This window comes from Glycine soja, chromosome 18, assembly GCF_004193775.1.
Source record: "Glycine soja cultivar W05 chromosome 18, ASM419377v2, whole genome shotgun sequence".
In the NCBI taxonomy this organism is placed as follows: Eukaryota; Viridiplantae; Streptophyta; class Magnoliopsida; order Fabales; family Fabaceae; genus Glycine; species Glycine soja.
This window is the reverse complement of record NC_041019.1, coordinates 57,068,187-57,125,113: the sequence shown is the minus strand read 5'-3', so window position 1 is coordinate 57,125,113 and position 56,927 is coordinate 57,068,187. Positions and strand designations below refer to the sequence as shown.

At 30.1% G+C, this 56,927-nt stretch overlaps 5 protein-coding genes across 6 annotated transcripts; 2 read left to right on the top strand and 3 right to left on the bottom strand.

The window, feature by feature from the left end:
- Positions 1–6,238: 6,238 nt before the first annotated feature.
- Positions 6,239–8,582, bottom strand: LOC114397452 (WAT1-related protein At1g25270-like). Its single transcript, XM_028359486.1, has 7 exons — positions 8,389–8,582; positions 8,177–8,239; positions 7,985–8,101; positions 7,606–7,870; positions 7,357–7,515; positions 6,815–6,966; positions 6,239–6,463 (listed from the first exon to the last, which is right to left on the bottom strand). The coding sequence occupies exons 1-7, from the start codon at positions 8,580–8,582 to the stop codon at positions 6,253–6,255; spliced, it is 1,161 nt and encodes a 386-aa protein (XP_028215287.1). The 3' UTR covers positions 6,239–6,252.
- Positions 8,583–14,207: 5,625 nt separating this feature from the next.
- LOC114394571 lies at positions 14,208–16,542 on the bottom strand. Its single transcript, XM_028356186.1, has 4 exons — positions 16,416–16,542; positions 15,670–15,863; positions 15,489–15,570; positions 14,208–14,953 (listed from the first exon to the last, which is right to left on the bottom strand). Exons 2-4 carry the CDS (start codon positions 15,828–15,830, stop codon positions 14,657–14,659), a joined length of 540 nt encoding a protein of 179 aa, XP_028211987.1. The 5' UTR covers positions 15,831–15,863; positions 16,416–16,542; the 3' UTR covers positions 14,208–14,656.
- A 7,017-nt stretch (positions 16,543–23,559) lies between these two features.
- Positions 23,560–27,183, top strand: LOC114395462 (protein ABA DEFICIENT 4, chloroplastic-like). Its single transcript, XM_028357250.1, has 6 exons — positions 23,560–23,875; positions 24,535–24,748; positions 26,089–26,189; positions 26,481–26,609; positions 26,692–26,780; positions 26,858–27,183. Exons 1-6 carry the CDS (start codon positions 23,831–23,833, stop codon positions 27,003–27,005), a joined length of 726 nt encoding a protein of 241 aa, XP_028213051.1. The 5' UTR covers positions 23,560–23,830; the 3' UTR covers positions 27,006–27,183.
- Positions 27,184–29,913: 2,730 nt separating this feature from the next.
- LOC114395432 lies at positions 29,914–33,560 on the top strand. 2 transcript variants are annotated; one of them, XM_028357215.1, is made up of 8 exons: positions 29,914–30,500; positions 30,676–30,720; positions 31,117–31,246; positions 31,928–31,988; positions 32,094–32,142; positions 32,222–32,319; positions 32,842–32,980; positions 33,169–33,523. In XM_028357215.1, exons 1-8 carry the CDS (start codon positions 30,177–30,179, stop codon positions 33,313–33,315), a joined length of 993 nt encoding a protein of 330 aa, XP_028213016.1. In that variant the 5' UTR covers positions 29,914–30,176; the 3' UTR covers positions 33,316–33,523. The 2 variants fall into 2 exon arrangements, with proteins under 2 accessions (XP_028213016.1, XP_028213015.1); XM_028357214.1 differs by having other exon boundaries at positions 30,030–30,500; positions 31,925–31,988; positions 33,169–33,560.
- A 1,659-nt stretch (positions 33,561–35,219) lies between these two features.
- LOC114396828 (mannose-6-phosphate isomerase 1-like) lies at positions 35,220–39,417 on the bottom strand. The gene is made up of 5 exons (XM_028359010.1): positions 38,766–39,417; positions 38,499–38,666; positions 36,911–37,123; positions 36,292–36,558; positions 35,220–35,825 (listed from the first exon to the last, which is right to left on the bottom strand). Exons 1-5 carry the CDS (start codon positions 39,063–39,065, stop codon positions 35,508–35,510), a joined length of 1,266 nt encoding a protein of 421 aa, XP_028214811.1. The 5' UTR covers positions 39,066–39,417; the 3' UTR covers positions 35,220–35,507.
- Positions 39,418–56,927: the final 17,510 nt, after the last annotated feature.

The window sequence follows — 56,927 nt, the reverse complement described above, 5'->3', positions numbered from 1 at the left end:
GGAAGAAAATTGCTCCACAAAATTTCTTCCATTATTTTCTGCTAAAACATTTTTCTCACGTTTCTCTCTAACATGTGCCAGATTTAGCAATTAAGCCTAACCTGATCATTCCATTTAACAATTTGATCTTACTCTGAAAGCCTGCCTCTTGCACTGTTTCATCTCTTTTAACCTATATAGTGCCTTTCTCACAAGTATTCACTTCTTCTGGTTTGCTAATTCACTTACATATTCAGTCTTTGTTACGGAGAGATGACTTTATTGTCAGTTCAGGGACATATGATCTCATACCCTCACTTCAATTAATCTTGTCGTACTCTATAGATAGTGTCAATACATTTAGCAATTTCAGTGTGAATTCTTTTGGATGCGGCACCTATTTCATTTGTTGATTAGCGAGCATTATTTTTTTTTCATCAGAGTCAAATTCTTTTATGGCAACTATAGGATACAGCAAAGGTCATGGATGAGAAGAAATAAGCTAAAATTGTCTACTTATGTCAGCTGTCTATTTTAGGTTCTTCAAAGAGGATCATTATTGGAGAAGGTTTACAATCAAGAACATAGATTCTCAAAGATGAATTGGCGCACTTATTTTTTTTTCTATTTTTTTTTGGTAAAGAGCCAAACTGGTTTGTAAAATAAATACAAGGGAAACTGGCTCCTAGGAAAAAGAAAATTAACCATTTAATCCCTGGAGATTACAATTGTAAGATTTTTTTGTTCCTTTGAATTTTTGGCACATCTTATTTATACAAAAGTTAACCGTGTACCTACCAACTTTCTGTCACAAAATCATAAATGATCCAAATTAATCTTTGAAAATGTTAACTCAGATGAATGGAAGAATTAAAATATCTGACGTTGGTAAGCTTGAGATTAAATGGCTATTTTTTTAGGAGTCAAAATGTCTTGTTTTTTCTTTTCTTTAGAGACTACTTTGTTTTCCCCTTATAGTAGTTTTTCTTACAATATCATGTATATTTAACTTTATGTTAACTTCCAAGATACTTATACGCTGCCATTTATCACTGAAGAGGACGTTAGTAATTCATATCGGATTTAAAAAATTTCAGTTCAGCAGGCAGGTTAGATAATGCAGAGTTATGATTAATGAAAGATGTTGCATTAAAGAGCTATGAAACACTGAATCCAATGAGGCACTTAACTTGGCGACACAGGTTTACTACCCCAGCATTCATCTATGAGAATTTTATACTTATTACGTCGCATGAGTAAGTTGAGAGAAATTAGAGTCTTTCGAGTAAAAAATGAACAGTTTCCGCTTGCCACTTCTAGCAACGTTCTTGTCACAGTTAAAATTAAGCAAAACAAAGCAGAAAACACAAGATCTTTAAACCTGTATGATACGGATCAAACTTCCATAACTCCAACCAACGTATGGAGTGTCCATACCCTTAGTAATTGAAAGTTGAAATTAAAAGACAAAAAATGTAAAAGTCCAGATTTTATTTCGCCAAGTGGTCCTTATGTATGAAATATTTTTAGAAAAATGTCACATCAAGCAATTTTGTCTTCAGGTGCCAGCTTCATTTCAGAGTTCCATTATGGTTGAATCAAGAGTTAAAGTGGGTTTAGAGGATCTGAAGAAGGGAGTGAGAGAGAGGGTATTAAGGGATGATGAAAGGTGGCTGTCCTTTTTTAAAGGATTCGGGATGTGGGGAAAAGTAACTAGGAAATATCTCCTCTGGATATTTTCTTCTTGACCATGCTTCTTGTGAAGCACTGAAGCCTAATACTACCTCTTTATACTCTCTCTCTCTCTTTCTTCTTTCTCTATATATATATATGTGTGTGTATATGCCTTTTTCCTGTACGTCTGGTCAGGGATGGAAGCTAAGATGGATACAAGTAGAATTCTGTAGATATTTATATTTTATTTTTAGAGATGGATAACTCAAGCACTACTGTTTAACAAGAAATACCCTTACTTGCTGACACCACTACAGCTTAGCATTAAAGAAACTTGAAACATTCTATTCATTGCCTAACTTCTAGACGGGTAATTTTTATCAATTAATGAAATTGAAGATAAAGCTATCTTATGATTTACAATTTTGGTCTCCACTGTATGGCTGCCTAGAGTTTATCAATTAAATAATTATGGATCATGATGTTTTCCAATTTCCACACGTTTTGTACATATAAGCTTGTCCATCAAACAACTAGGAACGGTATGGAGTCTAATCAATCAATTCATATTTCATTTTTGCTTATCCACTTTGGACTTTGCTTTTTGTGGCCCTTTAGAGGGAAATGCAGAAAGGATTTTCCCATGCACTAGTGAAGAAAGAAGCATATTCTCAACTCAACTACCCAACAAAAGGGATAAGAGACTGTCCGTTGAGACTTGAGAAGGTTCTTTCTATTGCATTTTTCCTACCCTGAATTTTTTTATGATTACCACTTTACCTTTGCCTCTTTGAAGAGCCAAAGCCTGGAGAGGACAAATGTCATTTAACTTAACCCATGCCATACATTATAGGTCACAAAATTCCTAGAGGCCATTATACAATGAGACTTTAGGCACAATAGAAAATCAATTAACCAATATCACACACACATTGACGTTCTTCTCTTAAGGGGATAACATTATTGGGCCTCAAGTCTATGGCTGGCTTCCCAGTTACAAAAACTAACTATGACATTAATTCTATCGCAAGCAACAGTGAAAGAGTACAATGCATGCAGGTAACACATCAAAATGATTAAAAATGCATGTTAATGAGTAATGCTACATATTTTTGTACCATGCGGCCTCTTCAAATGACATTGGAGCAATTATTGGCTAAATGTACACACAATGCAAATACAAGTTTGTTAACTAATTATAACCCCTTTAAATTTATTTTACATACTACTACTAGGTATGGCCTCCGGTTGGCAAGAAGAAGTTTGAGACTCTATCTCATTTGCCACCATTCTCACGAGAGCAATTGTTAAAGGAAGTAGAATAACTTCTTAGGAATGGGTGAATTCCTTGCTTGGAATTCGAGTTGGAGGTGAATTTATTAGCTGCAATGCAACTATCCATTGATTCTATTATTGTTTTGCTTTAGTATGGTTATGGTTTTGAATTTTGATGGTTACGTTTGGGGTGCGTGTGTGAGTGCAGCAAGGTTTTGTGTACCGTGAGAATCACCGATCACCTGAATACAATGATGGAAGGTACTGGACAATGTGGAAGCTACCAATGATTGGGTGCACAGACTCAGCTCAGGTGTTGAAGGGGGTTGATGAGGCCGTTAAGGCCTACCCTACTGCCTTCGTTCGTATCATTGGATTCGACAATGTTCGTCAAGTTCAATGCATTATTTTCATTGCCTACAAGTCCCCTGGCTACTAAACTTGAATTTTACAAGAGCCATTTGTAGATCCTCTTCCCTTTTCTTGGGATTGGTTTGTTTCTGCTTTACTTTTGTAAGAACCTTTCTTACCATTTGTTCTTTTTTTTTTTTTTGTAATTTTTAAATGGGAAATATCATCCTGAACTGTTTTGGTTACAAGTGAATGGATGAGAACAAATGAATAAATATCAAATAGTTTGCTTCATCGCCAAATTATGTTATTATGGAGTTAATTCTATAAGGAATTTATTCTTCGTGACTAGCTAAATTTCAATTCCACATCAATGGTAAAAATGTAGTGCTTATGTTAAAGGATATAAACTATGTACAAAATGAAATAAGAACATACTTCTTTACTTTCTAGAAGTGTTATGATATGATCCCGATTAAGAATTATATATAATGTTTTTATGTATCATTCTTGAAATAAATAAGAATTTGAAACAAACTTATTTAGTCCATATAATTAATAATGATGCATTCAATCAAAGAAAGCAATAAGCTTCATGAAAATGACATATTTAAACAAATGAATAAATAAAAGTTGCTCAAAGATGAAAACTTTAAATTATTTAGCACATGAAACAAGGAACAAGAAATTAAAAACGAAAAGATAAAGAAGAATCAAATGGTAGGAAAGCTGTCACACTCTTTAGAGAGTGATAAATCCAGCAAAGATTTATCAAAAAAATATGAAAACATTTGATAAGAACCAAGAAAGGTTCAATCTAATAACCCACAAGGTACAATTCTTATACTACTCACAAAAGGAGTGAAATTATATTCTTATTCAAATCTACCCAAAAGTAAGAGAGTATAAAACTATTTATACGAAACAACTAACTCCTCCCTCTTAACGAGGCTTATGGTTAAACCTAATTTTAAAGAAATACAAGCAAAGATATAAGTAAGCTTAAGACTCAAATTACAAAATAAATCTAGTTGGGCTTTAACATTAGAGCAACTCATTTATTACAATTAGAACAATTCAAAATGCTTAAATTAAATATAAAAATAAATTTAATTGCAAGCTCATAATTAACACATTGTTATTCCCGTTAGATCAAATGTATCTTGGGCTCTTCTTACTCACTTTAAGATTGAGCTGGTAGGTGTTGATTTCCTTTTGAAGCAACATCTCATTTTCTTTCTTAGCTCTTATCCTTGTTGTTGGATCTCCTATCCCAATTAGATTCTTCCTCTTTCAAGCTCTTCATTTTTCTCTTGAAGACTTTCCTTGATCTCCATCATGTTGGCTGCAAGTCAATACCCTATCTTGGCAAAGTGTTGTGATGCATCTTAATAGGCCAATATAGTAAAAGGTTTTCCCTAAATAATAGCTGGAACTTTGAACTAAAGAATAGGCGTTCAATCAAATCCAACTTGAAGTAAATAAGTTCAATATTTATACTCCTGTTTCCATGTAGCAAGTGAACTTTCAAGACCAAATAGTTCTTACAACTTCGGCATGTTCTTAATTAAAAAAATGTAGTTGCTTGTCCAGTCTGCTACACTTTTGATTGATATGTTAGCCTTTAATTTGTTTGGGACATTTCTTCACTCCTTTCCGCAACATACAAATCATAATTGTAGTTTTGCAAGGACCACATGAATCCAAATACAGTTGGATTTGATCAAGTTCTCTAGTTTGTTACTATGCCCAAAAACATTTTTTCTTGAACCGTCAGAATCCCAATATTTATCAGAGTCTGATCATTGGCTGATAATTAATTAATCTGAAGTCTACTTCTATTTTATTTTATTTTTTGAATTTGGATCCTCTCTTATTAGTAAACAGCATCATATGATTACGTGGTTGAGAGAAGACTATAACTTTTATTACATATAATTAGAGGGTCCTAGAACCAATCATAGTGAGTCCTGTTACTTATATCTTTGTCTCTAGCTATAAGGTGACTATATCCTGTTACTCAATATTGAGAGATCCAAATCCTTTCTTTTTTACTTGGAATTCGTAGCTGCTGTCATGGATTACTAATCATTTAGTTGTGCGGAGTTCGTGAAGTTTGATATAGATAATAGTATACTATAGTCTATCTCCATGCATTTAAGTTAGGATTAAATATTAAATAATGGGCCCTTTTGATAGCAATATTTGTGGAAAAGACTGCAATAAGAAGTTTCGTTTAGCTAATTGACATAACATACTGCCAGTAGAATGTACAAGCCACTAACATACTCTTGATTCTTGAAAATGGAAAATTAATCAACAAAATATTGGGGACAAAAATATTCATTTTATTCAAGAAAAGTTTAGAATGTGTCATTCGGTAAAACTTTTTTATGAGTTAAGACTAATTTCTTTAGCTTATTTTCAAATTTAAAAATTGTGGTAAAGTTGAAATTTCTTTTCACCAATTTTGTGGAGGAAAAAATATTTAAGGAATTTGTTCTTTGGGAAGATTATTAATATCAGTTTTGCGGACTGCACTGAGCCACTGACTGCTGAGTCAAGCCACTGTCATCATCTTAGCTACAAAAAAAGGGGTCGTTATCAGCACCATCATACCTTGAGGTCGAGGTATACAGATTCTAAATATTAAAAAATAAATTGATTCACTTTTGTTTAAATATATGAATTTGATATATGTTTGTTGATTTCGTATATAATAACGAATTGAATATGATATTTATAAACCATGTTGGCTAAAAATTTTATTGATATCTCTTTCAATTGAGGGTGTATTTGAAGGTACAATTGTGAAAATTAAATTATTTTTAACAGCCGATTATGTATAATCGATTATTGTTAAGTTGAATTGCCAAATCCTGAGCCCATGCATTTGTCTACGTCACTTCCAGCTTCCCGTTTTCTCAATGTCATTTAGTCCATGTCCACCTTCCGAAGATTCATAATGAGCCTTTAATTTGTTACAATGTTGCTCTTACAATTGTCGTGGCTATTGTTCTCACGATCACTATTCTCCGTCGTAGACACGACAACAACGTCAGTGATCACTCCAAATTCTTTGGTGTTGTCTAATGACACCAAGTGAGTTGCCGTTTTCATTTCTTTGTTCTTACCCCACAGCACCATGTACAGACCACACACAATTAGCACTGCTCCAATTACACTGAACACATATGCATGTTTCCAAAACACAAGCAGCTATTAATCCGATAATCTTCTACTAGTATACTACAAGTTACAGACACCACAAGAAATTAATATTGCATTAATTAGCTATGAAATCTAGTGACAAAAATTGTTTTTTCATCATCCCTTCACAAAAATTTAGTGACAATTTTCTTTTCTGTATGGCACCAATTTTACGAAACAAGGTGTAAAATAATTATGTAAATAAAATGGTGCAAAAAAAAATTGAATTTGTAGCAAGTTACAGCCTCATTAATTGATATCCATATAGTAGTATTTAGTAAATTAAACCATATAGCTACGTACGTCATATAGTTTATATATGTACCTTCCTACGTATAAGTGCTCTTGTAATAACATGGAAGCAGCAATAGCCACGAGCACAAGGGAAAGGGGGTTGAAAACAGATGCATACAATGGACCTCTCTTCCGTACACACCATGTTGTGGCAATAATCACAAATCCAGAGGTCACAGTTCCCTGCCAGTGCCACAGACTAAATTTTAATCTCATAATCATTCATTTTATATATATATATATATATATATATATATATAATATTTTGAAATTTACTAACGAATACACTCATACTCATGTTTTCTTAGGGTTAGTGTGTTAGTAAATTATACCATCAGTATAATTTAAAATATTTTCTAATTATAGTTTTGTTAATCATACTAAAAAAACAATTAATAGGACATTTAAAACATTTTTTAACATACATATTTTTATTTTTAATATGGATGTCTTAACAAGTTACACATCTAATTATAACTTATTAAGGTATTCATGTTAAAAAAAAGGATTTGTATGATTGCAAATCCCACATATAATTATACGAAACTAGCATATATCTATATATATATATACCGAAAAAAGTGCTGTGAGAAGCCTAATACTAGAACCCAAGTTCCATTGACTCCAATCTTTTTCAACACAGAGGGCAAAGGCTGTGGCTTGTATTGCTCCCATTAAGGCCATCAACGCTGTAGCTGAGTGATGGCTTGGATATTCCTTACTCACCTTAGCCTGTTGCATTAATTGCATACATAATTACATATATGTGTCGTGCGACTAATGATCATAAAAGCAATATATATAGGAAACTTAACTAATTACCTGAATGATGAGCCATATTGAAAAACTCAAGCAACTTCCAATACCACTTAAAACACCTAGCCATTCTGTTTTGGGGTTTGCATGTGGTGTTCGTGTTCCTAGCTGATCACTATTGTCATTTTTATGCAAAAGCTTAATGTGAAAGTTCCAAATATTAATTTTCATCCCTTTGAAAAATGACAACAGCATTGACCCGCCAATTCCCAGCATCGTTCCCAACACCTTAGTCTTTCCTGCTGCGGTTCGCGCATTTAAGTTTTCGTACCTACAAAATTACACACACACACACACATATATATATATATATATATGTAACAGTTAGTATTGCAATAATTATATTAATTAACTCTCCCATGAAAAATAAAAATATAGAACGTACCCGCACAAGATGGAGAGGATAAAAGTGGTTGCAGGAACCAGATTAAAAACAGCGTAAGCATATGTTGTTGATACCAAAGCCAAAGCAAAGAAGAAAAGGTTTAGGAATAAACTCCCTCTGTATATTATCAATAAACATTTATTAGTTTCGCCAAAATTTAATTTCAATATTTGAATTTAAATTACTATATACCCAAATAGACCGGAAAAAAATGACATCAAAACCACCCTCCACGTCAACTTTGGCCTCTTCTTCCTGTTTTAAATATCAAAATGAAAATATAAAAAAAAAATTATTTAGATTTCAAGCATTATGTAATGCTAATTAACATGGGTTAAAGGGCCACAGATTCTGTTATTATAATTAGAAAACAAAACATGTTAATTACGGGGCTGTGAATGCACCTTTCGAAAATAAGAGCAAGAGAAAATGAGAAAGCAGCTCCGAAAATGAGACGGTAGGCACTGAGTACTCTAAGGCTCATTCCATCATTTATGGCGAGCTTGTAAAGCACACTGCTAAAAGCATACGAAACCTGCACCAACACCATGAGAAGGGTAGGCTTCAACTCTTGCATTAATTTCCATGTAAGATTCATCTTTGCTTGGTTGTTGTGTAAAATGGTTTGAGTTTGATGAAGGAAACAGAAAGATGGGGAGATATATATATATATATATATATATATATATATATATATATATATATATGGATTTTCTAGCTAGCCTAACAAGATATTTCTTCATATAGGCCTCAATTTAATAGTTAGCCTTTCATTGCGTTCTCAATAGTACACTGCCCATTCTAAATCCTATATTTTTTACAAACAAATAAATAGAGTACAAGGCTACTCTAACCTGGATGCAAGATTTTCAGAACATGTCAATGAGAAAGATAAAGATAAACTACGCAATAAATACATGCCATACTATATTAAAAAATATAATTTATAAGAAAAATTACATATAATTATCATGTCAAACATGACAAATTAGTGTGAATTACCAACATTATTGTTATATCAGCGGTTCACACTAAATGATATCATAGACTAAAATAAAAAAATTTTAATCTTTAAAGGACTCAAACCATAAGAGATTAAGCTCATCCACCACACCTTGCAACTTCGTAGAAACATCATCAATGTCTACCTTAATTGATTTTTAACAATATATAGTTGATTGTTTCTTTGTATTTTCACAAAAAAGTAGAGAGCGAAAAGGAAGATGGTGAAGAAAAAAGTATTTTTCCTTCTCTTTTTAATGGATGCCAAACTATAGTAGAGTTGACAAAGTTTGAATTTTATCATATTTGGCTAAGTCTTTTTAATGGATACCATATTATACTAGGGTTGATAAAATATTAACAAATTTAGCATTGAGGAAAGGAAATAAATGAAACAGAAGTCTTTTTTCTTTCTCACTTAATGAGTGCAAATTGACAAAGTTTGAAATTTAGCAAAGTTTATTGCATAACAACAGAGGGAACGCCAAAAAAAATCACAAAATTCAGCATAAACATTATCAAGATAGGTATACTTTAAAAATTGGATCCCATAAAAATCAAATTCTATAGAGTAAAGGATATAAGAGTAATAGTTGTTGTAAGTTACATTGGTATAATGAGAAATGTCAAGAATATTGTGATAAACTCCTTTAAACACGTTTTTTTATTAGTTAAAATTTATTAAAAATAATAAAATTTTATGAATTTTACAATATATTTAATTATTTTTTCTTTTAATTATATAATTTTTAATAAATTTTAAAAAATTAAATAATATATTTGAATGAGTGTGATAGAGAGAATGTTTCTAACACTCATAATTTGATGTCTTCTTATATACATATAATGTTATTTTTAATTTTATATATATATATATATGACTAAAGTTTATTAGCATAAGTGGTTTACATATTACTTATGTCATATCATTGACATTTCACATCTCCAGGGTTGTTTGATTTCGGGAAGCAAGAAGGATTTTTAAGTTGCAACTTGCTTTACATTAATTTTCAATTACCCATGTTGATCCCCTATCAAGCGCTGCTGGAGTGGACTGAAATCCTTCATTAGCTTCTAGGAAGCCTACTCTTGAAGATTTTTCTGCAAAGAGAGTCCTCACATGTGATAATTAGCCGCCAGCATTTATTGCTTCCCTAACAAGGCACGGATAAACTCACTAAATCCATGAAAACTCATTCCTCCATTCTTCTTCGACCACAAAAACCATATGCATCAAACCATAAATTGTCATTACTTAGTTCTTTAAAAACACTTATTAATTTTGAGGGGGGGGGGGGAATTATGCACAGTATAAAATAATTTTATATTATTATTAAATCATAAATAATTATTTATGATAAATTTATTTATTTTTATAAAATTATCTTAAAAGTTATAATGATAATTTCTGAATGGTAGTTATCATTATTAAACTTATTAATTTTTTTCAAGAAATTCATACTAAATTTTATTACAAAGTCTTTAGATTTTTTTGGCCAATGAATAGATTTTATATATATTATCAATCTGAATTAATTGGTGCTATATTAGCCACTACGATTGCCTCTTCTAAGGGGTGATCAAAATTGTCGTCTTTGTTATTTCAGTATAGCATTTTTTTTCCGGTCAGATCGTATTCCTCAGTTTATATATTAGTGAGGATTTTTGCAGAAATATAATAGGATTAATTACCTAACTATAGGTTTCTTTTGATTTTTTTCTTGGGTTTTAGTTCATGTCCCCCATGCTTTTGTTCATCTTTTGATTTTTATATAATCCTTGGCATGAATTTTGCATGCCATACTTCTTTTTATATTATCAATCAATATCATTAAGAATCGCTTTAAAGATGAGTAAATGCTATTTATAAAAGTAAATAATATTACCATACATAAAAATTTATAATTTGATGATATTGTAAAAAAAAAAAAAAAAACTTTACAGTATTAGTACAATCTAACTAATTTTTTATTGAAAATTTATTTCAGTGTACTTTTTTAAAAATATATTAATCACTATTTTTCAAATTCATTTTTAATCAAAATTAATTCTACAAAGACTACGTCTTCTAAAAAATAGTTTTCTAATAGCTTGCCTAAATACACTATTACTTCGCAAACGGAAATTTAAAAAAAAAAAAAAGTATCCATCATTGTATTCAGGACATTCACTAAAGTTGATCATGTTAATATCTTGTTAACATGCATGGTTTGATAGACTTATATATAGTGTGTTTATATTAGATTTAAGATGAAAGATAATTAATTTTTTTTATGGTGAAGGTAAAATAATAAATAGTTGCTTTAAGTTTTTCATGATGCCACCATAATTTTAAAAATAGAATTAGTTATGTGTTATCCAAGCATACACTATTAGCAAAGTAATTCAAGTGATACATAAAGTTACAACATTACATTTCACATGCAGACTTAACAGGGAATTCCTTCCCTTGAAGGTTTCTACTATTGGATCTGCGTTGCATCTCTAATCCATCCTTCCCCTTTTGTTAGACGAAAAATGATCTGAGCTAAACGAAAATTTGTATATGGAATTCACAAGCTATTATTACTTATAAAATGTTTTTATGGTGAATGTATAGTCTTTATATATATTCTCAAATAAAAGAATCATGGATAGCCAGTTTTTCTCAATTTGTTTTCAATTTTTTATATAATTGATAATATCTTTTTTATAAATAAAAAAAAATTGGAAAAATTGAATCGTTGTGGAACAAATCAAGAAAAGAATCTACTATTTTTTTTTTATAGATATACAATAGAATGAAGTTCTGATATTGATAGAATTCGTCTATTTCTTTTTTTGTAGTATAATACTTTTTAAGACTTGAATGAATTGATTATTATAAGAAGCATAGTCTTTTTATATACAAAAGATGATAAGGCTTCTTCTAACTAACAGCTGATAAGGTGATAAGAATTCTATCAAAGAGAAAGAGATCAAAAGGATAGCAACCCAATTAACTATTAACTGAATAGGAGGTGGGTTCAATGATAGCAAGAGCATTAAGCAAAAGAATTTCAATGAGGTTGAGCAATTTTCATAGGAAAGGACTGAAGAAATAGGATGTAGGGTGAGAAGAATTATTTGCATGAACATAGATTGGAATTAGAAGCAGTGGAAAGACTTCAGTGACAATCTAGAAGGTTCAATTTACAAATACTAATGAGAACAATTAATGACTACTGATGCAGAAAAATATCGAGATGTGAATGATGAACAGTTTGAAATATATAAATAAGAACATTGTTGCAATGAAATTCCGGCTCAGGCTACGGTGGTTCTTAACCGTGCATAACAAAATGTATACCATCATCAATTAAATAATAGTACTAAATCATAATGTGTCTTCACTCTTCAAGAAGACCTCATAATTCATATATGCCGTAGAAAAAGGGCGTGATAATAAATAAATCAAAATACATCATGAAATATTGTCAAGATTTTTTATACGGTTATTTAATGTCAGATTAGTATAATAATTTGTGTTTTATACGAGTGTTAAGTTAATAATTTATCATTTTTTAACATATTAATCATTTTAAATATTATTTAAATATATATTGGTGAGTATATATACGTATTTCAACAATATATTAACATAGTTATAAATATTTATATATATTAAATAATTTTAAATCACACACATATATTATTTTAATTTTAAAAAATATTTATTTAAAAAAATGTCATCTTCATAAATATATTTACGTTGGTATATAACTTAGGTTAAATATATACATAATTTTGATTAAAAAAATATTAATATTTTATAATTTCTATTATTATTTCCTTTAAAAAATGTTACTATCATAAAGGAAAATTTTATTAACATTAATTATAAAAAAAGTACAGAGAAATATGTGTATTTGAATTTATAGATTACAATAAAAAATTAATGATAAATAAAAAAGAAAAACGATAATACTTATATAAATATTATTGATTTTATTTTATTTTATTTTATTTTGGCTAATGCATCCATCATAGTTAAGTTTTTATTTAATACATTTCTATTTGATGACGACGAAGTGGCACTGAATGCAATTGAAAGAATGTGCTTCCAATTCTGAATATGAAAAGGAAAGGCCTCCCTATATTTAAAGGAAAGAGCCCTTGAATATCCGAATGGCTATTGATGTGAATACAATACACTATACTGCAATGCAAACCTATATAGGATTAAACCATACTTTGGTTAAATGCATGTTTAGTTCAGCGTTTACACCCTCAAACGTGCGTTTTTTACATAAATTTTGGAAGCAACAAGGAATAGCTCTGTGTTAGACTTAAAGTTGACGCAAGTACACGCATAATGCTAAATCACAATCAATCACGCACTAAGGCAAATGCAAAATGTTCATAAATCAGTTCAGGTAACAAAGAGTTCAATCATTCAATTTTCTTTTTTTAAGTTTAAATTTCAAGTCTTGCATAAAAAAAAGTGCTGAAAATAGTTTGCCAGTGTAGAATTTGCTATCATGAGTTCAACATTGCTGGACTCTGTATTAGATAAGATTCATTGCACTCTAAAAAAAGAAAAAGCAGGTACAGTATACCTAAGGTGAAAAAAGCATAGATTGATGTTTTTCAACTGATTGGGAAGCCCAGAAGGAGGAATGAGAATCTTAACAGACTATTTAGTAAAGATTTTGACAAATCCAAAAAACAAAAAAGAGTATATTGCAAAATACAATAATAATAATAATAATAATAATAGTAATAAAGCAAATCAAGTGAAATAAATATTTTGAATGAAATAACTCCTCACCTTTTCTCAACATACCATCTTAAAGGTGTTTTGTTTTACCAGATGAGATGGAATGACAGGAAATCCAACACATTCATCACAAAAGCAAGGGATGTAATTCTACTTGAAAACGAAAGCTAGTGTAAATGTAAATTGAGACCAACAATCCAAGCACACACTAGTTTGGTGACTTGTACGTTCATAATATTCAATAAGAAGAGACAACAATCTTTTCAAGCCTTCCGAAAAGTGAAAACAATCAAATTGAAAGTCACTCCCGAATCCCAAAGCAATTAATGGTTCCAGCATAGTGCTGTTCAAAAGAGTGGGAGGGTGGAGGAGAAAGAAATAGTCTTCTATAAGTTGGTACCGGCTGTAATACTTTTAGCATTTTTCCACCAAGCGCAAGTGTACTACAGTACCTTATTCCATACAAGATGAACATTGGTAAAATAAATTTAAAATGGGTACTAAAAATTTGCATTTGGGAACAGAAAACAAAGTTGAATAACTAAATATAATAGACATACTTGCAAAGTCACCTAAATATATTTACAGGGACGACAACCAAAATCACCAATTCCTATACAGAACACTCTTACGGTGATAGCCTAAAAGGTTTAAAAGACACTCCGATACAACCTCCTTATATTACAAAAAGACATGCTCTCTACACATCAAACTTCAAGAACAGAAGGTTTGCTTTTTCTGCAGCTCCCTAAACTTGCCACGGATACTCACAATGAGATGATTCACCTCACCATACAAAAAAGCATTTGCTATATACACAACTAACTGAATTTCTTACTTCCCTCCGAAACATTCAAAACTCTCTCTAGTTAAGTCACGTTTTATAAGTAATGGCACTTGGCTTCTTCTATATACACTTCTATGAATGGAGTTTAAGCAACAGCAGGGATGCCGGAATTCTGGCAATCCCTGCTGAGGCAATCAAATCCTTCTACTCTAACTGCAGCCGGTTTAAGTCCAAACTTCATCCTAGCACATCCTGCTTTGCGAGATGCTGAAGATGGAGACAGTAAACCTGAAGGCGATGAAATTGTTGATATAAGAGAGTACTCTTCGTCTCCAAATCGAGCATCTTGGATTAAGGGATTAGAAGCCCGAACTGGAGGAGAACCACAAAAATATGGAGGAGATGAAGGTATCTGATTTGCAAATTCTTCCCCATAACTCTCCTATTGAAAGCAAAATAAAAATTGATCAATCAAATATCAAAGTCGGACAACATTCATTGCAGCAAAAACTACGACCATACCAATTGTCAGCAGATCCATCAATAATAACTAAAAAACAAGGTTTTAAATTTCAGTTGCGGTTATGTCACGATACTTAATATTGCAGACAAACACGGTGAATACAGCTATAATTGTGGTCATAGAAACCCCAAAAACCTTGGCGTGTTGCAGCCGCAACTGCAGTTGAGGACCATCATGTCAAACCTTGCTAAAAATTGAAAAGTACTACATGATTTTAAGCCCAAAAACATTCCAATAAAAAAGTGGCAATCTGAATTTGAAACATTCGTAAATACCACACGCATTCCTACATAAAATCAACATATCAAATATCAAATTAAAAATCCATATTCCATGCATTGCTAAGAAGCCAAAACAATTTTTAAGAAAGATAAACTTATATTCTATTTGATAATTATTTATTCGCCTTGGTTAAAACATAAGCTAAACAATTTGTAACAGAGTCATCACTTACCCTCTTAAGAACAATGTCCCTCTTGAGAACAATGTCAAGTAGTTCTGCCCCAGCTTTTGAATCAGACCCCTCAGCTTGTTGACTAATAAACACAATCAATACAGATCAGATAAGATCCTCATTACAGTGAAAAAAAATACAATAATAGCATCAATGGTAAATAATCGATCTTTAAACTTACCCTAAATGCCATTTTACTGGTCGAATAGGCAAGTTCATTAAAACCCCAGCTCGGCGTGGCTTAGGGCAAAAGACAGGTCCATTCTGATCAGCAATGGGAAGAGAGCCTCTCATCTCTTCACAGGCTGAGAAGGCATTCTTCTGAAGATTATAACAATTCATCTTCAAAATTGGCTAACTTTCACAGTAGAACACCTAAACAAAGCAAAAAAAAAAAACATAAATATTGATGAAACGTTAACAAAAATATAACAGCAGCACACACATCCCAGTTGAGAATTGCTAACAGATCCATTTAGCCAGATCAGTTAAATGCATCATAATGGAGATAAGAAAAGAAAAATTAAAAATCTAAACTTGAAGAAATTCCACAGCCCTTTCACCAGTTCCCAGATATCTACTGCCTAAATAAAAAGGGGTGGAATCAGTGCACAAATCAACAGCAGATCTGAATGCAAATCATGAAAAACCTTCAATATTTGTCTTTTTTTTGTAATGGGTTGCATAAAAAACCAAACTTGGGTTGAACTTAAACATGTATAATCACTATCTCCATCTTACAAACAGCTACCAGTCACAAAATTAAAAGGGGGTAGTTGTATAAAAATATAGAATAGATCTCCAAATAGGGTAATGAACAGAATGCAAAAAAAAAAAAAAAATTAAAAAAAGACCATATCAAAGTACAGTTAACTAGCTAGCTGCTGAGAGAGAGAGAGAGAGAGAGAGAGAGAGAGAGAGAGAAACCTTTGAGGGTATCCTCCAAACGAAGAAATCAGCGAAGCTGGGAGGGCAAGAGGAAGGGAAAAAAGGGCACAGAGCAATCCTATTTAAGGTAAAGAAATTGAGCTAGTATGAATCTGATAGAAGAACAAACAAGCCTATACGACGTCGTTCGGTGAAATAATTATTAAATCTAAAAATTACAAATTATATTATAATCAATGTCTGTCCCCTCTATACGTAATCGAGTCAATTTAATTAATTTATATGGATGAAAATTTGAGAAAATAAATCATTTTCTAATTAAATTAACTAATGTTTTTTAATACGTAAATATATTAATATATTTATAAGAGATTTTTTTATTTAAAAAATTAAAAAGTCTTAAATACAATCACGTAAACTTCAATTAATATAGAAGTGCTGATTTAAAAATTCGGTATTTTGTTGTGATAAAATAAAATTCAGTGCTGATTTAATCATCATAAATGTATACCTTTAAATTTTAGAGTGTATGGAGTAGGAAAAAAAGAGATAAAATGAAAAAAAAGAAAAAGAAGAAAAGAGAAAAAAGTAACATACTATGAGAAATATGATGGGAAAATGAAATATAAAGAAAAAAATATTTAAAAAATCATTGAAAAAATGAATGAGTTTTTTTTTTTTTCTATTTCCCCCTACCTAGCATAATATATTTCCCATCCACATCAGGTGGCAAATTTAAACCCATGATTCTACCCTAACCTTTGTTGCCACCAGCAGGTTCCTAGCAACCAAAAACAACTTTTACAATGAACTTGTTAGCACCAAAAAAATGCTGAATTAAGTGGAATGATGAGTTGAATAAAGTCAGAGTTTAGATGAGCTTAAAAGCTATTAACGAAAGGAAACTAATTACTTAGCTATATATAGAACAATTCAAAAGCTTATTGGAAGATTAATGAATGGAGAGCATATTATTCGAGTTATTAATTATTATTTGACAAATGAGGTAAGTGACAATCAAAGTCCAAAAAAGGTTTTAGTTGAGAGAAGTAGTAGTCAAGTTTGTTAGCTAATGCACATAAATTTGACTAGTAACTTCAAAATGGTATTTTTAGAATACAAAAAATGATATTTTTCGCTTAGAGTTGCTATTTTTAGTTCAAATACTTCGGTTGTGGCAAAAAAAATTGTTTTGACCATGTGTAAATGGAAGCTTGCAAAACAAAAAAAAAAAAACATGTAAATAGAAAAAAAGTTGTTGCATAACCAACTCTTACATTTCAAGGATAAGATTTAGGGATGAAGTAGTGGCATGGTTATCAGCAGATAAAATTGAGACTTAGCACCAAAGAGTGGCTAAAGATGGCCGGAATGACCCATTCCTTTAAAATTAGGAACGTGGTTGCAAAGTCAATTATGGATCTAGATAAAATCTCAACCCACAGATGAAATTTTAATCATATATCAGTCAACATAACATTTACCTGTATTATTATTGTCAACCATGATTTGTGCTATTATAAATGTGGGTTTAGTGCATCAAGGATGTGATAGACAAGTTTATTAGAGTCACTTAACTACTTAGACTATCAATACTAAGTAGACAATAATTTGTAAGCTCTCTTGACACATTCAACCCATAAACCAAATGAAAATAAATCAAGCAAACTTATTTTTCATAGTCTCAGGTATAAGAGAAATTTTTAGATTTTTGGAAATCTTAAGTTGGAAAAGTTTGTTTTTCATGTCTGAATTTTTTTCAAAAAAAATATTTCTAGAAAACAATGTTTTTTGAGAATTTTTTTGTTATATTTTTCATGAATATGGAAAAGGTGAAAAATCTAACTTTTTTCAAGTAAAAATAAATAAATTTTATTACAATAAAAATATCATGTTATTCTAATTAAATTATTTAATATAATAAATAATTAAAGTTTGTGATAAAAAAATACTATGTTACTCTTTTAATTATTTCCAAAAAAACTTATATGAGAATATTTATAATCAATCAGATAAATTTAGTCGTTTTTAAAAATCATGATTTACATGATTCATTATTTCTCGAAATGATAATTAGTGAACATGAAAAAAAATAATCATGTTACCGAACCTACCATAGTATTCTCATTTATTATTTTTCCTTATATTTACACTGCTCCGTTTACATGTTTTATGCCTTCATTGATCCCATTCATATTTTCTCCATAAACTCAGATGAATTATGTATGCATTTAAACACTTTCTTTAATAGCATAGCAATCCATAGTTAAGGAGCACAGTCCATTCCTTATTTTATTCCTGTTTTAAATATTAAATAAAATATTTATCTTTAAAAAATGAAAGAATTCTGAATTTATGAACAAGTTAAAACTACCATCATCTAAAAATAATAATTTCTCTAAAAAATATAATTTGTATAAAAAAAATCATATAAATATGTCTTTTGAATCATTTTATATTTTTCAATTAGATTAATAGTTAACTTTATCAAACATTTTTAGTTAAACAAATTAACTTAATCATTTTTAGCTAGCTTATTAACTAGTTTTATCAAACAAATTCTAAATATATATTACTTAGTCTTACTAATAAAGTCCAGCACAAGTAACAAATAGTTAAATTTCTTAGACATATATATTTATAAAAATTTGATTTCCTGATCATATGTATAAAAAAAAAGAATACATATAACAAAAAGAAATACTTTAACCATATGAATACCTTGTTTAAGAAAGAAAAAAATATCTCTAATTTTTTGTCTCTTTACCTGTGGTTACGATTGTGTGCATATATTAAGGAATTATGGAAAATATTAAAATTTGATTAACAATAAACAAAATAAGATATAAGAATATACAGAAATATAAATTAGCCCTTTATAGTAATGCATGTAAGTCAATTAAATGTTATACTTGACATATTGCTTTAAGTAAGAAGGTTATTTTCAAAACAAGGTGCATGAGGATAAAGTTTGAATAGCACTATCATGGAGCTTCATTCTCATGCTCCTTATGTTTTCAACCTTCATTTTTTCATCATTCCCTAACTTGAAATGACTGAATTCTTCATCGATTTTCAAAGTATCAAACATCTCTCAATTTCTACAAATGTGATTTGAAGTAGCAGAATCCATCACCCATTTTGTTTTAGCAACCTCATCATTTGTTGTAAAAAACACATCATCTTCATCTTCAATACTTTTTACTACATTAATTTGCTAGTTGACATCATCTTTGTTCATATTTCTTCAAGTCCTCCTTCATTTGTTTGCACCTTACTTACATATGACCATTCTTATTGCAATAGTAACATTAAATGTTACTCATATCTCGTTGTGGATGCGATTGCGATTTTGATCTTTCTCTTGGCCCATCATGTTTCCTTGAATGATTTCTCCCTCTCTCAGACTCCACTACAACTATTGCATGGTGTTCATCATTAACATTTTCAGTTCTCATCATTCTCTCATTTTCTCTAAGAGCAGCAATCACCTCATCCAAATTCAAAGTTGATCTTCTCACAAGTAACATTTGAACCAAAACTTTAAAGGACATTGGTAGTGAGGCCAACAACAACAACACCTACTCCTCATCAAAGAGTTTATCATTTGCATTCAACAATTGACTTACTGGCTAATTGAACTTGTTGATGTGGTCATGGAAATCTCCCTTCATCTCTATTTTGAGTTGATATAGCTCCATCTTCAAACATAGATATTCTTGAGCTTCTTCTACAAGGCCTTCGATGTTGTTTCCTTCAACACATTGTGTTTTAATATCCCTTCTTTGGATCTTAGTCCACTCGATTTTATTTATAGAAAATGGTTTTTCATCTTATAACGTCTGATTAAGACCTTACTGCACCAAAAGGTCTTGAATAGTACTCTGTCAAATCATAAAATTTATTTTTTTTCATCAAACAATGGTATCTCAAACCTTTGTGTGCTTCTAACCATAGTTTTGATATCACTGCTGGGTAATCAATGCTCCCACAAACAAAATTACCTATATCTACAGACAATCGTGAGAATATAACAAAGATTATACCGTAGGAAAAATAATAACAAACACAAAAATTTAACGTGGTTCGACACTTCTTGTCTACATCCACAAAAATGTCTCAAAAGTATTTTTCCTATCACAAAAATGATTACAAGATTGCAACTCATCCTAAATAGTGTATCACTTTACAAACCCGAGTACCCTACCCAATGATTATAAGAAATGATAATACCTCAAAGACACTTTTTTCTTAATAAAGTAACTTTGTTTCACAATAAACAATCTCTCTTCTCGCATACTCTCTGTTCATGTGTGTCTTTTCCATTATAATTCTTTTCTCTATTTATAGTGAAGATTGTCATCAACTATAATAAATAAGTTTTCTTGAAAGTTGAAATAAAAATAACTTTTAATGCATCCATTCAAATAAGTTTTATCTAATAAAATATAATCTTTTACTTTATATATAAATCACTTAAAAATACCAATATCAAATGACAATATTTTTTGTCTAGTGGAATAAAAAATATGATATAGTAATGATTCTGGCGTTGAATACTTGGACAGGGCAACAAAAGTGAAAGCTGAATGGAGGTGGCGAAGTTGTCTTTTGAGAGACAAAGAAACCATTTGGGAGCAAGTGGAAGAAGGCTTTGTGATTGTTGCCTCAAACTTTGAAGAGTTGGCATCCACTTCAGAAACTGACAACCCCTTTGACTTTTCCGTGAAACTAGGCAACTCTATTTTAATCAATGTCTAGTGTGGTTGTTCCTATGATGATGAATCTATCAACACGCGCGTAATTTGCGTACAGAAAAAGAAAAATAAAATTAAAGTATAGTGATTTTTTTAGATCTCCCTTGACTTGTTTATATGTTGATGCAGGAAGAATTTGGGAACGTGCCACGTGCTACCATTTATATTCTCTGACGCTGACAAGAATAAAAAGTTAATTTGCATGTGCTCTCTGCGTGAGTCTGTTCAAGATTTGGGAACTGTATCTGATTAATTAATCTGAATATCGTATCCATACAAGAACAAAGGGTTAATCATATCATATATATGCTCAAGTGCAATGATGCAAGTTGAAACAAAATAATAAATACGTGCAACTTGCACGTATTTATTATTTTGTAGCTTACTTTCAGAGCTATTCGAGTTTAGGTTTATACTTGATTAATGTTAAGAATCCATTTTTATTACTTTTGTAGCTTACTTCAAATAATTTGGGGGAGGAAAGAGACAAAGGACCACACTTGTCCCTTTTTCCATATACGCCTCTCATTCTTTTGTTAGGTAAATGTTTGTCTCCAGTTTTATAGTTAATAAAGATGTTTAGTTTCATTTTTACAAAATAAAAATAATTTCTATGCAAAAATTATAGAAATATATATATATATATATATATATATATTTCATATTTATTTGTTAATTCATTTATTAATTATTTATAATCTAATTAAGTTTCTTAATTAATAATAGTAATATATTACTTTTTATGCATTAACATTCTTCACCTGTATGGTAATTGTCTTAGATACTATGTTCAAATGCATGCTGGCTGGTAACATCCAAAAATGTTTATGCATGTATTGAATATGAATTTTTTATTGGGTTTGGATTTTATTTAGAAATCCAAATCGAATATGAATTTTTGGACCCGCTAAAGCTGTAACTCACATTGAAATATTGGGTAGTTCATTTGGTTACCTCTAATAAAAGTTAAAAAAAATTATAATATATACAAATAATGATATATATGATTTTAAAGATAATTATTATAAAAATTAATAAATTTATCTTAAAAATAAAATTACTAGATTACAGCCTAATTAAAAATTCTATATCACAAACTATTTACTCTTCTAGTAAAGCTGTAGAATTTTGAAACAAGAAGCTGAGGTTAAGCCTCACATGGAGTCGATCAGTTCGTGTGTGTAGTGTCTATCAGAATGAAAAACGTCGCCATGTATTCCAAATTTCCAGTAGTATATGTAACTTACACGAAGCAAATAAGACAAAGAAAGGACAAAAGACAGTAGTGCAATTGGAAGGGAGGTTCATTTAACGTGACTTTTTTTTTTTTACCTTGTTTTCATATTTTATACGTGATTTTCTATATTTTAAATGTGATTTTTGTAAACTAATAATTATATTTTCATGTCTCAAATATGATTTCTCTATTCTCAACATATTTTCAAACATGCTAATAGTATAAATGAAAACAAATTTACATGCATGCTGTAAAAGTATTTTTCCAGATAATGTAATAAATCGATAGTGGAGATTTTGAAATTATTTAAGAATCAATAATAAAATAGCCGATTTCTCAAAACAAGATTATATTTTTAAAATTTTGAAAATCGTCATTGGCATTGTCAACTTGGTCTTTATTTTTTTTTGAAAAAAAATTAGAAGTTGACATTTTATATTTTTTTAATATGAGTAAATAATGTAATTATCTACTTATTTTATAATTTTGAAAGTTTATAATGGTATTGTCGACTTCTTTTAAATATATTTTTTTAAAATAAGTGTGATCTTCGATTTATTTTGTCTATGTCAAATTTGTCTAGCAACTCACCATTTACTCTTTTCCATCTATCATGATTTAATAGTTGATCAAGCAGGAGGAGTATCAACTTAATTATATTTCGCAGATTATGAAGGTATAATATTTTTTATTTCATTAATTTAAGATATGTATTACATTAAACTCGTACTTATATATGTTTAAAGTATTTTTTTTCTTCTTAACATTAGAGATTTTATAAGTGATTTTAGTGAAGATGAAAAAATAAGATTGTAAACTTTAAAATTATAACGTTATCTACTTCAATTCCTTTTATATATTTTTAAATAAGAAAGTAGACCATCTATATGATTATCTATCTTCATATTATATATATATATATATATATATATATAAAATAGACAAATTAGAATTTTGACTTTTATAAAAATTTTAAAAGACAAAATAATTTTGACATCTGTTTTGTCGATTTACTTTATCTAAGAAAATATTACTCGTCAAGTTACACATTATTCAATGTAAAGTCATAAAATTATTAAAAATCATAAAATTTAATGAATCTCATTTAATGATTTCATTCAGATTTTTAACCGACAAGTGAGAATGTGCAAAGATCAAAGAATGCTTTGAAGGGTGTGTTGAGTGCTTTCATTTATACTATACATGTTAAAAAAAAAAATCCATTTAAGGTTGTACTGCTAATTTCTGTTAGCTTTCACTGCCTTTACTTGTTTGGTTTGAGACTTTGAGTTGCTCTTTCCTTCCTTACATACTATTCCAACTATTTGAGTTTCAGTTCCTCACTTCTCTCCAATGCTCCGCTGAGTTGTTTTTTTCTCTTCTCCAGTGCCAATTTCGGTCACTCTTCATTCATATATGAAGAAGTGACCACTGTTGCTGAATCAGTTATTCCTTCAATCATGTATTTCTCTTCTTGCTTTTCCCATTCTCCATTGACACTCAAGGTACACTTTTCCTATTGCTGCTTTCTAATCTTTCATGTATTTCTCTTTACTTTTTGTTTTCATTCCCTACCTTTTCTTTATGAGGTATTTTTTCTGGACTTGTGCTCATTTTCCCACCTGCCCCTTAAATGGCCTTCCGTTTAAACTCTAAAGTTTCAAACTTTGAATGATTATTGATTGAAAATGGCCAACTGGCGTAGATTTGAATTACCTAAGCAATTCTAACGAAATGGGCATTTGTGAATTTCTTTTTTCTTAGATTTAACAAGGTTGTTTGTTTGTTTTGCTTTGCATGGATCTATACTAGGCTCTAGTTGGTATAGTGGAGTTAAAATAGTCCTTGATTATTGGTATAGTGTTTATATTTCAAAACCTTGCCACTCTAGGCCATCAAAACCTCTGAATTCATGCACTTTCCCTCTTATGTAACAATTATGGTTTTGTTGAAATAGTCCTTGCTTGTTGAACTGAGTTTATCAGTCATTTAAAGAAGCATCTGCGCCTTCTTGTGTTATTTCACAATGAGAATAAAAAAAGTTTAATATCAATCATTGTGGTTTAATTATTCTTATCTACGGAATTGCATAAGGTGTATTTCTGGGCTCAAAAAGTATGCTTATTGCTTACAATTGAGATTCCATTTCTTTCATTTGGGGCAGGCTATGAAACCTTGTGGTTCTGTTGGGAAGGGGAAAAATTTTGCTTTCCCTATCAGAAGTAATGGTGCTGAGCTTTGTGACGGACACATTGTGAGAAGTAGAGTCAACTTAAGCGGAGATTGGAGTTTCATAGGAGGATCCAGAATTATTGTGAAACCAAAAGCTACAAGATTGCTTCTTCATTATCCAAAAAGGGGTCAAATGCAAGCTTCATGTAATCCTTTCTTATGCTACATTTACTACTTTTGAAACTCAGTTTTAAAATAACAAGATTCGTGTCTTGTACTGGACCAAATTAATTTAAGCACCCTAGTAAAGTCTCTGGTGTTTTGGATTTGCATGTTGATGGCAGTTTTCCATTTCTCAGAGCTTCTTACAGGTGAAGCTGGAGATTTTACTATTAGGTCTCTTTGCTTTAAAATTACTAAGTGGTCTGCTGTAATTTTCACCCTTGGAAAATTTCCCTGCATTCTGATTTATATAAATATCACTGGTACAAGCTGTTTCTTCATTGATATAATTTATCATTGAATAGATTTGGGCATAATGTTGGATGTATTTTGGTTCTTATGCACAAAAAAAATAAAAATGGATGTCTTACTAGTAAATTAATATTGTTTATATTGAAAAAGAGTTCAAGTTAAGGATTTGATACGCAGGATGCATTTATATAGTTAGCTTAACTCTTTTGGGAGTATTCCCATAACCTAAATTATTGTACATACTATATACACGGACATTGAAACTACTGAAAGCTATAAATATCTATTCATTGTCTGCATGACTTTGCAATGTGTGGTTGTTCTTAGTTAAAGCTTCATTAAGTTACTCGGCTTTATTCTTTGCAAGTTTTGAGACCAGTTATTGATATTAAGTTGTTCCTTTTGCTTTAGTCTTCCACAATTTTTATGTGGCTGCCGTTCTCTGCTGTTCTGTTTCCTACTTTTTTGTTACAATGTAGCATACTCCGACTTTGATTTTGATAGCCTTGAAGAAAATCATTTTGATTGAACAACTTGTTCTAACATGCTTGAAAGTTGATTATGTTCTGTGCTTAAAACTCTTGCCATCAGATCTGCTCTTCAAGCAGATGTTCAATTTCTAAGAAAGGTAAGCAAGACGTCAGGTTCCACTGCACCTATTGAGCAATACTTGCATCAAACTTGTGAGTTTCTTTTGTGTTGTTTGTGTCTTGATTCCACAAGAATCGAGTTCCCTTATTTAGTTTTCTCGTATCCCCCCAGGTTGGGGGAGATTGACTAACTATTACTCACGTAGTCTAAATTTCCTACAATCATTACATTTATTCTGGTTGGGTATAAAGTTTTGCTTTTATCTGTTGATATATTTCTATTTTACTGTAAAACATAATCAGAATGAGTAATTCTTTCATCATTAGTAATTCTAAATAGCAAAGGTGTGTTATATAGTTATCTTAATCATTTTGGCCATCTGTACTCTTTGTTTAAAGTTGACTGAACATTCATTTTTCCTGTATAACTGGTGGTGACTATATGTTTTCATGATATTCATTTTTCTACCTTTATTTTTCAGGCTTCATAGGATCTCAACTCACTAGCACTGTATTTACAGTAGGAACAATAGCAGTGCTCCCATTTTACACACTCATGGTTCTAGCTCCAAAATCTGAACTAGTATGTTTCTTACTGCAATTGAGAAAATTAATGATCCACGATCACAATTCATCCGCAATTTTTTGGTTTATTAACATCTTTTCTTAAGTATATGCAATATGCAAAAATTATTTACATAGATATGCTAGGTATACATTTATCCCCAACTAAACTTGGACCTTTCTCCTGTAGTAGTAAAATTATATTTTGGCAGATTCGGATATTCTACTTTCCCATATCTCTTTATTGGGTTTTGATTTTGTAGTTAATGTTTGTGTGCCTGATTCATTTTCCTTAAATGCAAAAATGCAGACCAAGAAGTCCATGGAGAGTAGTATACCTTATGTAGTGCTTAGCATTCTATATGCATATTTATTGTACCTTTCTTGGACCCCTGAGACAGTTCGGTTGATTTTTGCAAGTAAATACTTGCTACCAGAGGTGTGTATGGATGCTTTCAACAATGAAGTTTCTCTTCCCAAAAGAGTTCTATCGAATTCATAACTGTGTATGCTTCATGCAGCTGGCTGGTATAGCAAAAATGTTCTCCAGTGAAATGACTTTGGCCTCTGCCTGGATTCACCTGTTGGTTGTTGATCTTTTTGCTGCAAGGTCATTCATTTTATCTTAATCTTGGTTTCTCATTCTTTAATTATTTTTTATGATAGTTATCATGGTTATGAATTCAGGCATATTTTCCAAGATGGACTGAAGAATCAGATTGAAACTCGGCATTCTGTTTCTTTTTGCTTGTTTTTTTGCCCCATTGGGATTCTTACTCATGTCATCACCAAATCCATGACCAAACCTGCCAGAAAGGAGGGTCATGGTTTATAGAAGAAATCTGCTTTCATTGAGGCAAACTAGGATTTCATTTCAAGTTTGAGAATTTGAGGAACTCATGTTTGAGTTGAAGTTACTTGTAAATGTTCGGGTACTTCATATCTGTCACAAGGTGCCCAAAGGGCAATTGAAATATATGGAAAAAAAAGGAGTAACTAACAATTTTATTATACATTGGAAACAATTAGGAAACTTAATTTTTAAAAACTGGAATTGGAAAATGAGTTTGAATTTATTACCCAAAAAAAATGAGTTTGAATTATGTATAGGAAGTGAAAATTTATTCTGACTGCACCTTTGATATATGTATTAATTGTGTAATTATAAATAACTTTTAAAATATTTATTTTAACTCCAAAGTAAGATAAAATAAAATGACATAAGTAAAACTATTCATAGAAACAAGAATAAAAGAAGATAAAATGTGTTTAAAAGAAAATCAGTACGTGTAGGCTAAAAAATGAGTCTCCCTACCCTGTGAATTTAATATGGTTGATGCTAAGAAGTTGGTACCTTGCTCTCCAATGGTTTTGGCCTTTGGGGGCTGACTCACCTACAAAGGACAAAATCTATAATGCATTCCCTCCAATCTAGAACCTACCAGAAGCTCTTTGAAAATAATTTTATTGCTTTACCATTTTAAATTTTAGATACCGTCACCCCTTTTCAAATTTGGCATTGGCTTTTACTATTATATATAGAATCAGAGACCTCCAACCAAATCAAAATATACACTAGTCCAATTTCACATAATTCAACTACCATATTAATGATTGGGATAAACAAGACTTCATTTTTATTTTTATTTTTAAAATTTTAAAATTTTATTCCGTTATTTATAAAGAATTTAAAATGAGTTGGGAGGAAATAATGGTCACAGTAACTTTGGTCTTCTATTCAAATATCATATAATTAGTTATTTGTTCTATCTCAAGTGAGTGTGTCTACTATCTTAGCTGAGTGTGTCATACGCCTTCCTTTAAGCTGAAAATTTTGAAATGCAAGTTACGTTCTGTGAAGAATTGTTTATCGCAGAAAAATCACTAAAGTGCAGCTTTTTACACTGACTTAACTTTTTTTTTCTTTTTTTAAATGCCAAATTTATGTGATATTTATAAACACTTAATAAACAGGAGAAATTCCTGTGTAAGAGCCAATCCCAAGCACGATAGAAACGTTAAATTTTAAAATTCTATCCAGCATTTGTATTTGGAATTCTCAGTTAATATCATCTTTTGTCAATACTTTTTTTTTACATTACTTTATGTAGGCAAAAATACTAAAAGTTGCTATTTTGTTAGCCTGGGCAGCATAATGCATCTCTCTAGTCTAGTTAGAACCGTTGAAGGTCCCAAACAAACAATACTTTGGCTGCAAAAAGAACCATACAGACGGAAAAGAACAGCTGAAAATACATGAACGGCGAAACACAATCTTACTTCCATAAAGCTAAAACTTGGTATGTGTTGTAGTTTGTCACCAAACTGCTACTTTCGTAAATTTTTCAATAAACTAACTAAAAGTTCAATCATACAATACATACATCAAATGATTCAGACCGATCAAACCACATGTCAAAGCTAAGTCAACTTGGTTTTCTTAGACTTCCCTTGAGGCTTCTCGGGAATATCATCATCATCTGAAGAAGCTTCTAATGGCTCGTCTGGGACATCATGAGGAACATTATGCTTTGTTATGAAATCCTTCAATATGGTCATGCTCTCCTCTTTCAGTGAAACCAATTGTTCTGATAAGGAACCTTTGTTTGCCTGAACAGAATATGATTCTGAGCCAAGACGAAATGTGGCCTTCAAATGTGGCCTAGCATCACAAGATTGTGCCTCCATCTCTGTGTTTTAAACAATCAGAGAATAAAACCGAGGGTAGATGCTTCATTATTTAAGCGTGGCATTGATACTAATCAAAGACAATAGAACTACAAAGTACCAAAGCACAACACGATGGAAGCTTAAAAAATATATGTGATTTGGAATTGTTCTGAAACACAAGAATAAGAAAACAAAAATATGAAGCTCAAAATCAATTTGAAGCATGGAAAATCCTAGAATCAGGTTCCGAATCCACAATCATGCACTCTGACTTTGCATATTTGAACACAGCAAGCAAGCAAATTGGGGAATTCAAGTCCAGGGAGGGAATCATTTACATATTTACATATAAATCGAAAAGACAACCTCAACTCAACCTATGTCCTCAACCATACAAAGTTTAAGGTTCAGCAGAAATTCCAACATCAAAACCAGCATAAACTACAATTGGGTATAATTAACAAACGTACATACATGCAGACATTTCGTCAAACAATATATCTACAAATAATAAAAATAAAAATAACGCCTTTTGAGTCTTCACATACTGAACAATTAGAGTCAGTGATTTAGCTGAATGAATAAAACATGGTGCAGCCAATAATCTTGAAATTGAAACAAAAAAAGCCACTCATTGAACAGAAAAAATGAAAAAATATGAAACATAAGCAAAAGGGTTTACCTTCGCTGAAGGGTGGGTGGGTGGCTGCTCAGTCGAACAATAACGGTATCCCACTCCCTTTTTGTGCTGCAGAATTTGGGCCAGTGCGTTCTATCTCGGCCCACTTCCAAGTTACTTAGAATTTGGGCTTTGATTTTTTATTATTTAAATCTAAGATCATTAAAATCTAAACATCACATTAGAGATATGATTAATTCTAAAGGAATTTAATGGTGATATATTGATATTTAATGGATTATATATATTTATTTTATTTAGCCAAAGCATATAGAAGAAATATTAATAACACCTAAAAATAACGTTTATAATTTCTCATTTTTTTATTTCAATTTTTTTTACAACTATCAAAGAATCAACATAGACATATTTTTCCATTCTTCAAACATGAATAAAAGAAAAACCAAACAACACAACAAGTATCCCAATTCCCAAATCTCTTTTTACTGTCAAATTAATCACATTTAGGACTTTATTTCTTTGTCTATTCATTTTAATAAATTTAATTTTCTATTTTATTCTATTACACTCAACCAGAGAGAAGAAGCAGCAGAAAACAGTGAGAAGAAGAGCTTGGTGTTACCGTTGCTGTTGCGTGACGTGCCCCTTATCTTGTTGGCACCAAAGGCCGAAACTTTGAAGATAACAAGAGAGGCAATGGCTATTTGTGTTTCTGGGTCGCACACACTTTTCGTGAACAGTTCCAATTTGAAGACTGTGGCGGTTCTGAGCAGAGAGAAGAAGATGCGTGTGCAATACGATCTGAAGCAAGGGCAGAGTCGTAATTTCCACGAGCTCCCCAGTGGTCTAAGCATGGAGGTGATTGTGCAAAAGGGTGCAAAAAAGAACACGAATTTTGAGTACCCTCCTTTGGTTTTTGTTCATGGAAGCTACCACGCTGCTTGGTGCTGGGCTGAACACTGGTTGCCCTTTTTTTCATCTTCTGGCCACGATTGCTATGCTATTAGCTTGTTAGGACAGGTACATTCTCAAAAGGGTAACTAGCATTTCAACTAAAGAACCAAAATTTTGTTATAAAAGTATGTCATGTATGTTGGTAGTTTTAGTGTCCAAATGTTGATGCTGTACTCAATGGTATTGTTATCTTTAAACACTTTCAAATGTGATATTTTTGTGGTGATTTCCCTTTGGGCAGGGTGAAAGTGATTCACCTCCTGACTCTGTTGCCGGTACACTTCAGGTGTGGTACCTCTTCCTTTACTAGTTGAGATTTGTTTATAGAATAAACCATCAATTTCGTCTTTTAAGTATGACTCTTTCTCCCATGTAGTCAGTCATTAACGTAATAAAACTGTTTAAGTAAATTTCGAAGTATCGAATATCTATCACTAAAGTTTAATGGTTAATGTGAAGGATTTTTAATATTTGGGATACTACTTAGCATGATTTCATATATTTCTAAGACTAGAAAAATAGTTTTTTTAGGAGAGAGGATAATACTTCTAGACTGAAATTGGCGATTTACTCTTTGTTTATCTATTAACTTTCAAATTTCGTTTGATAATTGGGCAGATTTTATCATGGATTATGGTCATATACTCTTATAGTTTCCTGTTTGGACCGTGTTTTGCAGTAGACACATGCAAGAGATGTTGCAGATTTTATCTGTCGAAATATTGGATCACCACCTGTCTTGGTCGGACATTCATTTGGAGGACTTATAATTCAATATTATATTTCCAATTTAGGAAGTGACGAACTCAAAGGTGCTTTCTCACCCTGGCTTATTCGTTCACTTGCTTGTTGAAAAATGGTTAAATTGAATGGTCCTGGATTTTAGGCTCTTACTATGGGCAATTGCTTAGTATATTTCACTACTAGTTTGTTTTCTTCATGGTCTTATTCCCTTGAATTGCATCTAATCTTTTTAATATATTTAAGTTTTGAATTGATTTGAAATTTGTTATAGTGGTTATGTTTTCTTTATTATATATTTGTTGTGTTTTATATTAAAAAAGTAAATTTTAATAAAAAGATGTGTAGAAGAGATAAAGTAGGATTTATTTACTATCCTCTAACAAAACAATTGATTTAGATTGGATTAGACTTAAATTTAGAATCAAACTAATTGATGTTATTGAATACGATGATTTTGTCCTTCAAAACCATTTCATTTCAATCTATGAACACTCCTATGAGTGGCTATTCACATATAGTCGATGACAATATGTCACATCAGACACAACTTGTGCAATGTGTACAGTATAGGCCTCTGGTGTGTGCATTAGGTGTCTTTTATGTTATCATTTTGTCTTTTATTTTTCTCTGCTCTCCCTTCGTATGTATGTGTGTGCGTGTGTGTGAAAAACCTACTATTCTCTTTTGATAATTTTTTATTTTTAGTCAATTATGCTAATTCTATTTGAGCTTGATTCTATAAATAGAAGATTTATACCCAAAGCTTAAAGGAGCTGTCCTTGTTTGCTCTGTACCTCCTTCTGGTAATAGGTAACTAACTAAACTCTCAAGTATGCTGCTGATATTATTTAAGAGAGAAAGATGAACCTTTAACTGTGATTGCATTGGTTGATATTTCTTCTTTACTTTTATTAGTGGGATAGTCTGGCGTTATATCTTTTCCAAGCCAATTGTTGCCTTCAAGGTATTTGGACTGAATTTTCTGAAGAATGTGACTTCTTCTGTGTTTATCTTCTGATATGCTTGTATCCACCACCTGGCAGGTGACACGCAGCTTGGCAGCAAAAGCCTTTCAGACCTCCCTATCTCTTTGTAGGGAGACATTTTTCTCAGCCACTATGGAGGATCATGTTGTTAGAAGGTTTGATTTCCATTCCCCCATTAGCATTTCCATTGCATTTTGAAACAGAGAGATGATGCTTAGTGATATATTCATGACTTGTTACTACTTACAAGATTGTGGAAATGGACTATGCCATATACCGTCATGTGCCAAAACATTATTAATTTTTATTGAACTTGGTTCTAAAGTTACTCTTATTTCTTTTTGTTCTTGGCTTTGGCATACATATATATATATACATATATATATATATATACTTTGTGAGTGGTGTGGTGCCAGAATATTAATGTGGACATGCTGGAGCCAGTTTCATGCATTTTAATAATATTTACATCAATTCATGATCACTACAGAATTTATTTCTGTTAATATTTTTTAGCAGAGTTTGAGACATATGGGACCAAAATGGAATGTTTTGGTGTCATGAAATAGTGATTGTCAATAACATGACTGTGATATCTTTTTATCCTGAATTATTTTTGTCGATTTTCATGCTTATTTGAAGTCCTGAAGCCTTTTTGGCTTGTTCTCATATTTCAGATATCAAGAGCTAATGAAAGAAAGTTCCAGGATGCCATTGTTTGATTTAAGAAAGCTGAATGCATCTCTTCCAGTTCCTTCAGTGCCAAACTGCCCTTTTGAAATTCTTGTGTTGGGTGCAAAGGATGACTTCATTGTGGTAATTTTATGTCTACAAATTGGTTTTAAGTAACTAAGTGCTTTTTCTCCTCCAAGGAATTTTTGTCTAATCCATTGAATTATTATTGCCCAGTTACCTTCTCTACCAATATTTCTGTAACATTGATTTGAATTTTGTTAGTGCACACTTTTTTCATTTGGGTGATTTCCCCCCTTTGTTGGTTATAGGATGCTGAGGGACTCAAAGAAACAGCTAAGTTTTATGGGGTGCCACCAGTATGTGTTGATGCAATTGCCCATGACATGATGTTGGATGTTTCGTGGGAGAAAGGTGCAGAAGTAATTTTTTCGTGGCTAAATGGTTCAGAGAAGTAAGAAGCAAGAAATAGCAGAGGAAGTTCATTATCTCATTTTACTAAGAGTACATGCAATTAGTTGTCTTGCTTCAAATATTTACAATTGATGTAATGTAGGTGTTCCAAGCTTCAAGGTAGGTAATAATGTTAGGTCCAAGTAGATATGTGATTGAGTTGTAATACAATGATTCTAATATCCTATCTCCACCATTCATATTAATATTTGCACATCTATGAGCATTCCAATGTACTTGTTTTTAAGTATAGACTCTCGCTAACTCGCATTGGTATTGATAAGCGAATGAACTAGCAGATGAAAGTTTCCCCATTTCCTTGAGATGGCTTAGGTCGAAATTTTTAATAGGGTCAACTCAAATAACCTAATGATGATCTTGGAAACAAAAATGCTGGAGATACTATAGTAAATATGTTTGTGTTGAATTAGGTGCTCTTCCCGGTAGTTTTGTTTCTATAGATGTAAAACGTGTGCTAGACTGATACATTTTCTTTTTGGATTGATGATGCTTAGTTCATGATAAGCGAGTCATGTTTGTTTTAGTCCTTGACTTCGAAGTTTTCGTCTTTGTACCTTTTAAAGCGAAAATTTCACTAACTACTCCTCAAGTTTTCCTATTTTTTATTTTTTAAATATCCAAAATTTAATCCCTAAAATTATAAGTTTTTGCCCCCTACATTGCTAGATTTAGGGATTTCAGTTTGGGTATTTAAAGAATACATGGATGAAAACTTATGATTTTAAAAATTGAAGACTAAAAAAAAAAGAAACTCATTTTTTAGACACCAAAAAGTCAAAAACACCATTAACCCTTCCTTTTTTCTTTGTTTTGTTTTGTTGCTGCTGCATTGAGCAAGCTTCTTTATTGTGATTGCTCCTTTAAATTGAATCCCTTTTATTGACCAAAAATGGCGTATATGCAAAGATATTCCATTAAGGGTTCCATCATTCCTTAACATCACAAAAAAAAAAAAAAATCACGTTAAGAAAATAAAAGAAGCTAATGTTTTTCCAAGGGCCATACGCTTCTAGGGATCCATCAGTGTCAAAAGATATCGGGTAGTTATCCTTGATTTAATATACAAATATTATGCGCATTTTTTCTGGAGGTTCCATTTGAGATGCCAATTGAAAACTAGATGCGTTTTTTTTTTAATATTTGGTCTTCCGCTTTAAAGAATTAAGGCATGCGATCTAATTGTTTGGCACATTTGTTTATTTGATTTTATAATGCCATATTTAAAAGAGCTTGATGATGAATGGGTCAGGTCTGATAAATGTTTTTTCTTAATACCATATGTCGGTGAACGACTTAGAAACAAATTGCCAGTAGGTCTTTAAGCTGAAACTGAGGTTTGGTAAACCTTGATATTGGATGTACCACTTCACCACCGCACAGACTTCAATCTTTGTTCTATTTCTTTCTAAACCCAAATGCAGCATGCAAAAAGTTAATTTCTACAGACTTTGCATTAGGTAGTTAGTAATTAGTCTGACAATGACTCACTCACATCAGCTTGTTAATTATTTCTAAACTTTTCACTTGAATCTCAAGTTCCACTTTTGGGATTTCTAGCTGTTTGACTTCTTATTATTTACATTATTTTAAAAGATTATAATAGAATTATTTGTGAATCACCAAACATATGTGGCCAAATTAATTTCAGCCATAAACTAACATGTAACCATATAAGGAATTGATTAAAACAAGCATGCTCCATATTGTAGGCAATGATTTAAATATTGATCAGTCGAGAAAGGATTCTCTCAAGTGATTAAAAAAAACAAATGGTCAAGTCTCACAATATCATTGCAGAGGACCCATTCTATGATCGGACTTATATCAGGCCTCATGTGTTATGTTTATTAATTTTTTAGTTCAACAAAATTCAATGTAAGCATGCTTATATAAAAAATAATTGTAGGCCCTTCATTTATTGATATAAAATGATTAATAGGAATACCATCCGAAAAGGCTTTTAACGAACATTATTATGAACAACAAACGAATGACAATTGACAACCCACCTCTCTATAATGAACATTTCTCTAAGACTCAATATACTAAGTGATTTTTTTTACTCTTGCATGTACATTAAACTGCTTCTATTACACGCAACAGATAGTTGCATTATTTGACTCCCAACAGCATATGACCAAAAAAAATAAAAATTTGGGTGATCCCCTGTTGAAACTTATGAAGCTTGAAAAAACTTGCTATTTACCCCTGTTCTGTACAAATTCAACTCGGATGCACTAGTAACACTAATCTCAGTGTTAGCTGCTGCAAAAAGAACATCACCTTCGGTGACCACATGTCCTTTGGGTAATCCTGTATTCATTGTTCCTTCACCAACTGTGACCAAAAAGATCGAAGGACCTGGAACTGCTGGGAACACCACTGTTTCCCCTTGAGGAAGAATGCAACGATCAATCTCAAATTCCTCAAATGGTGGAGTATATTTATTTACATATGGATTAACAGATACTCCACGCAAGATTTCAGGAGAACCCTGTAAGAAAATAGAGAGAGAAATGTCCTCAAACACCAAATTTCGTATTCATGGCATAAATTGAGTGACTATTGCAAGCAAGGGTAATCTTCTCTCAAAATGTGTGTTCAGTCTTCAACTATATATGCATGCCTACTAGTATGCATGCACAGGCCAACAGTTGAGTAAATATTGCACAAAAAAATAACCAACCAAGCAATCCATGTGGTATTATGAAGTCCAAGGATGCAAGAAACAAAGAGAAGGCACCAATATGGATCAATCCAAGGCCCAAATGAAATTCAAACAAGAAAGAAAATTATTAGTGCCTAAGCTTAGTGATCAGGTGTGTGGCTGAAGTAAAAGGTTTAAACAGTCATTATTGACATTCCTATCGAATAATAACCAAAGGAAAAAGTAAAGTCCTTCAAGTAAGCTGAATATCTGATTGAAAAGATGCAGCAACAGCCTTGATGTATCATTTTACCTGTTTGTATGTGAGCATGGAGCAAAGGGTCTGGACATCTCTGTGTTTGGGAGTTAGGCCAGCTCGCACAACATTGTCAGAAGTTGCCATGCATTCAACACACTCCCCAGATAAATATGCATGTGGTTCATTTGCCCCGAGGAACAAAGCTTCACCAGGATTGAGTTTTACATGGTTAAGAAAGAAGGCTGCTATGACACCAACATCAGCTGGGTATTGTTTTTCCAACCGCAGCACCAGCTGCTCTTTATCTGTCAACTGCCTCACCTGATGCAAAAAGAGAAGATACGGCATTAATTGCATAATTCAACAAAAAAGAAAATAAAGTAATAAACAAACTTAGAACAGAATAAAGAGATTAATAATGCAACAAAAAGGTGAAAGCATCTGAATAGTAAAACTGCCAGTATCCTCTATCCAGTACACAATATGGATGAATGGAAGTAAAGAAGATAAATGATAACAGTATAAGTAGTCGTATTCATTACTCTTGACCATAGAGTTTATGTGACCCTAAAGACAAACTAAAACCACTACATATTTCTAATCCTTTGTAAAAATATGTCATGCATCTCTCACGTTCACACGGATTATATATTATTGCAAGTAATCAACTAACCTCACTCTTCTTAAGCAGACAGCTTTTCAATCTGTTTACTGCATCCGTTACTCTATCTTTACTAGCTGACATGAGGTCGGTGAACACTGCCTGCAGAACAGGTTTGACCTTCTCTTCACCATCCTGATCATTAGTTTGTAAGACCAGGTTTGTATTTGTAGCACCAACCAGTTCCACAATTTCAGGAACAGTATGAAGCACACCCTTGAGCTCCTAAACAGAAACAGGGCAGATTGCTCATTTGTAACAGTGCATTTAAACAAACCATTAAAAAATGTCATTGCATCTACCATAAATAGACTTTCTAATGCTTGAGTTAATGTAATTGATAAAATACAGATTTAATTTCTCATCTTAAGAGAATTACAGAAATAAACCATGGCAGCAAAATTACATAAGCTAAAGAATTAATTTTATGGGTTCCCCCAATCCAAGCTGCTCCCTGTTATTACACCGATGAGTCATCAATTACTCATGTAAAGGCAGAAATGCAGGTAAACCAAAAGAAAATAACAACAGACGTCAAAATTCCCCTAAAGCCGAAACCAATCTCGTGGACACCTCAAATTAAAGCAACATAGCTGTAGTTTGGCAGTCCCACACTAGCAGATTCATAATAAAAACAAATCAAGCTTCCACTATCTGCTCTATATCTAACGCTTTCATATTTCATTCATTCAAATGGTTATCATTTGATTTTTTTCACATGTTGCTCTAGTTAATTGTTTGGTCGGCTATCACAGATTGCATTGCATCAGAAAGGAGCCTTTGAACAAGGGGAAACGTGATTGACATAATAACGAAAGTAAAATGAGCAGAAAAAAGGATCACTAAGTCACATCACAGGGATTGTACCTAACAGGTAGGCAGTTCTTATCCAATCACTCAAAGTCCATGAGTACTGAATATTTTTTAACTTTAAAAAAGTGACTTTTAACACATCAACCTATCAACGAACGCATAAAAATATTCTAATGTAATTACCTTGAACAACAAATTTAAGACTGAAAATTCACACATAAAGCCTATCCAATTTTCTTGCATAAAATAAGGCTCAAACTCAAAATATCAATCTAAAATTGGAAAAGACAACACAAACATAAAAAATAAAGTAATTGTTCTCAGACACAGTCAATGAGAATCAAAACCAGTTATTCTCATAAAACTCATGAACACTTGAAGAACTAAAAATATAATAATATAATAATAAAGTTAAATTATTCATTTAGTTTTCTTATTTTAAGTTTTAGGCCTGTATAAAAACATGCAAGTTTTAGTCCTTAGACAGTTTTTTTTTTTTGCGGTGATAAGATTTTGTGACAGTTTTATACTCATTTATAGGGATTAAAACTTACAGTTTTCTTGTACAGGGACTAAAACTTACTAAAAGAGTAATGTTATATCCTTTTACTCCTATAAATTTTCCTACTACCTTATAAAGAGAGTATTAAACGAAAAAGTAAATAATGTCTTGAAAATTTAAAACACATTGACTATTTACCATATAAATTAGCAGAAGAGGAGGATTTAGAAATATTCAACTTAAAATGAAGACAACTATAGAACCAGACGAATAGAGTAGTAGTACCTTGAGAGTGATGAATCCACAGAGAGCCTCAAAATTAGTGAGTGCAAGGGCCATCTCAGGTTTGTGATTGCCATCTTTATACAAATCAGGGTGCAACTTATGCAGAGTCCTTGCCAACTCCTTATCCGGGTGAGCTTGAATTGACAAGGCCTTCCCCACAGACAGCACCTAATGCATGCAAAAAAAATTCAATCTTGTGTCAAAACCGAGACAACCATTTACAAAAAAAAAAAAAAAAAGGGTGAGAGGGGGATCCAAAAAACGCACCTTGAACAAGAAAGGGAGATCAGAACCCCATTTGTGAAGAACCTTGTGACCGAGCACATCAGGGTTCTCGGAAATCCAAGCCTTGAGGGAGACACCATTCTCATTTCCATTGGAGGAAGCTAAAAAGGAAGGGCCTGAATCATGGGTACCCATCCAAAGCTCGGCGTAAGGGTCCTCCGCGTGGAATTCAGACGCGGAATTGAGCGCGTGGAGTCTGGCAACCTCGGAGACGCGACCTGGGAGACCCCAATCGTAGTTTTTGACGGAGCAATGGAGCCTCTGAAGATTGGCATCCTCCATGGCAGTGACGGTGACGATAGGGAGAGAGTCTCAGAGAAGAGAAGAGAATGGGAATTGAGATTGAGGCATTGGCGAGTATTTGAAGCGTCAGAGAGAGAGAGAGAGAGAAAGATGGCGCAAGCGGAGGAAAGGGAAGGGGTGGGGCGTGTCTTTTTCTGATGCAAACTTCCCTTTCTTCTTTGTCAAGTGTTGTGATGTCAAATGTGTGTGATCTTATCCTTCTTCTTCGTTCTTCCTCTTTTTTTTTTTTCCTTCCTCAGCTTGTTTTTGTTTACTTTTTCTTCCTCAGATGTGTCTTTGAGCACGAAATTTCATACACCAACGTCAGTCTATCCAGACAATTTATGAACTTTCTTTCCAATTGTACCACGCTTGTGCAACTGTAATTCAGTTTCAGTTTCCATTACATTATTTTTTAAGGAAAAAAACCGCTTTAGCATTTGGTCAAACTCAAAATAGAAATACCAGAAAAGTGGTTAGTTCTAGGAATTTGGTCTCTTTTAAGTAATATTTTACTAAAAATGATTACTCATATTTTTAGTAAAAATTAATTATTAATAAAGTTGATTAATATTTCATACTAATAAAATAAAAATTACTTTATTTGATAAAAAATATTCTCTAAAATACAAAGCCTAATAAAAATTTATGTTAAATATATTTTGAAGCAGTTGTTATAAAAAATTTATATATATATATATATATATATATATATATATATGTTATTGTAAAAATTTGTTGACTATTAATGTTTGAATGAATCTAGGATATATCTTAATCTAGAGTTAAGGATTGATCTATCAAGGCATTGATATCTATTTAAAAAAATATTTTTTACTAACTAATATGTTTTCACATATACATGTATTCTTATAATTAAGTTTTACACATAATTTAGAGATCTAATTCAAAAGCATTTAAGGACATGTCCTCCTTTTAAGCTTTGTAACGGTTGTTTCTCTCTTTAATTTCCATTAATCATTATTATGAGTTCCTTATAACAATTTTTAGACAATTATTTTAGCTCCAGTGGGAGATATAAAAAATGATTTACCATTATTAGTAAGAATTGGATCCAAAATTGATTGATAAAGATTAAGCTATATGAGAGAAATCATGAGACAATCATCGAAAGATCAATGTGGTACATATTCCTCCGATCTCGAGTGTCTAGCGGACAACTAGTGCGATACATAATTTTTCAGCCTCAAGTGCCTTAAGCACGGATAGACTTGAAGTCGTGAGTCAATCAATGAATGATCAATACGGTACAACATATATGGAAATAAAACTTTTAATTGCATCAGATCATACATCCATTAGTGATATGATTAAAATAATGTATATATAAGTGAATGTAAGTTTCACCTTATAAGTTAATTTTGTAGAGTTGAGTTAGTTTTGAATTCATATTTTAAGATGATATAAAAGTCTATCTTAAAAATTATTGGTGGATCTATCACATCACTCCTATTGAGCTGCTATCAAACCACATACAAATGTTTAACTTGTGGACTTCAGGCTCTAGATGTCTAGTCTTTGGTGTGAGAGGTACATTGGAGATCTCACATATGATAAAAAAACAATACATATACATTATAGACAACTCTTATTTTACAAGTCGATTTTTTAGGATTGAATTAAATCATAACCTACATTATAAGATAGTATTACAAACCGGTCTTAGATTTGGATTTTATAAATAAAAATAATAATTATTTTAATAAAAATTAGTCATTAACAAAACTAATAGATGCTTTGTAACTTTTGGTACAAGGAAAGAAACAATGATTAGTTTTTTTAATCCTAAATTTTTAGGATGGATGAAATTTATTTGGTCAGTAAAAATAGTTTTGAGAATTTTTATATAAGTTTATGAAGAATATTTTTATCAAATTACTTTAATTATTTAACACATTAAATAATCTAATAAATAAGAATAATGCACTGTAATATTTTGACCCCATTAAAGGAAATTTTTTAATTTGAGAAAATTAAATTCGCACTTCCCTTCCGAACAAGTTCGTGGAAACTTGGCTAAAAATTTCTGAAAAACATTCTTTAGTGGAAATTTATTTGCTAAAATACATACTAAAGGGAAGCAAAATTCTCAATTTAAAATCTTCATATTTTCCCCTATTATACGTCCTAATGCTGAAAAATAATACTCATTCATTGAAAATGATACTACCTCCTTTATTGTTTTATGTGGTTTAAGGATGTTTGGCAGAAATCAGAAAATATAATAATTTTTTTATTATAATAAAATAATTGTTGAGTTTCTTATTATATTTTTTTTCACTTTATAATAAATACATATGTAAATTAATTAAAGATAAGAAAAAAAATAAGGATATAATTAATAAAATAATAATTAATGTGATATTAAATTTTACAAATGACAAATAAGTAAGAATAAATTTTTTTCAAAAATTCGAAAATTAAAAAGAAATGGAAGAAACACTAAAGATTGATATAAGCCATTAAGATTAAATCCCACCAATTTTAATTAAAAAAAATTGCTACTAAAATTTATAGTACAACAATTTTTTTTTTTGTTCATTAATTTTACTAGTTTCCTCTCCCTCCCTCTTTTTCGTCGGTTGACTTGGTCCTTTCCAATAGATGATTCATGTTGACGTATCTTTAGTATGGTCAACAGGAAAATTAGTTACTTCTTTAAATAACATTTTTTAATGTCTATTTCCGTGTGTGGAAAACTAATCCCGTAAGTATCGAGAAAAAAAAAAAAAAAACCAATCCCGTATGATGAAATATAAAAATTGTAGCCTTTTTTTATAGAATATTTTTCATATATAATTTTTAAAATTGAATTAAGAATCACGTGCTTTTTTTTATTGTTTCTAGACCAACCTTCTAATTCGTAAAGAAATAAAATATCTTCAATTAAAGTGCTAATAATTAAGTTACGATTATTTTAACTAAGATAAAGAATATAAAGAGAATTTAGGCATGCATTTTGGTAATGATAGAATCTGGCTTTTATATATTATTTGGTTGCAAATCTGATCTGCTTCTTAAATATAATGTTCTTTTACTCTACATTCTGGTCGATTGCAAATATTCTATAGCTAATAGCTTAGTTATTTTTCTTTTAATTTTAAGGTCTCTATTCAAAAAGTTATAACAAATCTTTAATCCAAATTGAATGACATGGATTTATTCAAAAGTAACAAAGTTTTTATTGTGATAACTTAAAGCCGTCTGACTTAAGAGTAAAATAAAATTTACTGTCATTTGATGGATGCTAATAAATATTCTAATGCTTCTAATAATGCTATATTGTAAATGTCAATATATTATATTGAAAATGTAAATATAATGCTATATTTCAAACAATTAAAAGTGTTCATGAAAGAGTAGATCAGAAAAAATCTAAAATGTGTTAATGCAATTTACCTTTTAATATTTTACTATATCACAAATGAATTTTGTCCTTATGTCTGAAAAGGTTTCGTGCATATTTGAATTTTAGTTCAAGATGTGATACACGAATTTTGAAATAAATTTAATAGTTTACAAATTTAATTTTAAAAAAAATCTGAATATTTTTACAAATTTTAATTTGCTTCAAATGTTGTTTACAACTGAAAAATAAATATACACCTGTGAAAGAAAAATGGATGTTTTTTTAAGAGGAAGCAAGCAACAAGTGAGTGTTTGATTTGATTTTGAGGATTGATTCTGAACCCAATGAATATTGGATATATTTTTACGTTTGGTTTCATTAAGAAAGAATTTAGAATTGATTTTAGGTTAATCTAACTTTTGAGTTAGATCTAAAATTTTATATTATATTTTAGTCATAATTTTATAATAAAACATGCAAATATAAATCATATTAATTCAACATTAAAAAATTAAATTCATTAGAAATCAATTTTACTATGCCTATACGTAGAAGAAGAAACAAACCAAAATGAGGAAGAAACAAATGGAAAGGTTTGGGCACGTAACCACGTTGATGATGATTGATGAGGTGAGGGCACGTGAATGAGCAACAAAAATACAAAATGACAAAAGCGCCCTCAATTTGCATGGGTCGGTGCGGTGTGTTTGTAACGTAAGATAACTAACTGTCTAACTATCACCATCCAATGAGTCCCACCAACCGATCGCACTCCTGGATTAATCAGTCTTTTCTCTCGCCGACAAAACCAGCCTATCTTCCATACACACAAAACAATCCTTCATAATTTAAATTTATATATAATTAAATAATTTACAACAATTTATTATGTGTACGTTGGACATATTTTAATTTTTTATTAATAGAAAAACTTGTTTAATTTTTCAATAAATAAGTTTTTTTTAACATTTTTTAAAATATTACTTAAAGTAATATTTTTTTAAATGTTAATTTTTAATTTTTAATTTTTAATATTTTATTTTGTTTTTATTTTCAATATATTTAATAATTTTTCTTATTATTTTTTAAATAAATTATAATTTTATTATTTTTATTTCATTTTATACTTTTAACTTACTTTAAAAATTAATTTTATCGAACACTTATAATTTAATAAATTAATTTTTCAATAATTAATTAATTTTTTAACTATTAACTATTAACTAACTTTTTACTTTTGATTACTTTTTCAATTAGTTTTGTTCAATATAACCTATGTATAAGAATTAAATCAATGGATTGAACCGAAATTAAAGTTAATTAATTATCTGAATGATAGCTGAGTTTGATATTTATTCAAATTTTATTTATCGTTTTATTGAACTCCAGATTATTAAAAATATTTTTATCTGGGTTAAAAAAAAAATTAATTAGCCAAGAGAACAAGAAGATCTAGTGGAGAAAAGGATTCAAGAGTTACCGATTCATTTGTTGTTACAATGGAGACGGAAGGTGAGCGTTGCCTGGACGAAAGAGAAGGTGACGTGGGTCGAGGGCAAGAAGCTTTGTGCAGTGTTCATGTGGCCAAAAGAAGAAAGTGCGTGTTTAAATATGGGCTTTAATTTTGTTTTTATTCCTTTAATTTAGATTATTTTTGTTTCATCTTCTATATTTAAATTATTTTTTTTAGTTTCTTAATTTCAAAAAATATTTTTCTTAAAATAAATTTAAATTTAAAAAGCCAAATTAAAAGTTACTCAAATTTAAAAGATCAAAAATATATCTAAATCTTAAATATATCAATACGAAATTGATTTTCAATTATCATGATTTTATTTATTTTTTCAAAATATGTGTAAATTTAAATTAATATAATTTTTGTTTGTAAATGGATATTACACTATTGATTCATAGAGAATGTTGTTTAGAAACTTATAATCAAAACTAATTTTAGGTGCATAATTATTCAAATGGGTTTTAAGAACTATTTAAATAAACGTTTCTATAAATATACAAAGGAATTAAATAAGAAATAAAAATTAAGTAAGTTTTTTATAAGTAAAAATAAACTTGTGGAGAAATTAATATGAATTTTTTTACATGTTAGTTTATATATAAACTAATTTTAACTTATATCTTTTTTAAAAATTTTCTAAAAAAAGAAATTTATCCAAAATCATCATGAATCGTGAAAGAAAACTTTTTCTTTAAAGGTAATTTTTTTACTAATTGTTAGGGGTGAAAATAGGCTAGGCCGGCCTACAGGGGCCTACGACCTGACCTACATAAAGTCTGGCTTGGCCTGACCTATTTAATTAAAAGGCTAGTTAGGCTCAAATTTTTTTAAAAGTCTATTAAATTAAATAGGTCAGACTTTTTAAAAAAGCTTTATAAGTCTGATAAGTCGGCCTATATATATATACACACACATATATATATATATATATATATATATATATATATATATTTGGGTACAATTAATATTATTTTTTAAAAAAACTAGTAGATTCCATTCCTATAATTAAGTAAAATTTTAATTATAAGGTGTGAGTTTTTTTATATTTCTCATTATTTTTATTAGCTTTCCTATTTCGGTTAACAATTCCTTTTTCTATTCCTACTAGGTTTCCTTTTTCTTTTATTACGTTACTGTATTCTAGAGCAAATAAAAATCATATCCTATCATATCCTACGTTCTTATCCAAAAATCATATCCTATCCTATTACGTTCCTATACAAAAATCATATCCTATTACGTTCCTATACAAAAATCATATCCTATGGTGAATATGGAGGAGCTAATGATGAGATGACGTTACTACTAATGGTAGATATTTTATACACCGGTTCCATTCAAATAGAATGGAGATGTAAGCTTTATTTTTTGGTTGTAATAATTAATATGTTGGTTTGATAGACTTGGATGATGCTACCTCAAGTATGAGATTTTCTTTTGTTTTAGATTATTTTATATCATTTGGTGATTTCTGTTTATATTATTAATATATTTTTAGGACTACCAACTAAATTAACATTAGATTAAAAATTAAGGCAAATTATATATTAAGGCCTTGTTTAGCTTATTATTGAAGGTTTGTTATTTTTTTTATTTTTTTGTAAAAACAACTATGAATATTAAAGATTTAATTTGAAGAAGAATTTTAAATAGGCTACCAGGCTAGACATTTAAAAAGGTTAGACTGAGTCAAAATAAAAGCCTTTGATAGACTATAGGCCAGACTCAGGCCTCAAAAATTAATCGTAGACTAGATTCAGACCTTTTAAAGCCTGATCTGACTTATTCCCACCCCTACCAATTACTTTTATTGGATCGCATGTGTTTAAAAAAATGATAAATGTGAGAAAAATAACATACCAAAAAGATAGAATCACTTTTAATTTGAAGAAAAAACTATGTTTTGTTCAGTATCTATTATAATCAATGTTGTTTTTGAGAGTCTATCAATTGTTAATTGTACGTATAAATTTGAAGGGTTTGTTATATATATATATATATATATATATATATATAAAGTAATAAAGAAACATGATAAAAAAATATGATATGATATTATAACAACTTTAATTTTTGATTTCCTTCACAGCAGACATTTATATTCAGTTGTATATATAATTAATTAGTATTATAGTCTGTATTGAGTCAAAATTAATATGTTAAAATTTCTTATTATAGTTAATTATTATAAAAGGATGTAAAAAATTGTCCGTATCATATAATAATAATAATAATAATAATAATACAACTAATTATTTATGAATAATAAATGATAGCCAACGATAATTAATTGTAATCAAAATGGAATATAATTTTAAAGCAAACTTGTACAGAGTGCTATTGTCGCTTGAAGAAAAGAGAGAGATTTTGTTGTAATAGACCGATAAAATTATCTTTCTTATTTTGTTTTCCGATAGTTCCTCTAGAAATCACCACGTTTCGTATCCAAAAACAATGTGTTTTTGAACCTTTAAAGAAAGAGAATGGTCAATAACTCTTATCTTACACGAACAAACATATCATAATTAGTTATCTTAAAAGTTTTACAATGAATTGAGCCAACCTAAGATAAATTTGACTCGAATCAATACTTATTTTATAATTACCATAATTGGTCAACTAAAAGCTGCAAACTCTAAGTTATATGTATATATAATTTAACTAGATTATCTGATTTATAGTCTGACTCAACATGTGTGTCTATATATATTAAATTAAGTGTAGATAGGGGAATTCACAGGATATTATTCTGCTGAGATAAAAATGGCTATAGCCATTGGATAAAATCGATGTGAGGTGTAATGACGGGGCCATACGCAAGAGGGTATACATTGAAAATTATATATAGGGATATGGAAAACTAATCCTTTTATAGAACCCAGCCAGCATGAAGAGGATATGCATTTCTGCAACTTGCTGATGATGTAATACACTTCTATAGTGAATCTCACATCTTGTTCATCAATAAGGTTACGTTGTTCACCTTCTTTTTTTAATAATAAAAAGGTTGTTCATCTTCTTTTATACCAGTTAATCTTTTACATTTACAAGGCGTACCATTTCGTGCATAAAAAAAATGCTTCATATAAGGACAATGATGGTAAGTATGGATGATAATCAGGTTTCAATCCGATGGTCACTTATGTAATTTTTCTTAATCAATGATCTATAAAAATCAAAGAAAATAAAACTACTCACACATATGATCAACTAACTCAAGCAGATTCTTTAGTCTATTTTAAAATTTGTGAAATTGTATGAGAGAAATCAACTACAAAAAATTTACATGTTATTCTCAAAGAAATTTTTAATTTTTATATTTTTAAATATTATTATGATAGCTAAAAACCTTCACTTTGTTAATTACACATAGGAAAAGATGTCCAAACGAGAAAGTATTTAATTTTGCTAGAAAAAAAAAAGCAGAAAACTATTACAAATGTCGTCACATCAAGTGTGAGGATAATCATTAAAATCACAAAGCTATCAAACCTTCATCATCCTTGCTTCTTCACCTTTTTCTTTACAATGTCAAATTTGATAAGGTTTTGAAGAATTGTTATCTATTGATTTAATTCATATTTAATTTAGGATTTTTCTATATTGTAATTCCTTCAATGAATCACCATGTTGCTGAAATCAACCCACAAAGTGTCTTCTCGTATTTCTTTGAAAAATTCTTTGTAATTGGATCAATAGGAATTTAGATAGGATCCTGATATGAGGAATCAACTATTAACACGAGCCACGTATTAATTTTCTTTGGAATACCCTAGAACGATGAAACACATGTTTCAAATGAATTAATCATAAACGATCTTCAAGTTAATCTCTAAAGGTTATCTGTGATCAAAATATATAAAGATTTTATATTCACCTAATTTTACATATGTCGATTAATTTTAGTATGCAAAATAGAAAAAAAAGTATACTAATAACAAGTACTATAATAAATTGTATCTTATTAGTTAAAATTTATTAAAAATAACAAAATCACATGTTAGATTCATTATTTAAGGAAAGATCTACAGAATTTTGTAACTTACAATAAATTTTAACTAATAATTGAGTGTACCGTGTTCCTAACATTTTTCTCAATAGAAAATTAGGTACTGTCTAAATTTATTTTTTTTCTCATTTATAGATAATCTTTCTCATTCCTGTGTTTGTGATAACAGCTGCGGACTTCAAAAGTAGTTGCAAACAAACTAAAACCGAAGTAGACATTGGAACTCCAACATAAAACTGCAAATCCAATGAAATAACATATGAAGAGTTCAAACACTCACAGTATTTGGCCCACAAGGATGATCAGTATATATATATGAGTAGTTCCTTCAGTGAACCTTCGTAGGCTCCCGCGCCTTCATGTTTCTTGATATTGAATGATCAATCGTAAAATGAAGTAGTGGAAGCCTTTGAGGGTCACCAAAAGACTTCTCTATCCAAACTATTGTTATATTCAATTCTCAGCCATATGCACTTCCTATAGTTTTTTAATATGAATGGCTATAGGCTATATATATAGAGAGAGTAGAGTGATCATGAAAATAAACCACTATTTACTGAAGAATAGTTAGTTGTGTTCCCAAGTTAAATTCTCTTTCTTTCTCTGTTTATGGTTCTGATTCGTCAAATTTAGATATGATCACTTTTATTTATCACGAATCACGAATAATAAATTTGTATGGCCCAATATCCTTCTTTGTTCAGAACTACAGTTCTGCCCAGTTCCACTAATGCATATCGAGAAGGTGCTCGTTTACTTCTAATTACAGAATGTTACCAAAATGGCAATATGCAGAAAGCTACTTTTGCACAAATTCATATAGATTAAAGAGTGACTTTATATAGAAAAGGAATATTATAAACACAAGACATTGATACAGCAATCAAAAGTCAAAACCAATTAAAAGTAATTACAATATGCCACTAAACAGTAGCTCCATTTCGCCCAAGGATTATTCATTATTGGTTGTGATGGTTGCAATTTGCTAAAGAAATTCCCATCCCATAATCATGATTCCATTTTAATTAATGAAGTTATACACATATCTCCTTCACTCATCTCTTTCATGGATATATCTCGTGGTTTAACCGTTTCTTAACTTGCCCACAAAAATGTTTTTGTTTTCCCTCCATATTTTCATCATCATTGAAGTTCGGTTAAAATTGAAACGTGACTTATTCCATTAGAACAAACAATGATTAAGGACTTAAGGCATGCTACTTATTTGTTCTAGCTTCCACCATCATTCATTGATCCATAAAGCTTACAAGCCTTGGGTAAAACTTCTTTCAATCCTACTATTACTTTCTGCATTTTCTATTGTATTATGGAAAGCTCACAATTGCATTTCGAAATGAATTTTTCATAATACAATGAGAAGTATAAGAAGTAATAGAGAGTAGTGCAGGAAGCAACAGCCACAGGCCTTTTCCCTTTTTCTTTTTGGGTTCACCAAAGAAGCCCAATAAAGGACATGCAGCCTATTTATATTTCAATAATGCAGCAGGGTGTAGCCCACAACTCACTGGAGTTTTCTGCATTCAAAGTCCATATAAATCTATCTGAAGAGAAAAATTTCCCATCATTTATTTTTTTCAATGGTCGTATTGATATTTGAATTTATGACTTTATGTATACTAGGAAAAACAGGTACCCGTGTCTGATTTTCCATGTTTTTTTTTAATAAAATGAAAGATAATAAAAGTTGATGGGTAGTTTGTAAAGATAATTATTATAGGGATAAAATAGTGTAACTTATAAACATAGTTATAAAGGATAAAATTGGTATAAAAATGTGTACACAAAAACATCATATTTCTTTTATATATAGTTATAGATTATAGATTATTTAGAGTGTTTGATCACAAAAAAAAACTTAATAGAGTGTTTGATACAGTGAAATTAAAGTGAATTAAGATGAAAATTTTAAATTAAAATAAAGTAGAAAGGTGTGATTCTCACCACATTTTATTGTTTATTTCACTTCTTTTCAGTATCCTTTCAATGCAAACGAATGGGAGCTAAACCTGTCACCATTAAACCTACTCAGTGGTTCAAAAATCCAAATATCTAAGAGTTAATGAGTTAATTACGTGCACAAATTATTTTATGGCTTGAAGGTCTAGTACTAAGTCTCACAGGGGTATAGCATGGATTAATTATGTAAAACAACTCCTTAAAGCTAGAACTTTGTAACTTGATGGCCAAAACAAAAGGGTGTAGAGCTATGACAGACAGAATGAATGTTTGTTATGACATCAGAGTGAAATTGGATTAATTGTTGGCTTTCACTATTTTGTTTTATAAATTAAGAATGACATAGAATAATTTTGTGAATAGGATAGAGATATGTCAATGAACCTTCATCAATTAATGCTTCCTTACCCAAATCAACAACAACAACAATAGGGCATTAAAAAAAGTCCGATTGTCAAGCCTGAATAGGTTTTTAAACAAATTAAAAACATTTAGCATTTTTAGTTACATATAAATTAAGGTGCGTGTGATTAAACAGATATTTATTCAACTTATTTAATAAGTTCTGATTATATAAAAATTTATTCACAAGTTGGATGACGAAACTCTCTAGAATAAATTAAAATATATTTTGATAAACATCTCTAATAAATTTATTGAAATGAGCTAAAAATCTTATAAAAAACTTTTACATTATTTTTAAGAAAATCTTTTAAACACAAACTTAGAGCAACAAACCTTCAAGTGAAATTTAAGTTGAGAATGTTAGTTTCTTATGTTTACTTTTGATTTTTAAAAAATAGCATTCACAAGAAATAATATTTTTGGGGAATTTTTTTGACCAAGTTTTCTACAAAAATATTTTGATGTGAAAGGTGAGAATCTAAGTTTCTCAAGTTAAAAAATAACTTTAATTATGATAAAAATATAATATTACTCTAATTAAATAATTTAATGAAATAAATAATTATTTTTTTAGTAAATATACTATTTTATTTTATATTTCCAAAAAAATTATATAACCACCACTTAACTAATCATTTTTATGATTATTTTTAAATAAAATTTAAATTTATGATAATATTAATTAAAATAAATTAATTTAACTATTTTTATTAATATCGATGAATTATACATTTTTTTTATATAGGATAGAGATAGTACTTCAAGATTTGTGCAATATCCATAAGTCAAATATCTACTTTGCTATTGATAAAGTTATGTACCGTCGTTGTTTATCTGCAAATAAATTATTCATGCGACTTTTTGAAATGATTTAACAATTATCACATTATATCATTATTCATTGATTAAAAAAATAGTAAATAATTTATTTTATCGTGCTAAAATATTTATACATTTATAAAATTTTATTACAGTAAATTTAAATAATCTAATAATCAAATTATAATTGGAATATATATATATATATATATATATATATATATATATTATATTTACAAACTATTTTAACACATGTATAAATATCAATGCATGCATAGATGAACATACTAGTTTTACTCTAAATTTTACTCTCTTCTCGTTGTAAAGTGGACTTTATTAAAGTGGAATCATGATTATGGGATGGGAATTTCTTTTGCAAATTGAAATCAGTGCAAATAATCGGGGGGAGGGGGTGGGGATAGAGAATTCGTAATAATGAATAATCCTTGCACGAAATGGAACAACAGTTTTAGTGGCATAATGTAAATATTTTTAATTAGTTTTGACTTTTCTTGAATTTCTTCTGTTTATAATATTCTTTTTCTATATAAAGTTACTTTTTAATCCATACTTTATAAATTCGTGGAAAACTAGCTTTCTGCATATAACCCATTAGAATCATCAAATTGCAAATTAATATTAAGTCAAATATACTTTTTCTCAGCTATTGCAGATAAGAACAATTCATGCAAAAGATGTGATATTGCCACTTTGGTAACATTCTGTTAGAAACAAACAAGCACCATCTTTGCATTGTAAGAATATATTGGACTGAACTGTAATTCTGAACAAATTAAAGTAGGTTCTGGGGCCATACATATTTATGATTCGTGATATAGAAAAGTAATGACATCTAAATTTGGCGAATCAGAACCACAAACAGAGAAAGTAGGAGAATTTAACTAGGGAGCACAATAAACTATATATTCTTCAGTAAATAGTGCTTTATTTTCATGATCACTCTCTCTATATAGCCTATAGGCATTCATAATATTATGACTTGTATATATGAAGTGCATGACTAAGCATATACCAAGTTTGAATAGAGAATGCTTTTAGTGACCCTCAAAGGCTTCCAATACTTCATTTTTTATCGATTCAATATCGAGAAACATGAAGGCGTGGAAGCTGCTGGGGGTGTCACCAAAGGAACTACTCATGTATTTTTATCATTCTTCTGACTTGTGAGTCATAAATACTGTGAGTGTTTGAATCCGTTATGTGTTATTTCAATGCAGTTATTGGAGTTCCGATATCAACTGCGATATTCCACTTGCAACAAAATACATAATTAAACTCCAGAGTTCAATTTACCAGTTATCTCTAAGTAATATTATTATATGATCTTTGGGAATACCATGTGTCTATAGTCTTTGTTAATCTTCACATGAAAAAAATATTATATGATCCAAAACCACGTATGCATAGTATCCACATCAATCTCTATATATCAAGTAACTACGTATATTTTTGAATTTACAAAAAAGTTAATAATGTGTATGTTGCGTGGAGATTCATGAAGGACAGTCACAAATGGATTATGATATAAAAAATGTCTAATTATTTTGCTACAAATAAATTTAAAATTTTCGAAGGAAACATTTATTTTAATAAGCAGGTTCTATTGATATTGGTATAAATCTGAATGAATAAAAAAGTGAGTATAAATTATTAACATCAATAACTTGTATATGTAAAAATAGGCCAGATTTATTTGATAAGGGCTATAATATAACATAGTCTACATCAATCCGAATCAATCCTTTTTTTTTTATAAAAAAAATAAAACGTTTTATAAAAGCTTATTTGATTAAAAAGACTAATCTTTATAGACAATTTAAAAAATATTTTTGGTTTAATACCTATTTAAGCAAATGTAAATAACAATTTGTTAGTAGTATTATATTAAATTTATTATAATGTATTAATTAATACATTATTATCTACGGATTAATACACCATAATAAAACTATATTTATTTATCTTTTTTAAAATATTAAGCATATTGACCTATATAAAGAGTTACTATAAAGTTTAAATTTTTGCCCTGTTTAAAGATCTTATATTACAAAATTGGCTTTTAAATAAGTGATCTTAAAAGTCAAATTAATCATTAAAAATAAACTAATGTACATTATGAATAGCAACGGTTTTTCTTATTTATAAATTATAGTTTATTTTATATAGAATCTTTACAGATTATAGATTATAGTCCATGATGCAGAAAGAATTAAGTAAGACTTATGGAAAACTTATAAAATAAATTTTTAAGTATGCTAATAGGTCAAATTAAACTTTCAAATAATTTAGGTCAGAGCTAAAGAAAAACCTAATTAAGACAAACAAGCTACGCTCAAATCTTATATATTTTAAATAGACCAAGCCTATTTAAGTAGAGTCGTTGGCCTAACCTTGGTAGTTGGTACCTTAATAACTCGTAATGCCCATGGTTAAATAACACTGTACAATATTAATCTACAAACTTGTATACCTAATTACACTATACAACATATTTTTCAATATTTAAAAATCATTAATATAGAAAACATTTTGAAATTGAAAATTTCTAAGAGATTATTAAATATATAAATAATTAGAACGAAGTATTTTACGTTTCTACAAAAATTATTAAATAATACAAATATATCAAGCTTTACTCTTGAACTAGAAGAAACTAGATTAATTCTTTGTTTTTAATTAAATATGTTGCATTAAAGAATGATGCGAATTAAGAGCATCCTACAGCATCTGACCTTTGGCTTCCTTAGAAGTTGAAACGGGGCCAAGATGCTCGTAGCAAATCAAAGCATAGGAAAAGAATCGACATTTTTTTGGTTTATTTAAGACTTCAAGTAGTAGAGATTTCGGTTTTTACTCTATTTAAATAAGATTTTATTTTCATTTTCAATAAATAAAAACTAGTAGTTCAAATACTTTTTTTAAAAAAAAATCTAATTTGACTTAAATTAATTATGGTATAAATAAAACTTTCAAAAGAAAAAAACATGAAAAGAATTTAAAGTGGAAATCATTTATACAAATCAAATATATAAAATGCAATACACTATTTTTATATCACCTTTTTAATTAAATAATATAATAAAAAATAAATATTTTAACATATTCTAATTTTTCGAACGAATAAAATATGGTAAACAAACAGTACGAAGTAGCTACTTTTAATTGAATGAGTGACTTATTAGTCACACATATTAGGTTTGTGGGATAAGATATAAATTCAGATAATATATTATTAGAGAAGGATGATAAACTTTTAAGTTTGATAAAATCTAAGATTAATAATTAATCTCAAAGGACCACCTCAAGATCTCATCAAAGGATAAAAAACTTAATTAAAGTAGATACCAAAAAAGAAGTTTTTTTTATCAAAGGATAAAAACTTTAATTTATGCGATATCTATTTAATTTTCATGCGTTGATCATACTTATATTCTTTTTACACCTAATTCAGCAGAAGCCAGAAGGTGTACCAAAAAGTCAGCCACTACAATAGAGAGATGCAAAAAGATATGGTGTTGATGCATACCAAAATTAAGAAAAATAAAGTAACTCAAAACCATCACATGCTTGTGCGCATTTACATGCATGGCCCATGTTGGTCGGAAATTATATATTATCTCAAATAGAGTAATTTAGGTAAACTTAGTCTTCAAAGCTTCAAAAACTAAACCCTGCTCATAGAATTTGTTTATGATTTTCTTGGTGAACTATGTTATAATATGTATCACGTTTACTTCATGTTGTTTTTTTTTTCTTTAACTAAATTTGGTTTGAATTAAAAACCCTATTGTTGGCACTTGGTACAGATACCTGTTTATTTGAATATTGCATGTCTTTAATGTTGACACATGGGGATTGTCACTGTGGTCTGCTAAATGGTCCATTATCAAATCATTGCATGAATCGGATCTGTAAAGTTAATTATCTTCATTCTGTTTTGACTTATGTGGGCATTGGATGAACGACTTCTATTTGTAATATACCTTTTTCTTGTTAAAGTCATTTTTAAATCTATTCTCCACGAGTTGTGAACACTGAAGATAAAATTTCATGCAGAAGATGCCATTTTCCCTTTTGTGGCAACATTCTATTAGAAGTAAACGAGCACTATATATCTCTACCTTTGTGCAATTTAGAATTGAACTGTCATTTTAAACAATGAAGGTTCTTGAGACATTAAAGTTCATTATTCGCTATCCAAAAAGTAATCATATCTTAAATTTGGCGAATCAAACCACAACAAAAGAGAATAAGAGAATTTTCTTTAGCAAATTGTGATTCATTTTCATCGCATGTCTTATCATCACACTCTATAAATATGGACTACACATGCAGCCTTTCAGATAAAGGTATAAGGTGTGTGCTTGAGTGAGAAATAAACAAGTTTCTTAATTAGGTCTTTGCATGGAGTTGTTAAATAGAGAATGCTTTTTAGTGGCCTCAAAGGCTTCCACTACTGCATGTTTCTGTGGTTTAATATCCTGAAACAAGTGGTAGTGGATGCCTAGAGGTCCATTAAAAGCAATGCTCATGTTTTTATCCTCTGAAATTTCTACAATATATTTTGTAGCCAAATATTGTGACTGTAGCTATTTAATTTGAATCAATTTTTATAATGTTTGGTTGCTATTATATTAGAGTTCCTGCACAACTTCATTAAATCTTGCAGCTAAATATAAATTCCAGAGTTCTGTCTCCTGCAGTTCTATAATTACTTGTAATTTGTTTGCTATCAATTTTGAAGTCCATTTCTTTTATTCTACAGGAAGATGACAAAAAAGACAGCATTCTCAAATCTCACCCTTCATTATTGTCCTCCGCTGAGTGATATTGGTTAGGGCTAAGGTCAATATTCATATTTTTTCCCTCTGAATTAAGTTGAAAGATTCTTGTCCAAGGATAAGAAAGATACCAACGGCACCAACAGCTACCAACTTCAAATTAAGAATGTAACCTTATAACATCTCTATGGACCGCTCATCAGAAACATGTAATGTTTTGACTTATTAAAGCAATAATTTTATAAACAGGATATAAGCTATAGCTAGCCTTTGAAAAGTTAGATGCCAATATTATTTTCTTGTAATGGATATGAGTAACAAGTTGCAGAGAAATTAAGCTAATTGAATCACTCTTGTTTCCTTTCTTTTTCGAAGCATTGTATATGTATTTATTCGGCGTATATATATATAAGAGTATCAATCTAACCTGTCCTGGTTTCTGTTTCAACTTTCAACTCAGCACAACTTGTATTAACTATTAAGCATATATGGTCAAAGATACTGGCCAAGAGCTTTACCTCAGTGGGTATTTTACTACGTACTGTGTATATATTTATTATTGTCATCGGAGTTCCTTAGCATTGGATAGAAAACACTCAAACAAGCTACTACTAGTCAAGTCAGTCTTTATTTTTAAATGGAATTCATTTTCTCCATGTGTTTTTGATACAGTACCATAGGTATTTAAGTGTATTTTTTATTCACTCAAAATCAAATCTTTCGTGTGTGTATACTAAAAAAATGTTATAAATGTATAATATAAAATCCGTAATTAGATTAACTTGAGTAAAAATTTCAAGTATATATATATATATATATATATATATATATATTCAATTGTATAAAACTAATTATATAAAAAAATAACTCTTTATAATAACTTCAAAATAAATAAATCCTAAGTTATTAAATTAAAATTAGTATGATTAATCTTGTTAATTTATTGCAGCTGAATTTAGTGAAT

What these genes read in the sequence shown, in the direction of transcription:
- LOC114394571 (XM_028356186.1), bottom strand. Translation starts at nt 15,830, where the DNA reads ATGAATTGTTATAATCTTCAGAAGAATGCCTTCTCAGCCTGTGAAGAG. An exon ending in CCAGTAAAATGGCATTTAGG is followed by an intron (nt 15,571 to 15,669) that starts GTAAGTTTAAAG and finishes TGTGTTTATTAG; the next exon opens with TCAACAAGCTGAGGGGTCTG. An exon ending in GGGACATTGTTCTTAAGAGG is followed by an intron (nt 14,954 to 15,488) that starts GTAAGTGATGAC and finishes TGCTTTCAATAG; the next exon opens with GAGAGTTATGGGGAAGAATT.
- LOC114395462 (XM_028357250.1), top strand. Translation starts at nt 23,831, where the DNA reads ATGTATTTCTCTTCTTGCTTTTCCCATTCTCCATTGACACTCAAG. An exon ending in TAGCTCCAAAATCTGAACTA is followed by an intron (nt 26,190 to 26,480) that starts GTATGTTTCTTA and finishes GCAAAAATGCAG; the next exon opens with ACCAAGAAGTCCATGGAGAG. An exon ending in GTTGATCTTTTTGCTGCAAG is followed by an intron (nt 26,781 to 26,857) that starts GTCATTCATTTT and finishes TTATGAATTCAG; the next exon opens with GCATATTTTCCAAGATGGAC.
- LOC114395432 (XM_028357214.1), top strand. Translation starts at nt 30,177, where the DNA reads ATGGCTATTTGTGTTTCTGGGTCGCACACACTTTTCGTGAACAGTTCC. An exon ending in AGGAAGTGACGAACTCAAAG is followed by an intron (nt 31,247 to 31,924) that starts GTGCTTTCTCAC and finishes TTCTATAAATAG; the next exon opens with AAGATTTATACCCAAAGCTT. An exon ending in CAAAGGATGACTTCATTGTG is followed by an intron (nt 32,981 to 33,168) that starts GTAATTTTATGT and finishes TGTTGGTTATAG; the next exon opens with GATGCTGAGGGACTCAAAGA.
- LOC114396828 (XM_028359010.1), bottom strand. Translation starts at nt 39,065, where the DNA reads ATGGAGGATGCCAATCTTCAGAGGCTCCATTGCTCCGTCAAAAACTAC. An exon ending in ATCTCCCTTTCTTGTTCAAG is followed by an intron (nt 38,667 to 38,765) that starts GTGCGTTTTTTG and finishes TGCATGCATTAG; the next exon opens with GTGCTGTCTGTGGGGAAGGC. An exon ending in GTGGATTCATCACTCTCAAG is followed by an intron (nt 37,124 to 38,498) that starts GTACTACTACTC and finishes GTTTCTGTTTAG; the next exon opens with GAGCTCAAGGGTGTGCTTCA.
- LOC114397452 (XM_028359486.1), bottom strand. Translation starts at nt 8,582, where the DNA reads ATGAATCTTACATGGAAATTAATGCAAGAGTTGAAGCCTACCCTTCTC. An exon ending in TTCTCACAGCACTTTTTTCG is followed by an intron (nt 6,967 to 7,356) that starts GTATATATATAT and finishes TGGCACTGGCAG; the next exon opens with GGAACTGTGACCTCTGGATT. An exon ending in GAGCACTTATACGTAGGAAG is followed by an intron (nt 6,464 to 6,814) that starts GTACATATATAA and finishes ATATGTGTTCAG; the next exon opens with TGTAATTGGAGCAGTGCTAA.